Genomic DNA, 70,314 nt, shown 5'->3' with positions numbered 1-70,314 from the left:
GGCTTTCTCTTTGTGTTTCTCAGTGTTGCAGAAATAAACACACAACTTTAATTTGTTCCCCAAAGGAAGGGATAATAAAAAAAAAACAAAACAAAACAACAACCACTCAGAACTAGTCAAAGTTGCTGGGAGAGCCAGGAAATAGCTTTTGTTGTTGCCTGGTTTGTTTTTCTTCGTAGTTTTCCGGGAAACACAATCAAGACGGTAGCTGCCCTTTGGGTTGCACGTTCATTCCAAGGACCAAGGGGACTGACATGTTTGCTGAAACTGCCTCGTGTCCTGAACACTTCTCCCTGTCTGAGCTCATGACACCTCGGGGGCTGGGCTCAGAGCCGTGTCTTGAACAAGTCAATGGTCTCATTCTAAGAAAAGCAGGACAGCTGATATCACACTTGGTTCCAAGTAACATAGTCGAATGAATTCCACCTTGAGCCCAAACCGAGGTGCACACATGTTGCAGAATGTACCTAAACTGCTGAGTGGATGAGAGTAGTCTTTGTAGTTTTGTTGTATGGGGTTGAAAGAGAAGGAAGTTTAGTGATGATGGGTGGGGTGAAAATGAAAGCCTAGGATGGGATGTGTTTCTTCCTTAGTGTTTGAGCTTGGTGTTTGAGCCCTCCAGAAGAGAGCCTGAGTCAGAGCTGTAATATTGGTCTTCAGGAAGGACGCTGTGAGGCCTGAGGCAAGAGTACCACTCTATTTATTTATTTATAATAAAAGTAATAACTTTTATTTTTTGGCCACACCACCTCACATGTGGGATCTTTGTTCCCCAACCAGGGATCAAACCTATGCTCCTTGCAGTAGAAGCAGAGAGTCTTAACCACAAGACAGAGAAGTCTGAAGAGTTGCATTTTTTTTTAATATTTACTTATTTATTTTATTTTGGCCATGTCAGGTCTTAGGTGCAGCATGTGGGATCTTTGGTGATGGATGCAGGCTCTTCACCATGGCTTGCAAACGTTCCTCTAGTTCCTTTGTGAGGGCTCCAGAGCACATGTGCTCTATAGTTTGCCACCCACAAGATCAGTAGTTGTGGCACGCAGGCTTAGTTGCCCCAAGCCATGTAGGATCTTAGTTCCCCAACCAGGGATTGAACCCACATCTCTTGCATTGGAAGGCGGATTCTTAACTGCTGCACTGGGCAAGTCCCAAGAGTATCATTCTTAGATCCCCAAGGGACCAGCATGACACAGGCTGCTGGACAGATGGGCCAGAACACAGCCCTTTCTAACCCTTATGGATTGCCAGTTTTGGACTCTATATTTAGTTGCTTTGGCTTGAATGTTGAAATTCTGACTAAGCCTGCCAGAAGTTGGGATATGGGGAGGCACCCTTCAAGAAGCTTTGTGACCAGAGGACCTTGGATAGGGCCAGGGCCAGGGTAAGGGGATGTACCTGGGAGACTCTGCCTGTTGCCTGGTCACTATTCATAAGGACACGTGAGACATCTCTGTGGAGTCTGGGTAGGACTTTGTTGAAATAGGTCCAATGTCCTCGTTAAATGTGTGGCAAGAAGAGTCAGTAAAATTTGGCTTGATGCTGTTAAGATGACCCCCTTGGTACCCAAGAGAACTAGGGTTGAAATTACACTTTGTCTGTCAGGCTATAGCCTTTGTACTGTGCTACACAGTAGCCTGAATACTTGGAGGTGACCCTTGAGAGAGACCTTGAGATTCTGGGAGTAGTTCCTGGCAGGCTCTGGGCCTTTCATCACCAGTTCAACCATGACTGTCACTATTTCATCTGCTTTCCCTGTAGTAGGAAAGGCTTCGTAAATTAACAAAAAGGTCTCCACAGCTTAGTAGAAAGGTCTTGAAAACAGCTCTGTTTTAGGTGACTTGTATGTAATAGATTTTCAAAGGATTCTATACTTATTTGTATGCACAATCTAGCCAAAAGAGGATTTGAAGTCATAATAACTTTTTATTAATGGATAAGTCCAGAGTGATTTATTTCTAAAATATGCCAAAAAGAACAAAGCAATTAAAATATTAACTGTTGGGAATACTGTTTTATTTCTTTTGTACACACCAGAAATGAACAAACACAAATCTTAATGCAAGACATTTATATTGAATCTTATCACTGAGAACAAGCAAGATAGTGAAAAATCATGAATATGTTTGTTATTAACTATATTTCAAAGTTATTGCTGGTTGTGTGGGTCTGTTGAACAGTTGTTGGCTGATTTTCCGTAGCAAGAAAGAATAATGACCAACTCATAAACTGTGTTTCTGTATGCATTTTGATTAACAGAGATTATTATTGATTTGAAAAAGCCAGTTTGAAAAGATGAAAAGTCCATTAATAAATCAAAAACTGTCTAAGTGTTAACAGTTTTGAATGTCACTAGCCTAACACTTCATAACACACAGATTTAACAAGTGTTTTCCTCCAGGCAGAAGGTCTCAATGAAAATAGCTTTGAAAATAGCAGTACTCTGAGACACAACTAACGACTCAGCTGGTTGTTTTTCTCTCTGGAAGCTGATGGACCATTTGCAAGAACCTACACATTTGTGTAACTATGTCTGACCAGATGGGCCTGCTTCAGGGCAGAACATTCTTTTGAGGGCAGGTCAAAGCTAGCCAGAACACCAGATCAACGAGTTTGAAAAAGGCCTTGTCATAAATCACCTCTGACTTGAGCTAAGGCGCTGAGCAAATAAAACCGTGTTATCTTCTAGAATGTTCTTGGGAACTTTCTGTGGAAGACTTTGAAAAATAGATAAGTTTCCTGCAAGTCTCCTCACTTGAAATTGTTTTGTTAAGCACAGGTGATAGCTCTCAGGAACTATTCTGAAAGGGGGCTAGATACGTAGAGTTCCAGGTCGGAGCCTGTTGCACCACAAGCTGAGGAGACTGGAGGTAACTTGAATCAGAATGTATGGACCAGATGCAGCCTTCCCTGCGCTGTAACAGACTGGTCCAAGAGACGTGGCACAGCCACCGTCTGCTTCTAGGCAGGCAAAGTGATCCAGCAGGGTCTGATCAGAAGGGGCCAAATGGGAATCCAGTTTCATGAGGTCTTGGCAGCTGCGATGCTCACTGTTAGGGGTAGACTGAAACGCTAACAGGAACCAGCCAGCTCCATGTGAGGCGTGAGACTGGGATGAGACCCAAGTGCTGGGAAACCGAACTGGCAGCAAGCAGCCAGGCGGCGGGAACACAGGCTAGGCCTACCTCGATGCCAAAGACCGGGGCAGAAGGGGAGAGGCAGACAGCCTGGCTACTTGTGTGCTTCTTCTTTTTTTTTTTCTATTTTATAGTGAGTTTCAAGGCTGTGTTCACCGTGCTCCAGCTACTGGCAAAAGGCAGCAGCTGAGGGTCCCATCCTTGTCTCGATGGGCTGAGCTTCCATGAGCTGTAGGCAGGACATGGTACTGGGGATCAGGCTGGGAATCGTTGCAAAACACAGTACCCAAGCATCGGGCCTGCAGGGTCCTGGTTTTACTGTGGCCAAACTTGGACAGCATAACCCATAGATGAGGTGGACTTCTTGGTGGGCCACCACCGAAGTCTGTGTCTCCATCTTGAAAACGTGTTTTGACCAGGAAAGCAAGATCAACCTTTCTCTGGCCAATACGTGCAGGTGAATTCTATTGAGTGTGTTCAGCCTAGCTCCGAGACAAAGTCTCTGCAGAATTTTGGAATCCTTTGGACAAGCTTGAGGAGGTAGTGTTAGCTTTCCCATTCCCCTCCATCAGTGGATCACATGTTTACTTTTTATACATTTTCCCAGAGCCTGGGAACCAGGCCCAAAGAATGTTGAAAAGAAGTTTTCGAACTAAAGCAAACTCAGGTTCATGTCTGCGTGCGTGCGTGCTAAGTCACTTCAGTCGTGTCCGCCTCTTTGGGACCCCATGGACTCTATAGCCTACCAGGCTCCTCTGTCCATGGATATTCTCCAAGCAAGGATACTGGAGTGGGGTATCCTTCCCCACTCCCCCAGGGGATCTTCCAGACCCAGGGATTGAACCTGTGTCTCTTATGTCTCCCTTGTTGGCAGGCAGGTTCTTTACCACTAGCGCCACCCAGAAAGCTCCAGGTTCACCTTTAGATAATATAAAATGTATACGTGCAGTACCATGTCACAGTCTCGCTCTTGTTTTCATCAGTCTGAAAAGTAAATGTCCAGAAGCCGTTCTGAGTCTTAAGACTAAAAGCAAGTACCTTCTGCTATCTGGAACCAGTTTCCACCATGCCACACAGCCCCCTGAAAGATTAGCCTAAATTGCTTTCAACTTACTCCTTGCAGCTGTTTGGAATTCCACAATGATGCTCTGCTGCGACGCAGAGCCTATCCGGGCGAGCCGTACAGTAAACACATGAATCTCTGCCAGCGTTGGCATCTAACAGCGCCATGATTTGCAAACATGTTGAATTGCTATTTTATTCAATAAACGGAACTTACAATAGAAAATAGATTTGGAAGTTACATCAAACTTGTTTATCCTGTTACAGTGGGCTGGGTGAAGCTATTGTGCTTTGGTGATGAAGAGATCTCTGTCGGGAAGGAGCAGGCGGGGTTTCTGCCATTCTTTCCTAGCCTGAGATTAAGCCCTCGGCGCATTAAGGCCTTGCTCTCTCCCTTTAAGACCTATTCCCCCAGCACTAACTCCAGCGTTTAGGTCAACTGATACTAATTATGTCCTTGTTTTCAAGTCTCAGCGTTATTCATCAGTGTCTCTTTTCTATATCTGTTCTAAGGGAAAAAATTTTTATTAATAAATATAATGTTTAGTGGAAATATGTAACATATATGGTTGTGCACATACGTATGTGAAGCCCCACATACACGCATGGGGCTTCCCTGGTAGCTCCGTGGCAAAGAATCCACCTGCCAGTGCAGGAGACGCAGGTTCAATCCCTGGGTCGGAAAGATCCCCCGGGGAAGGAAATGGCAACCCACTCCAGTATTCTTACCTGGGAAGTCCCACAGACAGAGGAGCCTGGCGGGCTACAGTCCATGGGATCACAAGAGTTGGACACAAGTTTGTGACTAAACGGGCTTCCCTGGTGGCTCAGAGGGTAAAGCATCTGCCTGCAATGCAGGAGACCCGGGTTCGACCCCTGGGTCGGGAAGATGCCCTGGAGAAGGAAATGGCAACCCACTCCAGTATCCTTCCCTGGAGAATCCCATGGACAGAGGAACCTGGTAGGCTACAGTCCACGGGGTCACAAAGAGTTGGACACAACTGAGCGACTTCACTTTCTTTAGCGACTAAACAATGATGTGGATTTGTATGCATATGTGTGCCTAGGTGTATAGGTGAGTTTCCTGATTGCAGGTTTGTGCCTTCTCCCTCACACTAGGGGCTCTCCAACTGCAGGTGGCTGTGTCTCTCCTCGAGTCTCAGGGTTTCCCCATCAGTCAAGAGGCATCCTCTGCTCTAGGACAGGGAGTCTCTGAGCCTGTTGAGGAGTGCTCGGCAGAAAAGACAGAGTACTTTCTGTACGTGAGTGAACAGAGGGCAGTGAGCACACAGGAGGAGGAAGACACACACAGATTTGCCCACATAATAGCTACACTTACTTCGCCAGCTTTTTCTGTCTGAGTGAATGGGTGTGGTCATTACAAGAAGGTGACTATTCCCCCAAGTAAACAGGGTATGCTATTTGGTGGAAAAGGAAATTGTAAGAGAAAGTGTCTCATTTCTGCAGTTTGAAAGCAGGTAATCTCTGTAGTCTGGGTGTCTATTTACACTGCTTTTCAGCAATAAAGGGTAACATTACCTTAATAACCCGCTCATCTGAGGCAGGGAGGATACTTAAGGCATCAGAGAAAGAGGCATTTACTCTGATGAGCCACTTTCCCCAAACAGCACAAGATCGACACTATTTGCCCAGGAGATTGTTTTTTTCTTTTTAATTTCTAAAAATATTTCCTGGTACGATATCTCAGAGGCACCCTTGGCTCCCTTTCTGGGGATGGCTAATGACATCTTGATTCCCACCCCTGTGGGGCGAGAGAGGCGAGGGAAAATAAATGTAGCACTAGACTTTGAAAGAAGAAAGTTTTAAAAGTTAAAAACCCAACCAAGTAATTGTGAGGCAGAAAATGGCTTAGTAATTTGATCTCTGCGCTTCCAGAAACACCTGTGGGAGAAAGTGCTAAGGCAATGGGAAAATACCAGCTCTGCTCCCTTCCAGACACCAAAGAGCAGAAAAGTTGGTTTGTTTGTTGGTTTTTTTTTTTCCTTCAAAGGCATCTCTGGACATTTCTGACCTAGGCATGGCTCTCTCTGAGGCAGAAAGAGCCTTTATTTCAAATTGGCCTTTTTTTTTGACACCTGTTCAAAAGCTGCCGGAAGACAAGCCGCACCCAATCCCACACCCACACCCATAGGGCATTGTTCTCCTTTGGAGCCAGCTTGGAGACCTCGTCTCAACTTGCACTTTTAAAAGGATCTGAGGACAGATTCGAGGGAAGATTTTTTCCCCCCATAAATATGGCCCGAGGCATACAATGTTGTGTGGGTTTTGTTTTTTTTTTCTTTTTTTCATCAACAGCTAGAACTTACAATGCAAGCAAATGCCTTAAAAAAAAAAAAAAAAGCTTCACTGAGCATTATAGCAGTGATGATACACAGTGAACTCATCAATTCAGACAAGCCAAATCAAAATCTGATCATTTTGACCTTCAAAGAAAGGGTTGGGTCTTTTTGCTTTTTCTTAAAAAACTGTTCATACAGGTAAATTGAAAGGGTAGGCAAGGTCAGAGAAAGCACGCTGACTTTATTTGGTATGCTTCTAAGTACTCTAGGATATTACCGGCATCACAGTAGATGCTGTTCAGTACCAAACAGTCTTACCTTTTCATTAACCAGGCTCCAGAGACCCATAAAGTCACCTCTAGGGAATCCTATGAACAGATGACTCAAATATGATCATGAAGCTAAAATAACTGAAATGGACTCACCGTCTTGAAAATGATTTTCTTAAAGCAAGTTGTGATAAGGTGAGAAAGCATAGGTCTGGCATATCTGGGTTCAAATCGTGGCTTATTCACTCAGGGTCTAAAAACCAGTAGGTAATTCACACAACCTCTCAGAGCCTGAACTGCCTCATCCCTTGTAAGAAGTGTCTCATTCCCAAGAGTAAGTAGAATGCTGTCAGTGCCTTATTAGCTGTGTTAGATGCACATTGTTTGATCGACCCTGTTACTAGATGACAAGACCTTCGAATCTGCATTTCTTCAAGTGGCACCTAGGAATTGGTATTTTTAAATATTATTTCCTAAGCACGTACCATTAGGCTTGAGAATCAGCTTGGTGTGGTCCCTGCACCAGCAGCAACCGTACCACCTGGAGATGTATCTGAACACAAACTCGCAGCTCCTCCAACCAGCTGAGTCAGAATCTCTGAGGTTAAGGGTCTGCATCCCGAGGTTTAAAGAGCCCTCCAGGTGAGCTGAGCCAAGAGAAAAATTGAGAACCACTGGCCTCAGGCTTCACCTCTCAAGCTCTAGTATTCATACAGATCACCTGGAGGTTTTGTTAAAATGTCCCAGGCGTGGGAGTGGAAGGGGCTCCCCAAGTGATGTTAATGCTTCTGATCACACTTTAAATAGCAAGGACCTGGACCCCATCAGCCCCCTTCTGCAGGAGTTCTCAGCAGCACGGCCAACACCCGAGAAGATTGCCAAGAGAGAGAATCTCTCCTCGTGAGCACATCCCCGGGCCTGGGGATTTAAGTAGGAGCGGGGGAATCCCTTCTCAGTTGCCCTAAAGCCACTGGGGCTGGTGGAGGATACGGAGTTGTGGACTGGGAGGACTCTAGGGGGTGGTGGCCCCGTCTGGGCACCCCTGTATATAGTTGGGAAACGGGGCAACAACAGCCCCCTCAGATCCTGATATCACCGAGATGGCTCTGGGGGGGTCACCCCAGCCCTGTAAAACTCTGATTCAGTGTCTTTCTCCTCTGGGATCTTTCCACCAGGATGGGTTTTTGATAGGGAAGAGAGATGAGCTGATTCAGATAGGTTTTTTTTCTTTCTCTTTCTCCCTTTCTTTTTCTCTTGGTTTAGATACTTTTTTTTAAACCTTACAACCCCATTCCCTCTCTGGGTCACTGTCTCCCCTGCCACACACACAGGATTCTGCCTCTGGGGGGAAAATGTGGCTGGAGAAGATTTTGATTTCAGACTCACGAGGATATTTCCAGTGATGGAAAAAATAAGATACTGTATTCAAACAAGGGAAAACATTTGGCAGAGCCCTGCCCCTCCCATCCCTGGTCCCCAGGCCCCACGCCAGCCTCCTTGACACGACCCTCTCGTCAGAGATCAGGGCGTTGAGACGAGGTTCTTCTCAACGGGGAGAAGCATCTTTCTGGGTTTTAATGAGATCATTTATTGTCTCTTTGCTCTGACGAAGATTGTAAATGTGACGGGTGAAATATAAAGAATAATTAGTCCCAGAGGTGAATCCATCCCCTACAATATGTCTTTTCTTCCTCTCAGCCTGTTGAAAAGTTTACTGCTTCCAGATGCGCCTGATTTCAACAGTTAAGAGGAGCCGGCTCCTTTTGCTGCAAACTTGTCAGAGAAAAGCCTGTTTCTGAAGAGGGGGGGGAAAAAAAGGCTGAAAGCTGGAGAGATGACTCCTGAAGAAACAGCTGACGTCGGGGAGGAAATACGGCCGTAGTAAAGCATGGCTGGCCTCCCCTGGGGCCTTGACCCCTAGGAGGAGGTGGAGGAAGGCCTGGGTCAGCCCCCATCACAGTAGGGACTTCTCACTAATTAGCTGTTAAAGGAATCCAGCAACCTCTGAAGGAGACATTGGTGAGGAATGCTTCCCTCAGATCCTGCCAGTGTTCCAGCAAAGCCAGCAAGCCCCAGCCCAGCCGGGAACTTCCTGCCTCCACAGAGCTCAGGACAGGCCTCAGCCACCGTCTAGAGGGGCCTCTGGAGCCCGCACATGAGTCTTTGATAAACACCAGCCACTCCCACTTAAGAAACATAAGCTCTTTAGTCCCTGCCAGTTGCCTGGTAGCTCGAAAAGAATATCCTAAGAGCTTTGAGCCCCCCCAGGGAGGGCAGGATCCAGCCTCAGACAGGGGAAAGGCTAATATCATACAAGAGCAGCTTTTTTCCCTCCTCCTGAGGCTCTCAGAAGCTGAGAAGGGGGCCTGCTCCAAGAAGGGTTGGGGGGTGCAGAGGGCATGGCTAGATACGCCAGGCGTGAGCCTCGGGAGGCAGGCAATGGGGAGCCCCCCATCTCCCCCACAGCAGGGGCCGGATAGAGGCCTGTCCCTGAAAGGAGACCAAGGGGATAGAGCTACAGGAGTGGGTGGGGTCAGTTTGCCTGGTATGAGCAGAAGGAGTGGACGTGCAGAGGGCATACGTCGGCTAAAGGAAGCATGGTCTGACCCATCCTTCACGGCAACCTCCACGGGGTGGAGACTGGATGGGAGGGGGTGATGAGTTTATGAAGCTGTTCCTTTCTTTCCTCCAACCCCAACCCCACACATTCCTTCTCAATAGCCTCTTTGCAGGAGTTCCTCTGACATAATACATCTTAGTCTGGGCTGCCCCTAACAGATTTTGAGTTGAGGGGTATAAACAGGGCCCACTCACCATTGGGATTATCCAAGCAGAAGGTCCACAGTAGTTTTGGAGGCCTATGGAAATGTTTTCTTTGTAGAAACAGAAGAAAAAGTTAAGCTTTAGATTTAAACAATGTTTGAATATGTGAGTATACTCATCTTTATTCTCATGCAATCATAAAATATATGTTTATTTAAAAAAAAAAAACTTCAAGAAGTGGGCCCACAGCCGCAAAGGCAAAAAAGTGGCTAGGACCCATGAAAGTCACAATATGGCCCTGGGTTGCCACAGTCCTATTTCCTAGAGGAAATCAATCCTGAATATCATTGGAAGGACTGTTGTTGAAGCTGAAACTCCAATACTTTGGCCAGCTGATGCGAAGAGCTGACCCACCGGAAAAGACTGATGCTGGGAAAGGTTGAAAGCAAAAGGAGCAGGGGGTGGCAGAAGATGAGCTGTTTGGATGGCATCACCAACTCAGTGGATATGGGTTTGAGCAAACTCCAGGAGACAGTGGAGGACAGAGGAGCATGGCTTGCTGCAGTCCTTGGGGTTGCAACTGAACAACAGCAGTCCTACTGTTACCCTTGTAAACAGTAAAGAAACTGAGGCTCAGAGAAGCTAAGGCAACTTGCTCAAGGCCCCAGCCAGTGGGCTGTGGAGTCAGAATACCAGCTCATGGCTGGCTGACTCCCATGGCTCTCGCTGTTCCCCACGGTCTGCAGAAACTTGGCAGGGCCTGGGTGGGCAGCAGGAGGACTGCCCCCGGGGCGGCTCTCACTTCTCAGGGCCGTTCCTGGGGGAGCAGCTTCCACGTCTGCAGTGCGCCGTCACAGTGCATCGCTGCACACTCGAAGCTGCTCCGTCTGCTGCAGCCAGATGCGTATTTGTGGCTTTCCTCCTTGGCTTCTTTCCCCAGGTTTTCATTCCTTCTATTCTGAGATGGAGCTGAAAGTTTTCCAACAGGGCCCATGGTGGACACCCAGAAGTCAGTAGGGACTCCAAAAGGAAGTTAAGGCCGGGGAAGGGGGCCAAGAAGAGGGGAACCAGTCTAAAGTATACAACACTCAATCCTTTATTACTCACATGTGGCCTGACCGCTGGTGGACCGACTCCAGGAAAATCTGAACCCCGGACTAAGCCTCAGTCCTGGCTGTCCAAGTCAGGCCTGGATGTCTCCCCCTTTCTCCCCGCAGAGCCAAGCTTTCTTTTTTTTTCATCATAGCTGCAGAAAGAACTGAGCCAGGCTCAACAGACTTGGTTCTTCAGGTCTCAGCCCAACCACAAACTTGACCGATGTGACCTTGAGCACAACGCAAACCCTCTCTTGGTTTTCCAGTTCCCTCATTTGGGAAAGGAGAAGGCTGTTGGACTTGATGATCTTTGAGGTCCTAACATTAAGCAAAGGGAAAACCTGTGTTTCTAAGCTAAAGAATCTAGAGTAAGTCTCTTGCCTTTTAAAAGACCCCCCGCCCAAAGGCCACCAAGCCCCCGTTTTGTGAGTGTTCTATTGAGAACAATCTGGGCGCTGCCCCCCAGCCCCCGCGCGGTGACTGGAGACCGCGGGTTTAAGCGGACATCCGTCGCACACGAGCATCTGCGACCTCGACGCCCCGGCAGAAGCAGGGGGCATTTCTGGGGAGGCGGTGGTTGAGCTGGAGGCTCAGAGGGCCCTCCCGCGTCGGGTCAAGGGCGGCTCGCTTCGGGCACCTGTGCCCGACCGACCCATCCTCCCGCTGGGCCCGGGGCCTCCCCGCGTCTCCTCCCGCCCCGGCTGCGTTTCCCGCCCCCCCGGGGGCCCCAGTGGCTCCGGCTCGCGGAAGTCGCGCGTTCTTTCTTTCTTTTCTCCTCGTTAGTCGAGCTGAAATCTGATCGTGGAAAGTCTGGGGCGGGTCTCAGACCCGGCCGGCCGGCTCAGGCTCCCAGCGCCTGGGGCGATTCCTGCAGGAGGAACCCGGACTGGGGCGCGACGAGGGGGCGGGAGGTCGGGCACCTCGGGATCAGACCGCTTTGTCTCGCGCAGAGCAGGAGAGGGAATTAATTGCAGGGGCGGGGCGGGGAGGGGGCCCGGGAAGGCCGAGGGACACCTGACAGCTCTGAGCGAGCCCCCCCAGTCCCATCCCCGCCGCCGGGGGGTGGTCCTGCTAATCCCCTCGCGAGAGGAAGCTAATTGCTGCAGCCCGAGCAGGCAGGATAAAAGCAAGCGTGGACCCACACCCACCAGGCCTGGAGTCACGCTATTTGCTGCTAAATTAATATAATTATATTACCTAATGCAAAAACCACGTTAAGAACTCAGGCTTTTGGCTCAGACTAGGAGCTTCTGATGGGTTAAAGGCAACATCTTGGTTTAATTCCCCCCTTTTTTCCCATCCTCCCCCGCCCTTCCCCACCAACTACAAATGTCAGAAATAAATTATCGAAACCAGATGTAAGGTTTTGGGTGCACATTTTCGGGCAGTTCTGTGCTAACAGATGCCTTGTATTAATAACGTACAGTTGTGACAGGAAATATGGTTTAGAGTCCTGGAAAAACATGAAAGCTAATTCCATTACCCCTTTTCATGGTACCTACTTCTTCTCAAATGCTCAACTGGTTTGGATTACAGCGAAACTTTAGAGGAAAAATGATTTGGTCTGAAATGGTGACTTAGCTCCACTTTCCAGCTTCTCCCCTCAAGCAGCACCCACCTTTCCAGGCACCTGCAAGCGTACGATCTATGAGCAAATAATCAGAGATGAGAACATCTGGGCCTGGTCCCTCCTCAGGGGAGATGCCTCCAAGTGTTCCCTACTTTCCTGTTGAGGAGGATTTAGTAGACAGGAAAGCAAGGCTGATCATCCCAGCTTCACACTCTTGCCTGGGACAGTCCCTTTAAACTTGGCCTACCCCCTCACACTTCGCTTGGAGCAAAAGTAAAAACAATAAAACACTTTTATGCTCGAGGAACCAGATAAATCCTGGTAATTGATCTCCGGAGAGGGATTATTAAGGGGCTAAGTGCAATGCTTTCCAGAAGCGGGGGTGTAATAAGCATGAAGCCAAACAAATGCACAATTTGTTATCTGTATTTCATCACTTGATGCATTGCAAGCAACTGGCTTGAAAATGGCTTTTCTCCTGGAAAGGAGAAGGCACTCAAGTAGCTGTAACACATCCATTGACAGTTAATGCTCTGTTGCTAAAAAAATGTCTGCACTCGCAGTGTCTCACACAGGCAGGCACACTCAGGAAGGTCAGAATGTTCCTACTTTCCTTGTTAAGAGACAGATTCCCCTCCACTTTATGGCACCGAGCAATGCAAAAAGGGGAAAACTCTTTCTTGGTCTTTCTCTCTTACCTTCTGCCTATGAAGAAACCAGAGGGCAACCATCAAAGACATCCTATCCTGGGCCTGCGATGAGAAAGGCTTTTCCTACCTCAGATAAAGAACAGGTAGGAAGGATAGATATCTGCCAGTCAGTTGGGTGGCGCCAAACATCCAAAATAATAGCTCATATTTATCGAGAGCTTATTATGGCCAGGCACTGTCCTATCTGCCCACACATCTTGTGTTATCTAATCCTAACAACGTCTGATAAGGTGGGAGCTGTACAATCATATCCCTGGTTTACAGATGAGGAAACTGGGTTTTAGGGATGCTGACTCATCTGCTGAAAGTTAGTGGCAAAGCCAGCACTCAAAATGAAATCAGTCTGATTCCAAAGTCTGTTTTTTAACAACTTCAACCATGACCTCAACCTGAATGGGTAAGGAAAGTGTGTTCTGAATCCAAACTGTGTCATTCTTTTAGCAAAACTTTTATGCTGGCAGGGTGCCCCACTGAAGTCCAGAATAAATTAACAAAAGCCACCCAGTTGACAGTTTGTGTTAATAGCATCCATAACACTAAAAGTAGAAGGATCTACTGGGAATCAGGAATCAAAAGTCCTGCCTATCAGCCCTGGCTTTTGCCCTCACTGACCATGAAATCAAAGCAAATTGTCTCTTTCTTTGGCTTCAGTTTTTATACCTTTAAGGTTGACATGATAATACTTGCCTTGCTTGTGAGGATTCTGTGAAATAATGGTCATTTGAATTTTTGTGAAATACTAAAGAGCTGTATGATCTTGGGCACGTTCCTTTCCCTTTCTGATCTTCATTGCCTCAGTTGTAAAAAGGCTATGGGATTGAATGATAGAATAGGTAACTTCACCTCTGGCTCTGAAACTAACTGCACATTTCAAGGATGGGTGTTGTAGCATAGTTCAAAGGAGCAAAAAAAGAGAAAACACAGAGAATGCCTTCCAAAAGGGAATAGCTGAATGAATTACTGTACATCCACACCATGAAATATCAACCGTATGTAACCAATGAACATGAAAAATCAGAGCTATGCCAGATTACATAGAGGAATTTCTATGAGATATCACTGAGGGAGAAAAGTAAGGTGTGGGGAGAAAAGGTGTATATATGATCCCACATTTGTGAACCAAGGAACTGCGTCTCCTCAGTATGTGTATATGTATATTTTCTATGTAAAATATCTGAGCCTAGAGAAAACATGGAAAATTTATGAAAGCGAAAGTGAAGTCACTCAGTTGTGTCCGACTCTTTGCAACCCCATGGACTGTAGCCTACCAGGCTCCTTTGTCCATGGGATTTTCCAGGCAAGAGTACTGGAGTGGGTTGCCATTTCCTCCTCCAGGGGATTTTCCTGACCCAGGGATCGAACCCAGGTCTCGTGCATTGCAGGCAGACACTTTACCGTCTGAGCCACCAGGGAAGATGGGCAGAAAATGGGGCTAGGGCTGACCAGACAAAAAGGAAATGAGAAGTAAGACAGCATTAAAAAAATAATAAAAGATCACGTACACATTTGACATATGCATTTATAAAAAGATATGTATTGTGGATATGTGCTATTTTTTAGATGATTAATCAGTCATAAGTTATCTAAAATAAATAATCCTTTCATTTAAACCTGTGTTGAGATGCAGGAAATTGCTCACATCCATGTAAGGACCAACTGGTGCTCCCATTATAAATTAGCTGTGTGTCAACAGGTATTTAAAATAGAAATTTCCCTAAGGTGGTTTGAATATTCCCCCAGCCCTTAAAGCATGTTTCCACTACACATTTGCATATGAAATCCTGTTCTTATATAAAGAAAACCCTCCCAGGTCCTACAGGAGTGCTTCATTTTGTTTATCAAAGACCTGTGGAGGGTCTGTTTATAGCTACTGGGAGATCCAACCAGTCCATCTTAAAGGAAATCAGTCCTGAATATTTATTGGAAGGACTGATGCTGAAGCTGAAACTCCAACACTTTGGCCACCTGATGCAAAGAGCTGACTCATTTGAAAAGACCCTGATGCTGGGAAAGATTGAAGGCAGGAGAAGGGGACGACAGATGAGATGGCTGGATGGCATCACTGACTCAATGGACATGAGTTTGAGTAAACTCCGGGCAGGAGTTGGTGATGGACAGGGAGGCCTGGCGTGCTGCAGTCCATGGGGTCGAAAAGAGTTGGACACGACTGAGCGACTGAACTGAATTGAACTGTGGAGGGTCTGTTTATAGCCACTGTCCTAAAGGCAAAAACCAAGAGCCTGCCCTCATGGAACTTACCTTCTAGTAGGGGAAGACAGATGATAAAAGCAAGGAAATGTAATAAGAACAAGGGGTGAATAAAAATGAAGCAGGAAGGGAATTCCCTGGCAGTTCAGCAGTCGGGACTCCTCACTTACACTGCCAAGGGTCCAGGTTCATTATCTGGTCACAGAACTAAGATCCCACCAGCCACATGGCGTGGGCAAGAGAGACAGAAAAAACAAACAAACCAAGAAGCAGGGAAAGGGAGTGCAAGAGAAGAGGGTATCTGGCACCAAATTCAAGAAGGCGTCAAAACATAGATGGATAAACAATAAGGCCCCGCTGAACTGCACAGGAAACTACATTCAAAGCAACTATATATGTTCAACTATATCCTACCATAATGGAAAAGAATGTGAAAAAGAATATGCATAACTGAATCCCTTTTCTGTACAGTAGAAATTAACACAACATTGTAAAGCAACTATATTTCAATTTAAAAAAAAAGAATTGAGAGACTACCTCCGAGGAGGTAGTATTTGGGCAGAGACCTGCATGAAATGAGAGAGCGAAGCACAGTCTGGACCCAGATGAGACAGTGAGTTTGGTGTGCTTGAGAAGCAAGTTTTCATCACAGGGGAGAGCCAGTCTAGTTTGTCTCATCCCCTGCAAAGCTGCCAGCCTGGTCCAACTCCCACCCTCTCCCACCTGGCTCACTACCATAACCTGGAGCTGGTCTCCCGATTTCTGTTTCTTGTTTTCTATGGTTGATTTTCTATATTTGCAGCCTGAGTGATCCTTTTAAAATGCAAATCAGGTCATGTTACAACAACCTGCAAAACCCTCCAAGACCTTGCCATCACTTAGAACAACACTCAGCGTCTCCCTTGGCCGACAAGCTTCTGGGATCTGGTTCTAGCCATTCTGTGACCTCAGCTCACCACCTTCCCCTTAGCTCACTCACTGGCCTCCTTGTTCTTCCTTGAACAGGCTGCACGCACACCTGCCTAGGCCTGCAGTTCCCACCAGTGAATCCATGATTCATACAGCTGCTCCGGCCGTGGATCTGAGAGTCATCCTTGACTCCTTTCTTTTCCCACACTCCACATCCAGTCCATCAGCGAGTCCTGACAGGTTTACATTCTAAAGAGATCCCCAATCAGACTCCTTATTATCATCTCCATCAGCAGCCCTAACCCAAGTCACCACCATCTGCACCTGGAGCCCATGAAATGGCCACCTTGCTTCCCATCTCTCTCCTCACAGCCTTTCCTTCTTCACTCAGGAGCCAGGAGGATCTTTTTAAAACATTTATTCAACATTTTAAAAGTATTTATTGAGCCCAGCTATGTCTACTGGCTCAGATGGTAAAGAGTCTGCCTGCCATGCGGGAGACCTTGGTTCGATCCCTGGGTCGGGAAGATCCCCTGGAGAAGAAAATAGCAACCCACTCCAGTATGCTGGCCTGGAAAATCCCATGGACGGAGCAGCCTGGTGGGCCCCAATCCATGGGGTCGCAAAGAGTCGGACGTGACTGAGTGACTAATACACACACACGTCTATTTAGTTGCTAGGAATGTAGCACTGAACAGAATAGGTAAGGTCCCTGCCGTGTGGAAGGGAAAAGTTTGGGGAAGAAAATGAAGGGTTTTGTTTTGTACGTGTTACCATAAGCAATTGGCTTCCCCCCGCCCCCATTGGAGTGTTACAATTGCTTTACAATGTGTTTCTGCTGTACTGTGAAGTGAATGAGCTATATGTACACATATACACCCTCCCTTGTGGGCCTCCCTCCCACCTACCCGCATCCCACCCATGGTACAGATGAGCCTATTTCGAGGGCAGGAGTAGAGACGCAGATGTAGAGAACAGACCTGTGGATGCAGCTCAGGGAAAGGGAGGGTGAGATGAATTGGGAGATCAGGATTGACATATATATACTACCATATGTAAAATGGATAGCTAGTGGGAACTTGCTATAAACCAGTTGGTTTAATTGGTCAATATTATAAAAAAATGTTTGGCTGTGTAGATGCAACATTAACCAGTAGCCCTTTATGGCTGTCCCTTTAAAACCTGAGTTTTACGAATATAGCTCTCAGGATGCTCTGCTTTACCCAGAATTGGAATGCTGTGCACCCAGCTGGTGGTACATATTTTGCTATCACGTTCCAAACTACAGTGTGTGTGTTACACCTAAGGTCTAGCTTGGGATGATAAAAATTCTAATACTTAAAAAAAATGAAATTTATAATTCTTTTCTGTGAATTTGAATTATTTACATAAAATTCCCAGGAAGCAAGCTTTTCAATTAAAAAAAACATAGGCAAGGACATCTATCTACTGACTCATATCAGTTCCAAAAAGGATTTCAGGGAAATACCTAAACAGAACCAGTTAATTTTAACAGTCATCAATCACAATTTAAGCTTGGTCTTATTCCCAAACTTTGATTAGAATCCTCTTTCCAAGTTACCTTTTTTTTTTTTTCTTTCTAACTTTGGATGTTTTCCCCAAGTACTTAGAGGGTGAAGATCATGGTTTATTCTTCATTTGACTCCATGGCCTGATCTAGAGTTGGCATAAAATAAGTGTTTGTTGAATGAATGAATTAAACTTCCCTTGGGCAAGCTTGAAATTGAAATCCTTTTTCCAAATTGGAATAAATATTGGCATAAAGAAATACCTTTCTAGTTTTTTTTATGGGCATTTCAGCAAGAAGAGTATTATGACTTCCCCTATTCCACAGGCAAATCTAAAACTTTTTTTCCCCATAGTTCTCAATTCTCTTTTCTTTCAAAGCTTCCTACTTCAAAAGAGTTCAGCTATATCAGAAACAGAAACTATTATAACTATTTAAACAGAAATAGGATTTACTGTTGGGAGTTCAGTTCAGTTGCTCAGTCGTATCCGACTGTGCGACCCCACGGACTGCTGCACTCCAGGCTTCCCTGTCCATCACCAACTCCTGGAGCTTACTCAAACTCTCATGTCTGTTGAGTCGGTGATGCCATCCAAACATCTCATCCTCCGTCCTCCTCTGTTGGGAGTTAGGTGCTCAAAAAATTGTTGAAGGGGCTGAAGCAAGAGGCCCTAGATGATGTCTCTGGAATAGTTTCCAGAACAGCACCCCGGAACTGCCCCAGCAGAGGAGATGACATCCAGGTGGTTGAATCTGAAGCTGATGCATTAAAACACCCACATGGCCATGGCTATAGCTGGATGCAGGGACCAGGAATCTGTCACCACCAGCACGGCTGCTGCCTCTTGACACCTACTAGACTAGTGACAAAACGCTGGGGGGCTGCTGCGGAACCCATGGTGTCTACACAGCCACGCTCACTGCACGTTCCAGGATTACTCTGGGCAAGACCATGAGGTCGGATGAGCTGGAATGCCTGGTTCTTGGGTAGATTTCTCAGGTAGATGCTCAACAGCCAAAGCTGCCGGAAGAGGGCCTTTGCCTACTTGCATCAAGTGCATCAGATTGGCAGAACCAAATCCTCGTCCAGAATCCCAGCTCCAGGGCAGTTTGAGAAACAGAGAGTTTGGTTTTATCAGCCCCTGTAATCCAGGAAGTCATACTTGGAAAGGTGGAATAAATACTGGGTAACTGTCGACCATCATCAGTGCCATCCTTTCAGCCATTTTGGCAGAACAACAATAATAGAGCCCACATGTCTCATTGACTCTGTGGTAGTTTAAAGCAGAAGGAACTATCTGTGGCACCCCTAGCAGGAGAGCATTAAATTCCCCCATGGACAAACAACTCCCCACTTTAGTTAGAGAAGGAACCACACTGTGTTAACTTGGGGACACATACCGTCCTTGCCTCAGCTGCAAGCGGGAGCCAGAAACGGAGATGTTCTAGGTGGTGAGAGGAAGGATGAGAGAGGGAGAAGGATTCTCCGTTCTGAGTAGGCATGTTTTACCGCAGATGGATTTCTCCGTGCCTGTACCAGGCGTCTTTCAGCTGGTCGTTGTGTGGAGTGGGGAAAGGACCCAGCTGTCCCCAGGCTGAGAGGAGAGACCCAGTTCCTCCTCCTCGGGCCCTCTGGGGGTCTGGCTTGGTGAGCTACTCTCTGCTAGAATGTGGTTCTAATTAAACACAAAGCTTGACAAAGAAAAAAATAATTAGATATAATGAGAGGGCCTGAGGGTAGGAGTTGGAGGATTCTGAGGGGCCCTGGGGGAGAACCCCACTTACAACAACCGTGGAACTATGTGTGAGGGGAGCAAGGAGGGGAAGGCAGAGCAGGGGAGCGTGTAAGGGACCCAGAACCCTGAGAGCAGCAGAGCAGCTTCCTGAGAACCGGAGGTGCAGGAGGAGACCCCAAAGTTTCTCAGCTTGTCTCTACATCCCTATTAGGGTTCTTCCCAGAACCATCCCTAGTACTAGTGGTGAATCCCCTGCTAAGGTTAAGACCTGCTCAGGGACTCTGGCCTAGTAGTCCATAGGGAAGAAGACTGATTTGATCAATGACCAAGCAAGGTCAAGGGATAGGAGCTACGGAGACAGTGCTGGAGAATGGGAAGGGGGCACGGTATATGGAATTACACATTTAGGAAGGTTTTCCTGGGAATTCCCTTCAGCTTGTCCTGCAAAACCCGACAACCTGGAGTAACAAGATCCAGCTCCTCCAGGCTCTGCTGGTCACTTGGAGTGACTTGGGCGCGAAGACTATGCCTTCAGCAGGTGGGTTTCAGGGCCATCAAAGAAGCTACAGCTGCCCCGAGGCCTCCCTGGTCATATAGCCTGGCCGTCACTCTCTCCAGTGACCTCAAGGACTTTCTCCTTGAGTATCTCTGTTCTGGATTTCTGGAATCAGGATCCTCGTATGATCCATGGCATCATGTGATGCCTCAGATTCCTCATTTCCAAAATGGAATAAAACATGGTACCTCAAAGGGTTGTTGAAAGGTTAAAATGTAATTAGCTTAGATATTATTTTAATGAGTAATTAAAACAGAAACTGGCATATGGTAAGTGCTGAATAAATATTGTCAGCATTTGTTCTTTTATTTCAATGGATTCTTTTCAGAAGTTGAAGATCACAGATTGTCTAGAGACAGGGCTTGGTGGAAAACTGAGAATGGGATCGGATGGGGAAGTGATACAAACTACAGTAAGTGAGGAAAAGTAAGTGAGGGAGGGGAAACGTAATGGATCATGGTGGCGACATGTCAGATGCTGACCACCCAGAGGAAATGGAGCCTAGAAGAGGATAAAAGTAACTAGGAGCAGGAAGAAATGTGTTTGAGACCAAGATGGGATAGAATAGAGATTTGGCTACTATCCTAAAGGCTAACATAATGGTACCTGTAACAAGGTGTATTTCTCTCACATAAAGATCAGGGTAGATGGTTCAGGGCTGGCAGGGTGGTTTTCTGTTGTTGGTAATACAGGCTTTTTCTACTTCCTGGAGAGCCAGGTTTCTTCTGTCTTGCTGGTTGTGATGCTACCTCCTGGTCTAAGATGGCTGCTTCAGCTCCTGCCGTAATTTCTATCTTCCTGTCAGTGGGAAGGGATAAGAGGTAATGATGGCTCCAGCTTTTTCCTAAAAGAAGGATATGGAAGATGCACATCTCACTTCTGCGTATTTCTCATCGACCAAGGCTCAGTCACACATCCATGCTGCTGTGCTGTGCTGTGTTTAGTTGCCCAGTTGTGTCCAACTCTTTGCGACCCCCTGGACTGTACCCACCAGGCTCCTCTGTCCATGGGATTCTCCAGGCAAGAATACTGGAGTGGGCTGCCATGCCCTCCTCCAGGGGATCTTCCCAACCCAGGGATGGAACCCAGGTCTCCCTCATTGCAGGCAGATTCTTTACCATCTACTGAGCTGCAGAAGAGGCTAGAAATGGGATCTTTAGCTGAGTAATAATGTGTCCAGATAATCTTTTTTTTTCTTTTTTCTTTCTTTCTTCCTTCTTTTTGCCTCGCTGCAGGGGCAGCATGTAGGAATTTAGATCCCTGACCAGAGACTGAAATAGCGCTAGCGGTAAAGAACCCGCTTGCCAATGCAAGAGACCAGAGATATGCAGGTTCAATCCCGGAGTTGGGAAGATCCCCTGGAGAAGGAAATGGAAACCCACTCCAGTATTCTTGCCTAGGAAATCCTATGGACAGAGGAGCCTGTTGGGCTACAATCCATGGGGTAGTAAAGAGTCAGACACGACTGTGTACACACACAAGACCAGAGACTGAATCTGAGCCCTCTGCAGTGGAAGGCAGTGCAGAACCCTAACCATTGGATCACCAGGGAAGTCCCCATCTCAGATAAATCTGGGTGATCCTATACTATAGATAGGAAGGGAAATGGATATTGGGGGCAAACCAATATACTAGAGGACTAATGCATATTTGGGGGACTGAGTAGGATTTTTATTCTCGATGATTTCTGATAGTAACTGGCAAAGTTGTACCATGTTGTTTGTGACTAGTATTCAAAAGGCCAAACTGTACCCAGAGTTGGAAGCTGGAAGCTTCCTACAATGATCCCACTACTACTTAAGTACCAAAGCCACTTCTCACTGTTATGACAGAAAATGTCTTGAAGTGTCCAATTCCTCTCCAGGAAAAATATTTTGAAGACTGATTAAGTCAAATGATTGTTAAGTAAACTTTCTTCCTCTTGACTGATCCCATCCGTTCCTCCTGAGATCTATTAAGCAACTTTACCTTTTCTGAGAAAGGATTATTAAAGGACAGAAAATGCCAAGCTTTTTAAGTTTGACAAAAAATAACTCACATAGATTATTATTAGATTCTGAGATATGCTCGGAAGGTGAGGAAGGAACTTTTTGGAACAGAGCCAAGTGCTAATGCTGATTTCAACAGCTGAGCAAGGTCTGTGCCAGCATATTCCAGGATCATTTCTGCATTCTCTCTCCTGCTGTCCAATGCCCGAGACGTCGGTTTGCTTATGTTGAAATATTTTTATTAGCTGCAAGTCCTTTCTGGAGGGAGCTGGGATACAAATAAGTCATCAAATACAAATAAGCCTGGAATACAAATTCTTCCGCATTAAAAAGTGAGAAGGGGGGTGGTCAGCACCTTTGTTTTTCCCCATTCTCCCCTGATAAGGACAGTTCATTTTTAAACAAACATATCAAATGTACGCTCTGAGAAGGGATCACTATTAGCATCCGAGGGCATTTTTTTTTGTCCTGCGGTGGCGCTGCTAGGAAAACTGACAAAGGAGAGGGGAGAGAAAAGAAAAGAGAGACTAGAGAGAGAGAGAGAGAGAGAGAGAGAGCCCAGGATTCTTAACCTTTTGATCTTTGTTGGTACCATGGTCCACGATGACAGATTAGTGAAGCCTCGGGACCCCTTCTACCAACAGTTTTTAAATATGTAAAATAAATAAATGGGATTATCCAGGAAACCAACTGTACTTGTTACTGAGCTGGGTTCTTGGCCTCCTTAATCTATAGGCATTGATAAGAGGCCAGACAAGAGATAGAGGCAGAACTTTATTGGGGCACCTGCTGCAGTGTGGGGGGTGAGAATATGTAACAGTTTCGCTTGCAGGCTCGCTCCCTGTGGGTGGGATCAAGCTGGCTCCTTACATGTCGGGAGGGTAGGAGCTGTCCAGGGGTCGGGCTGGAGGGGTAGCTTAGGTAGTTTGCCCACCGCTTTGGTGGTGTTGAGTGCAGGGGGTATGCAGTGTACCTTCTTTTGCTCCTGATTTTTCAGAAGTGGCAGTTGGGTTTTTGGTCTTTTTGTATCCTGTTGCTCACAATTTGCCCCAACTGCACATGCACACAGCTATTTTTAGTCCTTCAGAGTGTCTTTGTAACATTTTGTTGACTAGAGGAGATGTTTGTCCAGGTGCAAGCATTGCAGCAAAGGGTCTCGGTCCCAGGTCCCAGCCTGGCTCATACTGAGAAGGAGCTGTACTCCTGGACTCCTTTGGAGGTCTGTAGAGCCCAGATGAAAGACTTCCTTGGTTGCTTCCTATGTTTAGATTATTAACTCCCTTAAAAACCACACCCAGGTTTCAACTATTCAGGCTGTTTAAGCTAAGAGGCTCGCCAAAAGCAGTCACTCATCTGAAGTTGCTACAAAATATCCCCATACTCTTTCTCAGAGGCATAGTCACTTGTGTTCTGGAGACAAGTACCTAGCCTTTGAAGGCTGTTGGTACAAAGCTCAAATGCACCGACATAGGACTTTCTGGTTCTTGCATGCCAGTGGCTGATTTCTTTTTGCACTTCCCTAATGACTAATGGGGCTTCCCTAGTGGCTCAGCGGTAAAGAATCCCCCTGCAACACAGGTTTGATTCCTGGATTGGGAAGATCCCCTGGGGAAGGAAATGGCAACCCACTCCAGTGTTCTTGCCTGGAGAATCCTATGGGCAGAGGAGGCTGGCGGACTATATAGTTCATGGGGTCACAAAGAGTTGGACACAACTGAGCAACTAAACACCACCACACCACAAAAAGACTTGAGTAAGAATGTTCATAAATAAAGTGACTTTTTTCTTAACAGCCTATAAACAACACAGATGTCCATCAGAGAAAAATATGGATAAGAAAACAGTGGGATATGCATTCAGTGGGATAGAAACGAGTACCCTGCTGGGATAGAAAGCAATAAGCATGGATAAATCCCCAAAACATTATGCTGAACCGAAGAAACCAGACAAACCGAATACATACTCTCTGTTCCTTTTGCATGAAGCTCTAGAACAGGCAAAATTAATCCATGGTGAAGGAAATCAAGATAGCGGTTGCCTGGGGATGGGAGTGGAGCTGAAAAGAGAGACTGGCTAGGAAAGGGCATATAAGAGAACTTTCTAGGGTGATGGAAGGGTTCTGTGTCTTGAAAGAGGAGTAGCTTAGGCCAGTGTATGTCAGAATTCACAGAAATTTAATTCTTTAGATTTGTGCGTTTCACTGAATATAAATTACGCCAACTTTAGAAAAATAAAACACAAACACAAGACATAATGCAAGGAATCCTGAGTCGGACATGGAGAATGGCAGAAAAGACAGGCCAGGACAGACGCCAGTGTCAGTGGGATGAATATGTACAAACAGCAGAGGTAAAGAAAGGACATGAACTTAGAAGGAAAAAAAAAAAAAAAAAAGACCATGATAAGAGGAAGTCGATTATTTTTCAAGGAAGGAGCAAAATGGGGTCAGGGTATAGATTCTATAGAGAACCCCCCAAAGAATCTCCTGGAAAACTTTATTAGGCATCAAGGAGTTGTGGGTGATTCTATCTCATCCAAGAAATATGTTCAGCCCACGCAATCCCTTGTTTATTTCCCTTAGTGACAACAATCGCCCTGAATTTGCCCTGTGGCCACTGCAGACCTCCAGCTCGGTGGTCACTTGGGCTTCACGTGGCAGGGTGCATCCCTGTGGGGCTATGGTTAAAGTGGTCCTGGGAGAGCCCTAATCTGTCTCAGGGGTATTTCTCTTGAGACCTGGTGCCTTTCATTGGGCCCTTAGGATGAAATCTCTACCCCTGGGAGGATGTGTCAGGGGAGTGGGGGAGGACAAGGAGGGGGTGAGAGGGAGAGGAAGAGGAAGAAGACGGTGGTATGCCGTGGGCTCCAGGCCAATTCCTAATGGGTTGAGGGGTCAGGGGAGGGGATAGTTTCCTTCTCTTGAAAGTGACCGTATGTCTAGTATCGGAAAGGGCCAAGTTGGTGTTTATTACTCTAAGGGTTCTTCATGGAGAAGCCTTCAATCATAAAGCTCTCTGCAACCATAATCTCTGATTTCCAAAAATGCTGTGATTTTCCTGTGACAACCAAATCACCTTCAAGAGATTAAGAATATGGGTTTTGGAGTAAAGTATTCAAATAACTGTGTGAACTTTAGGCAGATACCCTGTCCCCCAGGTTATTTATTACCTTGTCTATAGACAGGGATTGTTGAGGGCTGAGGCGTAAACCCTAATCCCTGAAATTCACATGTTGGAGTCCTGATCCTAGTACTCGGAATGTGAATATTTGCAGATAGGGTGGTTGCTCAGTTGTGTCCGACTCTTTTCAACCCCATGGATTACACAGTCCATGGAATTCTCCAGGCCAGAATACTGGAATGGGTAGCTGTTCCCTTTTCCAGGGGATCTTCCCAACCCAGGGATTGAACCCAGGTCTCCTACATTGCAGGCGGATTCTTTACCAGCTCAGCCACCAGGGAAGCCCTTAAAGAGGTAGTGGTGTGGTGGATTAGTCACTAAATCATGTCCAACTCTTGCGACCCTATGGACTGTAGCCTGCCAGGCTCCTCTGTCCATGGGATTCTTGAGGCAAGAATACTGGAGTGGGTTGCCATTTGCTTCTCCAGGGGATCTTCCGATCCAGGAATCCAACTCCGGTCTCCTGCATTGCAGGCAGATTCTTTACCAACTGAACTATGAGGGAAGAGTCCTTAAGGAGGTCATTAAGGTAAAATGAGATTATATGGGTGGGTCCGAAGCCATTATGACTGATATCCTTATAAGGAAGAGGAGACTAGGAGAGACAGGCACAAAATGACAACTATGTGAAGCCTCAGGGAGAAAATGACCATCTGTAAGCCAAGGAGAGAGGCCTTAGAAGAAGCCTACACCTTAGTTGTGGACTTCTAGCCTCCAGAACTGTGAGAAAGTAAATAAATTATTGTTGTCTCAGCCAGCCAGTCTGTGGTACTTGGTTGTGGTAGCCCTAGCAAACTAACACGGGATCCTAATTCCTGCTGATGGAATGGTTGGGAGGGTGAACTGAGATAATACATGAAAAGCACTGAGCACAGTGACTGGCACGTAGAGTGAACAGTAAATGGCAGGTTAACACTACAGTTGACCCTTGAAGAACAAGCGAATTACAGGGACCCACCCTCAGAGCAGCAGAAGATTCACCTGTAACTTTGCAGTCAACCCTCCATACCCACAATTCTGCATCCTCAGTTTCAACCAGCCATGGATCACCTGGTACTGTAGTATGTATTTAGTGAAAAATATCTGTGTATAAGTGGACTCAGGCAGTTCAAACCCATGTTGTTCAAAGATCAGCTGAAAATGTAAACTGCCAAACAATGTGTAAAAGGGAGCTTAGCCTGTGTAAATGGACATAAACCTGAGGAACTGTGTGTGTATGTGTATGTATGTCTACACATGTATGTAATTTACATGTTAACAAATGGAATCTGTCACCTGCATGCATCCCTTGACAAAGCCTGGAGCAGAGTGTGAGCTTTCTGCAGGCAGGGGTGTGACCAGACTTCTTAGAGAGCAACCAGGCCAGAGGGCCAAATCCAGCCCTCTTCCTATCCGGTTAAGTTTTACTGAAGTACGGCTGTGCTCATTGGCTCACATTTTGTCTGTGGCTGCTTTCACGCCGTGAAAAGTAGAGCCGAGTATTTGTGACAACAGAGGACAAAGACTGCACTGACTTCAAGGTCTAAAGTACTTATTGTCTGGCTCTTCACAAAAGTATTTGCCTATTCTGTTACAAGAACTCTGTAGCAAGAACTCAGTTCTTCTTTCTCCTTCCTTTTCCTCCTCCTTGTTACTAAAAGAGATCAACAAAGAGAAGAAGAAAAAAAAATTGGTGATGAAAGGTGCCTTAGCTTGATCTCATCTAACCCTTCTTTGGAGTTATGAGGAAACAGCAGTTCAAAACAGGGATTTGTTGACGTCCTGGAGGTCATATAGGTCTATCTGTTTCCTCACGTGAAATAGGGAAATTTTGGGAATTAAATGTGCTAATGTATACAAAACAATTAAACTACTGCCTGGCACACTGTTTTGCTATTATTACTATCGTTGTCAGTTTCTGTTCTACTGTGAACTTCTGAAAACCCATATCTTAGTTTATATATACATAATCCACATCCTTCCCTGTAGAGAGCCTGAGAGATGGGGGCAGGGAGGAGTGGAGGCTGGAGAAACAGACAAGCAACCAAAGGCGCCTACTTGGCACCAAAGGCTGCTGGATGCCCCCCTCCCACTTACACCCCTTGCGCCCCATCCCCACCCCAGCCAGACTGTGCTAATAGAATTCAGAAGGTAATATAATCCCCAGGCTCAGAATTCCTTGAGGATCCTGGCTGGGGGCAACGGGGAGCTGGCAGGAGGCCGGGAAGGCAGAGAGGCTCTGATATAGATCAAGTACCCACAGCCCTCACATTTCAGCCAGGGCTGCCTCCTGAAGCCTGGCCTCCGCACAGGTTTACAGATTTTCTGCAACTGACTGCCTGGAGAGAAAGTGTGCAAGCCCAGAGTCTCAGGAATGGGAGTCTAATGAGATCCAGGTGTGGAGAAAACCTCACGTCCATTCCCCTTGTTCTTGTTGCTTCCACCCGGCCTGGGAGGAGACAAGAATGGCCTGATCAGGGTGAAGGGGGGCCTTCCTCTGGGGGGACCTGGTGGCCAGAGTCCCTCCCCTCCCCCACTCTTCAACATCCTGCTCCAGGGCTGGAGTCCAGAGAGGTCCTCGCCCTGCCCGAAAACCTGGATGGAGACGAGGCTTTTGTTCCTTTTTTTTTCTTCCTCCAGGAAGAACAAAAGTGGAAGCAACAAAATACAAGAGAGTTGGAACAGAGAGGAAAGGAGGGCAGAAAACACGCACCGAAGAGCCTCATGCTCCCAGGCTGCGATGACATAGCCCTTGCCCAGAGGTCCTTGTCTGAGGACAGAAATGTGAGGCATCCGATGCTAGAAGAGGAATAAGACGGAAACCTATTAATAAGAGCATAATGTGTGGCACCAGAGAGAGCTATAAGGGCTGGTTATATCCCATTGTGTAATACTGCCTCTGCCAGGAGAGAAAGGCAGGCACAGGCAAAAACATTTTTTTGACCCTCTTAGAAACCAACTTCTTGGCAAAGCATGAACAACTTTGGCAATAAAGAAGCTGGAGTGCTTCCTGCCCTCTTCTCACTGCGGCTCGGAGTCTACGCTTCCACAGCGCTCGTCTGCACCAGACGCTGTTCCAGCGCTTCTCCATTGTCCACTCTCAGGGTTCCTGGTCATTTCATTCGTAAAGCTTCTGTGAACCTCGAATTAGCAAACACTGAACCATCACTCCTGGGGGAAATAAGGTGGTAGGTTCCTGTGGGTCTCCGGCTACAACATTTTCATCGACCAATCAACACACGACCTTGTTTTATGTATTTAATATGTGTTTTTGATTCATTAACATTGGACGCACAGCCAGCAGCACTATAACTCACGCCTGAGTGAAGTTCGTCTGACCCACGTCTTGTCTTTGTGAGTCACATCACAGCTGTCTGGTGCTGGAGGCGGCACTTCTGCACTCTGCTTGAGGGCCATTTTAAACAGAGAAATTGTCAACAAAAAGCACAAAAATGCCAAAAAACACGGCACTGAATAAACCACAAAGCAGACACTTGTTTATAGTATGAGAGAGGAAAAAGAAGGCAGAGTGGGCCTTATTTGACCTCAGCTGGAAACGTGCATATCAGCTGACTCAAAATTTCTGCATCTTTATGCATGTCCAGGAATGATCTTGAACACACAGCAAATATTGATTTTAGGTTTACAAATACATTTGAGTGAGCAGGTTGAATTTGCAAAGATAGAACCCCACAAATAATGAGAATTGACCATCCATTCTCTCATTCACTTTTTCTAACAATCCCATGTGGTGGGAATTATTATCCCATTTTAAAGATTGGAAAACTGAGGCTCAGAAAGGTTGTGCCATTTGCACAATGCAATACAGCTAGCAAGTGATGCTTTGTATTTCACCCGCATCAAATTTAAGACATGTCACTTGGAAAAAAAATACCCTTCCTCAGCTAAACGTTTCTTCTATATTTATTCACTGTACCTAAATGGACTTGCTCAGCTGTTGCTGTGAGTTCATGTATTTTGCCTACCTGATGTAAGAACGCTTTTGGGGATTGGGGAACCATATACTCCATTCCCTGTTCGCAGATAGAAGCTTCATAGGTATAAAAAGGGTCTCTTCGGCTGCTTATTCCCCAGGAGTTCTGGAAGCAGATTCCTGGAAAATCACCCAGATCCCTTTCCTAGATTCAGTTACTGTTACAAGCTCAAAGGATGTGTACTCTGGGCAAGTGTGGGAGGCCACAGGGGGGGCCCCACACTGATTGATTCAATGGACGCAACAAATATCGGTCCCCTGTTGTTTGCTTAGCTCAATGCTGACCTCTGCTCAGGGTCTCTGTGAAGACATAGGGAACATCTCAATCCTAGTCCTTTTTCAAGGAGGTTGCATGTAGTCTGGGGAGACTAAATAGGACACACATGTCATGGACTGGTCAGAACCACACCAGGTGCAGGGCCAAGCTCCAGGGCAGTGGGTAAGGGGATCCCTGGAGGCTGGAGCAGGTGCCTCTCCATAGAGAAGGAGTATTGAACTGGGCCTCATGGGGAGAGGGATAGAAAGAAGGAAGAAGGGAGGGAGGGAAGAAGGGAGTCCAGACATCACAAAGGAATGACCAGGCATAGTCTGAGAGGAAGCCAGCAGGGCTGGAGTCTGGGCTGCGGGTCCAGAATGGGGCTGGGCAATACCCAAGGACCATCCAGAGGAAAATCCGCGACAGGAAGCAAGAAAACAGAGCTGTTGGCTAAGGTTTGGCGGCAGGGGCTGCAGAAGGCAGTACGTTCTCTTGGTTCCCTCCCAAACAACAGTGTGTGGACCCAGGAAAAATTCATCAAGGTTCCTTTCCTGTTTCAGTGGGGCTTCAACCCCTCCCAACTTCTGAGTCCCTGGGCATGAAGAGCCAACACAGACACCCAGACTGACAACAGGACAGGCTATAGAGAGGATGCTATGCCCAGGCTGGGGTGCTGTGGCAGTCATCTTATCTCCAGAAGCCTGGAGCTATCTTCACCTCCCCAGTCTGGCTTCCAAATAACACCATATTCGAAAGAGTCACCATTGACCTTCAGGTCACTACATCCAGGCACGTTATTTTCAGTCCTCAATTAACTGGATATTTCTCTCCTAGAATGTAATCGTCATGAAGTCAGAGAATTCTGCATTCACTACTATAGTCCCAGCACCCAGAATAGGCTAGCATAGAAGATACTTGATGGAGCCAATGTCTTCCATTGGCTTCTGTGATGCCACGCTTTCCTCCTACCTCCTTGTCTGCTCTTTCTCTGTCTCTCTTGAAGACTCATCGCCTGCACACTGACATGGCGGGGGGATGACTCTAAGCCTCCATGCTAGGCTCTTTTCTCATCTAGATTCTCTTTCCTTGGGACATCTTATTCATTACCTTCAAGTCTCATCTGTGACAGACCGTATAGTCCAAGGATAGATATATTTTTATATTTATCCCATCCCACATACTCTTCTTACAGTGTAACTGACACTCTTCCACCAAAACGTGGGATCTGAGTTCCCTCCCCTTGAATCCAGATGGCAGCTTATGCCTTCCTGGGCCAATGAAGTATGGTGGGAGTGATAGTATACGTGACTTCTAAGGTTTGGTCATGTAAATAATACTGTTTCCACCTGGCTTTCTCTCTCTTGGGATTTTTGCTTTTAGGACCAATCCATCCCCTTGTGAGGAAGCCCAGGCCACATGGAGAAGCCACATGTGGGTGTTACAGCCAACAGCTAAGCTAAGGTCTCAGCCAAGAGCCAACATCAACATCAGATAATTCCAGCTCCCAGCCTTGGAGAATTCCAGCTGAGACCTCAGACATTGTAGAACAGAGTTAAGTCATCCCCTCTGTACCCTGTCCAAAGTCCCAACAGACCCAAACCATAAGAGATAATAAATGACTGTTGTTGTTCTAAGTCACTAAGAGTTGAGGTCATTTGTTACTCATCAATAGACAACCACTACACCATCTGTATGCTGATATCTCCTACGCTTATATTTCCATCCCAGTCTTCTCCTTTGATCTCTGGAGCCATATTCCAAATGCCTACTCATCATCGCCACTTGGAGGTCTCAGGGGAACTGCCATCTCACCATGTCCAGAGCTGAACTCTAATTTTCCCACAAGTCTGCTCCTTTTCCAGTGTTTTCGTTCTCAGTAAATGGCTCCACCTTCCTGCCATTTTCACAACTCAGAAACTTAGAACTCATCTGTAACCCTTTCTTCTCTCCCCCGATCCACAACAAATTCTGTCCGTTTTCTCTCTTTAATATCTCCCTAATCTAACAACTTTTCTTCCCCCTCACTACCAGCCTGGCTCAAGCCACCAACACTCCTCACCTGGCTTCAGCCCTGCTGTTCCCCATCTTCCCAAATCTCACTTCATTCTCTCCAGTTCATTCTTCAGAGTGCCATCAGCGCGGTTCTGTGTAGAGCACTCAGACGACATTTCTGTGTCCTTAAGATCAAGATTAGAATACTTAGCATGTGCGACAGGACCACAGGAGATCGAGCCCTTACCTAACCGCTCAAAATCTGGTCCCTCCTCCCCCGGATCTCCGCTCTGCCCTCCACTGACATTCGTTAGTTCCAGGACTGAGCTGTGTTCCTCCCGACAGAGGGACATGCACAAGTGCTCATCTTCCCAGGAAAATCTCCTCTGTTCCCCATCTTTCACCTAATCAATTTTTATTCACTCTTCAGATGTGACTCTCCCCCATCCTCCCTGTAAGATCTTCTGTCAAATGCTGTCACAGCTCCAGATACTCTTAAACCATAGCATATCTCTGTAATTGCACATCCTCCATGAGATCATTTGATCAATATCTCCCCTACATGAGCAAAGGCTCTGGGCCAGCAACAGCCATGTCTGTTTAACCCCTAGCACAGGGAGAAGGCATTCTGTAACATCCACCGCTTATGGAATGAATGATTTAGGGAGTGGAGGGTACAAAGTAGATAGGTGAGTGGCAAGCTACAGCCTTGAGGGCCAGGAGCACATTTCTCAGTTTTAGAAAGTGAAAGTCGCTCAGTCGTGTCAGACTCTCTGTGACCCCCTTGGACTACACAGTCCATGTAATTCTCCAGGCCACAATACGAGAGTGAGTATTGCCTTTCCCTTCTCCATGGGATCTTCCCAACCCAGGGACTGAACCCAGGTCTCCCGAATGCCTGGCAGATTCTTTGCCAGCTGAGCCACCAGGGAAGCCCAAGAATACTGGACTGGGTAACCTATCCCTTCTCTAGGGAATCTTCCCGACCCAGGAATTGAACTGGAGTCTCCTGCATTGCAGGTGGATTCTTTACCAACTGAGCTATCAGGGACGCCCTTCTCAGTTTTAGGAGCCCAGTAAACCAGGGAGATTTTGTCATGAACTATTTGGCACACTTTCTCCTCTCTGGAAGACACAATATTTTCTAAAACATAAATTGCCTTTGGGTTTCAGACCCCAGCACCAGTGTGTGTGTGAGGGGATAGGGGTGACGAATCACAATTAATTTAAAACCAATCATGGGCATCCCCTTGCCCAGGACTGAGACAGGAGTCAGCATGGGGTACAAGGCTTGTGAGACAAGAAGGGAAGGTGAGCTTTAAAAAGGGACAGGAGGATGCTCTCGGGTGAAGATGTAACGTTGGAGTCATTGTAGGCTTTTGTGGCCCAGAGGCCCTGTAAATGGCAGAGGCAAAGCCTATGAATGGAGAGAACAGAATAACCGACCTAGAACTGCTTGTGATATGGGACAATAAATGGTTTAAGCCAGAGTTTCTCAACAGCAACACTACTGACATCTTGGGCCACATAATCCTTCACAGTGGGTGGCCGTCCTTATACGTTGTAGAATATTGAGCAGCACCCCTTGCTTCCACGTTCTAGATCCTAGTAGCAGCCCCCACCCTGCCCCAATCCCAGCTGTGAAAACCAAAGACATCTCCAAACAGTGCCAAATGTTCCCTAGGGGATCAAATCATTCCCCTGTTGAGAACCACTGATGTAAGCCAGCTGAGCTTAACTGCTACTTGTAGTCAAAAAGCATCTTAAGTGATACAGCATCCCCGGAACTTTGTTTACTCAAAACAGACTAATCTCTTTTCACCTTTGCCCACCCACGTCTTCCTCCAGCCCCAGACCTGCCCTGTAATCACAGATCCCATTCGTGTGATTACACTGCGCCCACCCATTGCCTTCCATCCTAGCCTTCCTTTCCTCTGCTTCCCCTGAACTCTCAGAATTCACTCACGGCCGCAGCTGCATCCCTGACCATCTCTGCCTTCGCCATCTCCTGCCACTTGCTGCAGGAGCTGACGGGGAGACTCTCAGTTACTTGCTCTACGACCCAGATCTACTCGAACGTAGATCTCTGCTACTTCTCCCACACATCCAGTGAGGCCACTGTAAGTTTCCTATGGACCTTCCTACTAAGGTTCCTTCCCCACATCCCCATTGCTGCCTCATTCGTCTTATCAGTCTACCCCTCCATCCACCCATTCATCCATCCACTATTCAATACATATTTGCATACTTAGTGGGAGCTGCAATAGGCCCCGAGTACCAAATGGATAAGATGCGGAACTTGTCCTTAGAGAGCACACAGCCTGGCTAAGAAGACAGTTTCCTAAGCCAATGAGAAGTGCTGCTCATGTTGAAGATATTTGACCTGTTACGAAACAATGTGTTTTCACACCCTGAGCAACCCTCAGATTTAATTAGGTATGCAAGAGGATGCTGATAACAAACTCCATACACAAAGCAGGTCTGGCGGGACCGTATCTGCCAGTGTGGCTAGTCCAGTTCCAGTAACTCAATGAACTTGGGAGAAACAAGAAGGCCTACATTTCAACGTGTTATGTGAGAGTCAGACTTTTTTTTCTTCCCCTCCAGACTGTTCCCCAACTGGTCTGAATTAGTGAGGTCCAACTGTTTCTATTTAAAGAAAAAGGCAACAAAATCTTCAGGGCGTGCCTCCAAAAATCAAGCCAGAAAACACACGCACACACCGCCACCAAGTCCATCATCCACACACTCTGCCCGAAGGCCAGGGACGCACGCTGACACACACTGTCAGGCCGTTGAGGAAAAAAACAGAAATCGGGCAGCCGCGCAAACAGCTTGTAGCTAAAGAGATGGAAGGATGGCAGAGGGGGGGGCAGGGCGAGAGGGGGTTTGGTGAAGAAACGGTTCCAAGCACAACAGAAGAGCTCTCGCCTGAAGATTCTGGATTTCCTCTTTGGTTCTTTCAAAGAATAAGTCTCTGGTTCTATTTGGCTGGGGGACCAGCCCTTGTGGGGTGTGGCCTTGGGCTCCCTCTTCCCCTTCACAGTAACTCTATTGTTCAGAAACTGCGGCCAATTTATGGAAAGAGGTGGAATGTTTATGTAACTGACTCTGCTTTAGACAAGACGTTTGAAAGGGGGGGGGAAAATGACAGATGGAAGGAAGCCAGTCCAAACAGGGTTTTTCTTCCTTTCTGGACACAGATGTTGGAAAACAGAGGAGAGGGGAGGAGGGAGGGGAGAGAAGAAAGTCAGGGGCTGAGAAGGAATGCCAAAGTCCGAGCTTGGCCAGAGACGCCCGAGTCTGTCTCTGTGGCCCTGGGCAGAGCCTCGGAGCAGAGCCTCCATTTTTGGAAGCTGCTGTTTTCATTAAATAGGTCAAACCAGTCAGAGCAGCCCTGGTGTGGGCTCTGGATCTCATTAGCCTAAAATGGGTGGGGTAGTGCTGGCTTGTGAAGGAGTGCATCCCCTGGTGTGTACTTGGGGGGCTGGGGGGCCGGGGATGAGGGGACTTCTTTACTGCTTTCCCCAAAGCCAGGCCCCAGGCAGCTGGGGCTGCCAGGAGGGCCAGACCACAGATGGAGAACGCGCTTCATTAAGCAAGGAGTCCGCTCTGCAGCCCGGGGGCCCAGGCAGGCTGGAAAAATCAGAACTGCTTTGAGCGGGAGTCACAGGGACAAAACTCACCCCTGCACCCAGCCCAAGTGGGTGAGGAGTTAGGAGAAGGAGCTTTGTGCTTATAACTGCCCCGGAATCTTGGGAGCTAACTTTGGACATAGAAGGCTATACCAGGAGGAGATGAAATCTTTATCTTCCAGATTACAGGATTTGGGTCTTTGGGAGCACCCATCTGATAGGAGAAACAGTGTGTTACCCTCAGGGAACCTCAGTTTCACCTGGAAAAATTCCATCCTTGAATGCACGGATCTCCCAGTAGACAGCTCCTGACCGAGTCTCCAGTCTGATTGGGATGCAGGACTGTAGCAAATGAAACACATTTGAAACTCATATCAGATTAGCATGAAAACAGGCTCTAGTGAATTTTGCGCGAAGTGAGGACATGCTGAAGGAATTACATTTAGTAATACTATGTAAAGGAATTACACTTACCGTGGGATGGGGTTAGGGATGGTTCCCACAGAAAGGCAGTTTTGAGCAGCTGAATGACCATGGCTTGGCGAGGACAACAGAACAACAGGCTGAGTGTGAGCTGCAGCCTTAGTTCTTAGGGAGCGGGAGTCAGAAGCCCACATCCTCCGAGGTCTCGAGTTGACTGGTTCGGGGTGGTGAGGCAGGGCCTGGGGGTCCAATACCTGGTAGCAGGAGAATGAAGATGAATCGACTGACCGACAAGTTTTCCCCAAGGGATTCAAAGCCAGCCGCTGGGACCGCCAGGGCAGGCTGCAATGACATCTCATTCAGGACATCCTTGAGGCCAGAGACCTGTCCGGTGTCCCCCAAGAATAGGATGACTTATCATTCCTCATCGAAATGGGGACGCTGTGGAGAGGGGAAGGGAGGTTACTAAAGGTTATGCTGGGCCCACAAGCATGAACCAGGCCTGTTCCAGATAAACCAGGATATTTTGCTACCATCCCTTCCTAAAATCTTTAAGGCTCTAGGTGTGTGGGCAGTTGAGGTTTTAAGAAAACCAGAAGATTAGCTTCAAATATCCTCCTCAGCACCTTAATTCTATCTGATGATTTTTACAGAAACATGATTATTATATATAGATATATACTGTGTGTGTGTGTATGTGTGTTAAGTCACTTGAGTCGTGTCTGACTCTTTCCAGTAGTCATGTATGGATGTGAAATTTGGACTATAAAGAAAGCTGAGAGCAGAAGAATTGATGCTTTTGAACTGTGGTGTTGGAGAAGACTCTTGAGAGTCCCTTGGACTGCAAGGAGATCCAACCAGTCCATCCTGAAGGAGATCAGTCCTGGGTGTTCACTGGAAGGACTGATGTTGAAGCTGAAACTCCAGTATTTTGGCCACCTGATGCGAAGAGCTGATTCATTTGAAAAGACCTGATGTTGAGAAAGATTGAAGGCAGGAGGAGAAGGGGACGACAGAGGAAAAGATGCTGGATGGCATCACTGACTCAATGGACATGAGTTTGGGTCAACTCCAGGAGTTGGCGATGGACAGGGAGGCCTGGTGTGCTGTGGTTCATGGGGTCAGAAAGGAGTCGGACACGACTGAGTGACTGAACTGAACCCCAGGGACTGTAGCCCACCAGACTCCTCTGTCCATGGGATTCTCCAGGCAAGAACACTGGAGTGGGTTGCCATTTCCTTTTCCAGGGGATCTTCCCGACCCAGTAATTGAACCCAGGTCTCCTGCATTGCAGACAGATTCTTTACCAACTGAGCTATGAGGGAAGTGTATGTGTGTATACTTAGGAGTATATATGTGTGCTCTGTCAACATACATATATACTTACGTCTGTATCGGTAGATAGAGATATATACGCATACAATACAGAAGTTTCATGAATTTTCAAAAAATATTTAAATAAAAATGAGAGACCTCAAAAAACTTAACTCTTGTAGCAAACCTCTTGGGACTATGTCCTCCGCTTCCCAAGGGGCACTATCATAGATGTACGATATTCATGGTTGCTCAAATCTTTGCGACAGCCTCTTGATATTCTAACAGTTCTTGAGGGTACACACCCCAACTTCTCAAGGGAAGTAAAACAAAATGAAACTGCTCTTGTTTTCCAGTTTCCCTTGCTGTGAGAAGGCAGGTAAGGGATTTAAGTTCCACCAGTCAGATGCACTTTTTCTTGAGAACAGTGTTACCTAAAGACGGGGTGTAGCAGGGGTCATCCTTTTTGCTGGTACCAGATTGCGGCAGGCCCACTGCGGGTTGCAGGCAGCGGCTCCTGTGACCGCCAGATCTGCAGCATGGCTCTGGGAGTTATCCTAGAAACTCAGCTGGAGTCTATTTCTTCAGTCCTCCCAATGTCCATAACAAATCTCTTTATACTTAAACCAGATGGAGAAAATTTCAGTGTTTTTTTCTTTTAATTTTACAAAGAAGGAGTCTGATATTTCAGATGATACAGGGGCAAAGTTTGAGGAGACTGTGGCTACACAGTATGAGGAAAGGGGCTCATCCCTGGGGAAACTTAGCTCCAGGGAATGAAGGTATTAGTTGCTCAGTCGTGTCCAACTCTTTGTGACTCCCATGGACTGCAGCCCTGCCAGGCTCCTCTGTCCATGGGATTCTCTAGGCAAGAATCCTGGAGTGGGTTGCCATTTTCTCTTCTCCAGGGGATCTTCCCAACCCAGGGATCAAACCTAGGTCTCCTGCATTGGCAGGTAGATTCTTTACCGTCTAAGCCACCAGGGAAGCCAGGGATTGAAGTGGGACTCTAAAGCAAGCCCGTCTCATTTATCCAGGGCCCGGGCTGGGCTCTTCAACTGGGGTCCACATCCACTTCCCTCTGTCCTTCCCTCCGCTGTGCCACATCTCAGGAGCTCCATCACATTTCCTGCTTTTGTATCCTCTCACAGATCCTCAGAAGTAAAGAGTAAAGGGATGGTTCTGCTTCCTGAACCTTCTCTCTATGGTTCAGAAGGGGAAAATGAGGTCCAGAGAGGTAGTTTTGGTCCCGGGTGTGCAGCGGCCAAGGGTAGAGCTGGGATGACACATCCATTCTTAGTCTTTGTCTTGCTTCCCAAGCTGGGATTTCCTGGATCCACAAGCAGCTCAGGTCCCCATATACCTCATTAGCTTGGTGAACAGTGAAAAAAGCAGCCTGACTCAGATGTCCCACCTCTGCCCCGAGGTGGAGTCATCCCCGTTACCTCACTGGCCCTCTTTGAGCTTCAGTTTCCTTATCTGCTAAATAAAGGCATTGGAATAGCTCTTTAATTCTTAAACTTTTGGACATCATAGACTCTGTTAAAACCCTGATCCTATTTCTCCTTGCCTCTCCTCCCTCCTACCCCATAACAGACGTAAAATATGTTCTGTAAAATTTCAAGGGGGTTGTGGACCATTTAAAATCCACTTTTTTCAGTGAGGAGATTCAAACTTTTAACCAGATTCCCCCCAAAAGCTAAACCCCTCAAATGTCAAGAACCCAGCTCTAAGATCTCCATGGGTGATGATTTTGGAGAATTCAATGCTGGAAAGGCCTGTCTGCCTGTTTACTTTGGCATTGCCCCTGGAAGGAATCTTTTGCTCTACTGAGCCACAGTTTTCTTATCTGTAAAGTAAAGATAATAATACCTGCCCTAGCAACTTATAGGATTGTTAGGAGAATTATACCATAATTGAAGTAAAAGGTTTTACAAACCATAACATGTTTTATAAATGTGAGAGCTCAATTAACGGGCTTACTTTTTTCTTTCCTAACATCTAGGGGCTGGTGGTGACCTCCAGCCAGAACTCACCGAATTCTTGGTATGAGAGGTGAACCCTCCCTGTGTTCCCTTACTGACAGCTGGTCCTCTCCCCACTCCTGGGGCTTCAATGAGGTGCGTCACGTTTGACAGTCCGGGCCTGTGAACATCATTCCCATCCAAGCTGTCTTCTCCTTGTAACCCTCATGTCCTTCCACTCAAGACATTGACCACGGGCACAGTCACAGTTCTGTTCCTCCCAGTTCTGTTCTACGAGGTGGCAGGAGCAGTCGGGAGGGAGGGCGGACTTGGCGAGGACAGTGCCATCTGTCCCAGCCCTGTGGTCCTCTCCATCACATTCCTGTTTCTCAGACTTCATGTTGAAATTTGGGGCTCAGAACATCTGAACCCGGGACTCATTCCCCTGGGATATTCACAGGCCGGGGTGGTGGGGGCGGGGATGCAGAGACAGGCACATGTGCCCTGATTAGAAGTTAGGATACACTCATTCTTACCCAGTTAAGACTCAGCCAGGGAGGGCTGTCTGTCACAGGCTTGACCTGGCCTGCATGGTACCAAGGCACGACTTCAAAGGAGGGGTGTGGTAGAGTTGGCAGTCACTCGGGCATGTGGCTTACCTTCCTGCCAGTATTTTCCCTGACAAGACTTTACTTGCCACCCACATCCTGCCTCTCTGGTAGCACAGAGGATTAAAGACCACTCGGCTCCTGACAGGGGCCCTTGCCACCCTGTGAACATGGCTGCCTGCAGCCCCTTCCCATCCCCTGCCTGCCCGGTCCTGGCTCTACTCACGCTAGGATGGCCCACATGTCCCTGCCTGGGGAGTGGGGATGATAGGGGGAGGGAATGGACCAGAGCCAGGCCACCCCAAGATGTCAACCCTCCAGTGCTGGGAGTTTTCATTGGAAATTGCTGAGAGTGGCAGAGCTTTCAACGCTTTTCTGTGGTCCCATGGCCTTGAACTAAAGAGCGGGGCTGGAGGTCCCCAGGAAGCATGAATACGGTGCCAGGACAGCAGGGAGGAAAAGGGATGTAATGGTGAGCCAGGTGGGAGCTTCACAATTCCTTGTATGATCAAGGATCACCAGGATCCAGGCTTAGACCCACAGCTAGGCCTTGGCCCAAGGGTACAGCATTACAGTCCAATATGGTGGTCACTTGGGCTCCAAAATCACTGCAGATGGTGACCGCAGCCATGAAATTAAAAGATGCTTCCTCCTTGGAAGAAAAGCTATGACAAACTTAGACAGCATATTTAAAAAACAAAGACATTACTTTGCCAACAAAGGTCAGTCTAATTAAAGCTATGGTTTTTCCAGTTGTCATGTATGGCTGTGAGAGTTGGACTATAAAGAAAGCTGAGCCCAGAAGAACTGATGCTTTTAACCTATGATATTGGAGAAGACCCTTGAGAATTCTTTGGACTGCAAGGAGATCCAACCAGTCCATCCTAAAGGAGATCAGTTCTGAATATTCATTGGAAGGACTGATGCTGAAGCTGAAGCTCCAATACTTTGGCCACCTGATGCAAAGAACTGACTCACTGGAAAAGACCCTGATGCTGGGAAACATTGAAGGCAGGAGGAGAAGGGGACAACAGAGGATGAGATGGTTGGATGGCATCACCGACTCGATGGACATGAGTTTGACTAAGCTCCGGGAGTTGGTGAAGGACAGGGAGGCCTGGCATGCTGCAGTCCATGGGGTTGCAAAGAGTCAGACCCAACTGAGTGACCTGGACTGCTGGTAGCCACTAGACACATGTGACAATTGAGCCCCTGAAATGTGTCTTGTCCCAAGTGGTATGTGTTGCGTAAAATACGGACCAGACTTCAAAGACTTGATACACAACAGAAAAGATTATGCAATATCTCATTAATTATTTTTATATGGATTACATCTTTAGGGCTTCCCAGGTGGCGCTAGTGGTAAAGAGTCCACCTACAATGCAGGGGACCTGGGTTGGATTCGTGGGTCAGGAAGAAGGAAATGGCAACCCACTCCAGTATTCACGCCTGAAAAACTCCATGGAAAGAGGCGCCTGGTGGACTACAGTCCACAGGGTTGCAGAGTCAGAGCACATGTTGAAGTGATAATGTTTGGTACATGTTGGGTTAAATAAACTATATCATTAAAATTAGTGCCATCCATTTCTTTGAAAAAGTTTTTTTCTAATGTAGCCACTAGAAAATTTAACATCACGCACCTGGTTCGCATTATATTTCTATGGAAGAGTGTTGCTCCAGCAAAAGTGAAGTGAAGACCCCGTCCAGGACAGTCAGCTTTGGAGAGGGGACCAGCAAGGAAAAGCCTGCCGTGGCCCCTTCACAGGCCTCTTTATGAAGTTCAGCTGGGGTTAGGAGCCTCCTCAGAACAGAGAATGGGCCCGACCTGAACTAGAGCCAGAGCTCGGGACAGCCGTTCCTTTGCTGGATCCTCTCAAAACGAGCGCCCTTATTCCCTCACTCTTGGGGCTGGATTGATGAACTTGCAGCTTGTAGTATAGGAGAGGAAGGAGATGCCCCCTCCCCACCCTGGGGATGCTGGGGCCTCTGTCTAAGGGAACCCTCCCTGCTGGACCCATTGGGGTTTCAAGGACTGGGGGAGGGGGTGGTGGTAGGGGTGGTACCCGTTTCTTCCTGCTGGGAGGGCTTGTCACAGCCTTTGAGCTCAGAGAAGAGAGATACCCCTTCCAATGCAGGGCATGTTCTATTATTTATTAACCCTGAGGAGGGCTGCCCATGCCGGCCTTCCAGCTGGTTAATTGGATTTCATGACAACTTTTTTAAAGGGAATTTTCTGAGAAGCAGTGTTGTGTCCTGCCCCAGGGGTCCTGTGAGGTTTCCTCCATCTCCTTGCAAACACAGCCACTGCGGTGTAACACAGAGCTTTAATCATCCATGTCAGGCTAGTCCTAGCCCCATCGGAAGCTGTGGTGGGGCTCACACAGCCACTGATGCTCGGGGATGGGAAATGAGTCCCTTTCTTGGCTGAGATGAAGAAAATATATAGTGTGTCTGATATGCAGCGGACTGCTGGCTAATTTGTGTGCTGCTTCAGCTCTGAGTACAGACCCGGGTAGGTGAAAGTGTGCTGCTGATCAGAATCAGAGTGTCATAGGTTCGCGCTTCCTTCTGGTTAAGGAGACACTAATAAACACAAGGTCTGGGGATAATAGTTATTATCAAGGCAGAGTTCCTACTTAGACAATTATTTGGAGAACAGGCGGCTAAACGCTAGCACGCCGTGATCTGCTCATTGTCCGTCCTCTGTGGTCAGTTCTGCCACGGTTAAGACTTCACGGAAAGGATGCTCAGGGGTGAACAGCCGGGCAGGCTCTGGCTGATCCACAGCCACTCCCTGTCCTGCAGCCTAAGCAACAGATAAGGATAAGTGCAAGGTCTGCTGCGCAAAATCTGCAGATATCCCAAGCTACGTTTTCAAGCACAGGCAAGAATTGTCTGTGTTACGGTAGCATTTACTGGAGAGCTCTTTTTAACTGTCAGAATGAGTTCATTTATAGAAAGGATTGCTGAAGATGGTGGCTGAGCAACTTAAAGCAAGAAAGCAAGGAGATGACCTTGCAGCATCTCTCTTGTGCTGAGTTCTGACACTAGACGCTGGTAGTAAGTGTGTGCCCACAAACCGCCGCCCTGTGGTCCCCAGAGAAGAATCCTATTCCAAAGTTTGGAAGGAACCCTGGAGAGAAGGGATGAAAGGGAGGCTCTGAGGCCTTGAAACCCCTAGAGACGAGGCTGGCAGGAGTTCAGGCAGCCAGGGAATCCCTTGTTCGTACCCCCTGAATTTTGTCCCACATCAAGAAGGACAATGATCACAGAGCTATTAGCATCATTTGCCTACAATGTATAAAATGACTTACATCCTTATCTATTTACATATCTCACAGACTGGTACAGACTTCCCTAGTAGCTCAGATGGTAAAGTGTCTGCCTACAATGCGGGAGACCCAGGTTCAATCCCTGGCCAGGAAGATCCCCTGAAGAAAACGGCAACCCACTCCAGTATCCTTGCCTGGAAAATTCCATGGACAGAGGAGCCTGGCAGGCTATAGTCCATGGGGTCGCAAAGAGTCGTACACAACTGAATGACTAACACACATAACCTGATGGTGTAGGTATTACTATTAGCCTCATTTACTCACACTGGAGGAGTGCATGGCAACCCACTCCAGTATTCTTGCCTGGAGAATCCCATGGACAGAGCAGCCCGGTGGGCTACAGTCCATAGGGTCGCAAGGAGTCGGACACGAATGAAGTGAATTAGCACACACACACACATTTCCTCATGAGAAAACCAGAGCTCAGGAAAGTCAAGCCATCTTCTAGACACAAGATATTTATAGCGAGGATGTGCCCATAAACCACTTCCCAACTTTATGGAAAGCCAGGATTGTAACTGAGGTCACTAATGCGAAAACCCATGTTTAATTCCTACTTTATAATTTAAAAAGATTCTAGTTGAAAAGTCATTATAGGTAGGGGAGGGGATGTTACATTTCATATATCGTGGACCAGCCTGTAATAGCTTGGAAAGGTTTCATACAAAATGCAGACCTTGAATTGGCCTTGAAGGGAAGTTACTCTTTGCATATGTGAGGATACAGAGCAAGGTGACCCCAGGCTGAGGGAGAAGCTGGGGTGACTGGCTTCGAGTTGAGAAGGCGCAGGTCAGCAGGGGAGAATACTGAGGAGACAAAGCGGCTGGAGCAGAAGGTGGGGTTGGGCAAACGGCCTGGGCTGAGATCTGGAGGGCACTGAGAGGCCTGAGAAGGGGAGAAAACCTGTAGCCTGGTGATTCTGGGCAGTCAGCCACAGAGTGGATGGGAAGGAATGCCTAGGGACAAATGGGGAGCTTTTGAGAAAGAGTGAGATCTGGGGTAAGTTAGGGCTGTGATGGCAGGTCATTCCCATTTAGAGATATCTAGAGAGAGAAAACTGGCCAATTATGGGACAGAGGGACAGGGTCAGGGGACTCTGAGACTCCAGCTGGAGAATGGGGACCCAGGCTGGCTCCCAGAAGCTGTCCCCCAGCACATCAGGAGGCTCCGCAAGACTGACGGTCCCTGCCCATCCGCCAGGGCACTCCTGTCCTGCAGGCCTGGCTTGGGGCTAGGGTCGCCCTGGCCAGCTCCTCCCTGCCCCCTCTTCAGAAAGACTGAGACATTCCCCTTTTCTCCAGCCTCTTGTTTCTCTAATTTTATGATTGTATGAAAATAAGGTTCCCAAATTGCCTTTAATTAGCTTTAATAAGACAGCCTTTTTGCTAATTAAAATGATTATTAAGAAACCATTTATTGAGAATGAATGCAGTTGTTAGAACCTAGGAGAATTCTGAACTCTTAATAATAATAACATCAGACACCACCAGCCCCTTCAGACCAGTTCACCTGCCGCACTCCAGAGCTCAGAAGGGACGGCGCTGAGGCTGGGGGCCCAGGGTTTCCACACTGTTCCCTCTCCAGAGCGCCTCCAAGAGCAGCTGCACCTGCATTCCTAGGGCCGCTCCTTTCCTGGGCGCGGGGGCTCTGACTTTAGAATAGGGCCCTGGTAAGTAAGCACCCGGGTTGGCCTATCAAAAAGCCTTGGTGTGCAGCTGAGCGAAGCTGAGGGGGCAATCAGAGGGCTGTGAAACCTGATTTCCTTCACCTCCCTGGACCTTGGTCCCCCGGACTGAGAAGAGGGCGAGTGAAAGAGACGGAGGCCTCTTCCGCTCTAGAGCATGGTGGTGCTGAGTGCCTGCCTGATGGAGGCTGCACTCCTGGAAACGCACACCTCCGGTGGCGGGGGATCTGGGACTGATACAGCCCCCCGCAGCTCATTCCAGTCCTCCTCCTCTCCCTCTCCTGGGGGGCTGTGCAGGCAGCTGAGGCCAGGGACTGCGATCACGGAACTCGTGAGAAACCTCAAAGACTCCCAGCGCCCGCAAGCAAGGAGCCGGCGCGGAGCAGCGAGGCGCGACCCAGGCGCTGGCCCCGAGGCGCGGAGATGGAGCTCGGGGTCCCTGGGTGGGAGCTGCGGCGCTCCCCACCCCACCCCACCCCACACCGGCTCCGGCGGCGCAGCTGCCGACAGCTCCTGGGTGGCGGCGAGGCTCTGTAGGAAGGGGGCTGGGAGCAGGGACTGCAGGGGGCTGGATTGCGGGCGGGCCGAGTGGAGGAGGCGGCGGTCAGGTCGAAGGTGGCGCAGTCACCCCGCCTGGAGGAGAGGCCGCGAGCATCTTCTAGGGATGTCTTTCGGTCTGTGTCAGCCATCTCGGGCCGCGGGTCCACTCTTCCCCACGGTCCTCCTAGGGTCCTTCCAGGGACCGGGGTGGTCAGTCTGAGCTCTGCTGCGTGTGAAACAGCGGTCTTTGTTTTTAATGTCACAGTGGCAAGAACGTGGGCCTCGAGGCCCCCGGTCCAGGGCTCCAGTTCCGGTAGGCCGAATTTGCTGCTTTGTTGACCTTTCGTGACTCTTAACGGAGGCCTAGTTTCCGATACTTTTCTTCCCACGGGCAGCTCTAAGGATGCTATGCAAACACGGCGATGAAGTTACCCAGTCGGAAGCTTGAGACCCGAGCGGTAGTGTGGGAGGACTGTGCACTTGACCTCAGCCGGCGAGGGCGAAGCTCCGAGGCCCAAACGCAGGGCTTGGCGGCCTTCGCCTCCTCGGGCGCTGGCTGGGGGCCAGGTCAGCGCGTCTGCCCGGTTCCCACCCTAGGACGGGTGGGAGACCGCGCTGGAGAGCCCCGGAGGGCCTGTTATTAGCGAGTCTGGGGTGCAGTGACCGAGGGGTGGTGGTGATGGGTGGGATTGTAAAAGGTCCCCAGAGGGTTCCACAGGGTCGCCAATATTGGGAACCAGCGACTCCTTTCCGCCCCAGGGAAGCAAAAACCAGAGAGGCCTAGGTGGGGAGGGAGCGAGTGGGTCCCCTCCGGGGTGCAGGTGGCCTCGGACGGTGTCACAGATACGCCCACGCGCACACTCAGAGGGGCCCGCAGCATCCATGCCCGCGCGCGCACACACACACACACACACACACACACACACACACGGCCGCTCACGCGTTCGCCGACACTCACACCCACCTCCGCTGCCTCCTCTGGCGGCCGGGGCTCTGGCCGACCTGGAGAGGGGGCGCGGATGCCGGCAGTGGGGTCCCGCCCCGCAACCCCGAGGGACTCCGGCCCCCGGCGGCCCGGGGCGCGCGGCTGCTGGGTGACAGCGCGGCTCCTCCGAGCCCGGGGCTCTGCGCAGAGACCCCGCCGGGCTGCGCGGCGCTCGCTCCGGCTCTTTGTTATGCTAATTCCCCTTCCCAGCTGGTGCCAGCTGCCTGCACAATGAGCGCCCCGAGCCCTCGCCAGTCCTCGCCAGCCAGGGAGTGGGGGCGGGGTGTGTGGTGTGTGTGTGTGTGTGGCGGGGGCGGGGGGGTGTGCTCGGCGACCTGCGCTCTGGATCCCAGCTTGGCCCAGCCTGGCGGTGTAGTGAGCCGCCCCTCGCCCACCCCACCCCGACTCCTAAGCGGCTCCCTGCTTCCCCGCGTCCTCCCCTCCCCCACGCTTGCAGGGCCGCGCCCTTCGGGGCCTGCCGGGCATCCACTGATTCATTCCAGTCGCCCCGGCTGCCGCCTCCAGGTGCCAGGGCTGGATGAAAAGTAAAAGGCTCCTCGGCGGCTCGAGAGCCGTGTGGATGAAAGGGAAGCAGCCGCCTCCCAGACCACACAGCTAATCCTCCCATAAACCTCGAGCAAATAAGGGGAGAGGAAGAACAGGCCGGCTACAGATGTGGAGCCTCCGGGGATCCCCAAATTAAAACTCGAGCAGGGGAAGCACTTGGACCACCACCAAATGACACTAATTGGGTTATGGGCCCATAATCTTGGCTCATATAAAAAAAAACAACAACCCAACAACAGTTACAGTCACAGCTGCAAGGACTGTCTTCATAAAAAGAAGGGGGAAAGTCCGCTATTTTATTACTCGTAAACACGAGAGAGAAGAGGGTTCTCGGATCTCCTGCCTGCGTAGTGCAGGCAGGCTGGTTGCTTGAAGGGAAGGACAATCTTTGCACCAGGCTGAGCGGCGCTGTGCTTGGCTGGCTGCGAATGTGTGGAGCTAATGGGGCAGGGGTGGGGGGTGGGGGGAGCGGGGGGAGACCTCTCCGGGAAGGGGGAGGGTACGCGCTCTGAGACGCCGCGGGGGAGCGTGGCGTATCTGCAGGAATGTATTTCAGGCAATTGGTTAGCAGCCATATGCAAAAAACAATCATCTGGACCGGAAAACTCAAGAGATTTATTCTTCAAGAAACATCCCAAAGCAATGTCTTGGGTTCACGGGGCGGGGAGGCGAATAATAAGGGCATCCTGGGGAAGGAAAGGAAGAAGTGAGCCGGTACAAAATTCTAGTGAAAATCTTTGGAAAGCTCTCTGGTTGTTTTGAGTCCCTGATGTTAAGGCCAGAAGAGACCCATCTTAGAGGTCCTTTGAGGGCAGCCTCATCATTTGACAGATGGGAAATTAAGACCCAGAAAAGTTAGGGTATTATAGATGGTTAGACTGCTAGTGGGTAGCAGAGGGAGTAGTTAATGCCAGGCAAGAACCTGTCCCCTAACTCCTAATCTAGAGCGCTCAACATTAAGTTGGTTATCATTTTATGGTTAAGAAACGACAGCAGTCATTTGATCAGAAACCAATGCAAGAGACTGTAAGAAAACAAGTTACACCATTTTAGAATGATTGAGTTAAACCTTGTCTGCTCTGTAGTGACACTAAGAACTGGAAATCAATCAATTCTTGCAAATTCCATCCCAGGGTTCTTCCGAGCCTTTATCATCTATTCATTCATCTATTACAATACCCAAATGGTCCTATGGCCCCAAGATTTCCTTATGGGTCCTTCCTGTGCAGGACTAGTACCATTTCCAGATAGAAAGATACATGCCCCCAACCCCATGCTTCACGGCCCTTGAACATTGTCATCTGGGCTAAAAGCAACTAGGTGAAGGCTGGACTAGTTAAGAATTCTAATTGATCCTACCTTATTGGTAGGAATCCTACTAACTGAAAAACTAAAAATCTACTCCAGCTGCTGAGTTGCCGAGCATGGGGAGAACAGGAGTCTGGAGCTGGGCGGCCTGGATCTCCCTGGGGAGGTTATGGTGTCCTGCCTCTCCCACTGCCCCCCTCCACCCATGCCCCTCTCAGCTGTTTGCTGGCTCAAATGACAGCTACTGGTGTCGCCCATGAGATCCTAGGGCCCGGTTGGGTAGGAGAAGAATCTGTCCCAGAGAAGTTCTGGAGCCATCATAACACAACACTGCATTTGCTCTCATTCTGGCACCAGTTTCTGTTTGTCAAACCATACGGTTCAGTTTTTGCGGTCATTTCAGTCCTAACCATCAACAAGCATCACTACAGGTATACCTGACCTTTTGGGAAAATATATACTCTTGGAACATTGAGAGAGATAGAAATGTAATTTTTTATATGAAAAAGTCATCAGTTAAGACTCTGAATTTATAGACAACATAGGGAAAATATGAGATTTCGAAGTAGGGACAAGCACTCCTTAGCTGAACTCTTTAAACTTAGGTCTCGTAAGTGGAAACTTTCATAGTTTTTTTATAACTACTTTGAGGCCACATCCTCAACGCTATAATTATACAGAAAATTCTGCTTTGGCCTCCATAATCAGATATAGGACCATGAGGAATAATGCTTGGTCTATTAATAAATCTATTTACTCAATACTGTATTTTTTTTCTGAGTAAAAATCAGGTCTACGAGAATCATTCAATATAGTGATTGGATAAACTTGATCTTCGGCAAATCCTAAGGTTGAGTCAGAGGTTAGTGGTTTTTAATCTTTTCATTTGTAAAGGATACCTCTTACTCCTTTCACATAGCCAGTGTTCCAAAAGATTCTATCCTCAAAATAAATAGTATTTATTAAAGATAATGCCTTCATGTTTTGAGTCTCTTCCCAGTCTGATCTGTGTTAACTCAGAGCTGATTTAATTCTAACCAAAGGTAAAGAAATCTGACAAGGTACAGAAATGTGACTATTTCCTGCACAATTGCTTATTAGAAACTTTATGATTTCTAATAAGCTTTTGAAATATTGAAAGTATCTCAGGAACACCAATGACTACTTTCATACCTGTCTAAGGGCCTGGGTTCGCAGGTTTGACACCATCCCCCTATTTAATTTCAAATTTGCTGTACAGAATCCAGGAGGCAGAATACTTTCCCCAAAGAGGATCTGATGCTGTCACCTCTAGCCTTCAAGGGATCCAGGCACATTACTGGAAAAGTTATGGAGGCTCACTACTATTTTACATCCATAATGTATGCCCAGGCAAAGTCAAGTCACTTCCCTAATATTAAAGTCTTGAATCCTGACAACCTGACAAGGTGAGTACAGCATGCTACCCCATTTTACAGACAAGAAAAGTGAGGCACTAGGAAGTAAAGTGGCTTGCTGGTCAAGGCCAAGTTTCCACATTGTATTATATTGGCAGAGCTGGAATTTGTGTTCGGGGAGTTTGACTCCAAATCCCACTCTCTTAACCCTGTGCTACATTCCAGCTTCACGAGAAACCCACAACCCCTGTGCCTGAAAGGAACAGGAGAGATGAGCCAATGCCTATACCTACTCACAAAGACAGTTTGGTGGGTTGTTTGAAAAACACAGCATCTACAGACTTGAAGAACAACAGTGAGAACCCCTCCCAGCTCCCTGAAAGGACAGACAAGCCATTTCTCTCTTCTTGGAAAAAAAACATTAAAGAAATCCTTTAGTCCCTGAAATGGTTTTTCCTGTCTTTATAAAGAGGTTTGCGCCCCCCCCCCCCAAATTGCCTTCTTTCCTTTTTAATCTTTAGACTGCGCCTTAAAGAAAGTGAATACGCTCAGCGCATGCAGAGGGCTGCACTCCTCAGACTTCGTCCCCTCCACCCCATCGGAGATCAACTCCCCAACCTGTGGCTGAAATCTCTTGCCTTGCTGCCTGTCATTCTCCATCTTTTCCTTATTGTGCAGACAGGGGTGGTATGAGTTTTGAGGATGGTATAGATGCCAGGGCACCGGTGCCAGGTGTATTTCAGAGATCTGCACACTTCTAGATGGCCAGAATACAAGGGCTATGTCACATCTGAACTGAACTGAGCTTAGCACATTGCAGTTGCCTCAGAAGACATCTGCAGAGAAGCACCTGTCTAGAAATATCTAGATCTTTCTAGCACGTGTCTAGAAATATCCAGGCTGGGTTCGGGTGTGAGCAGACCAATCAGACAGTGTCGTGGAGGACCACACCTGATGCCTGGACTCAGCTGCTCCCATGAAGTGACCTGGATGGTGGCGATGTCTGTTGAAAGCCATCCCCCCTCCCCAAGGTTCTGCTATTTACCCACTGTCTTGGGATCTCAGCAGGAAGCAAGGTCGCAACCTGCATCTCTGCAAGTTCTTTTCTGTGTGTGTTCTCCCCCCAAGATATGGCATTTTATAAGGTTTCATAACTTCAAATCAAGGCAATAGTTGCCTCGAAAGGCGTTGAGAAATATGGGAAATTTCATGAGAAATGACTAATTTCATCTCCGTACGTTCCATCAGTTTCACTGCGGTCAAAAGCAGGTGTTTCCAGGCTGTGAATAAGTGGTTTGCATTTTAAAAATTAACAAATTGGACCAACACCAAGGGAAAAAAAAATAGCCATAGACAGCCCACCAGAGAATTGTTTACCAAAGCAGAAGAATCTCACGGTGATGGTTTGCAAACACCACCAGACTAGCTTGTGTAAATTCCCTTCGTTTAGTCATTGCTCTTCAGCCTGTCACAGATAGTGAAGGGAAATGCAGAAACAGGAAATTACAGACTATTTTAAACAGCATGTTTTATTAAACTCACTTGCTGATGCACTTTATGGCAGGATGCGAGATTCAAGTGTTCATAACTTACATCTTTGCAAGTGCTTTTCCTAAGTGAATTCTCCCAGCTAAAATATGGCAAGTACGCAGGGCTGGAAACAATCTCTAAACTAGTAACTGTTTCACCTCGGGTTATGTAGCTACATCACATAAAATGGAGACGTTTTAGCCAAGGGAAGATACTATACCTTGCTTATTCGCTATACTATAACTCTAAGAAAGCACCAGAGGCATCGTGTAGTTCATTTAAAAGATCCTTAATGCATTTATTTTAAACCACAGAATCAAAACACAACAATCTTAAAATGAATTCCTAGAAAACATATATTGTCTCTTTTATTATTTAAATATTGATTTCATTCTTATCTTCACGGGACATTTCTGCATCTAGTTTAAACCATCGTTATTAATGCCATGCCAAATCCTCGTTTTTGAAAAGGCCTAGTAAAACTGGCAGCAATGTGATTTCACTACAAATACAATGACTACAAATTTCAGGGGCTGTCATAAAAATGGATTTGAACAACTAATTATTTTCAGAAATGTTTTCTGCTCATAGTTTGTTTGAGGGATATAAAAGCTTAGCTGCACTGCAAACGTCCTCATATCCCTGTCTGATATTTACTGTGAGTTTGACACCTCTTAACACCCATGTTTTCTGCAAGTTGTTCTTGGCTCCCCATAAACAGAGTAAGTACTCAAGGAAAGCTGTAATACACGTTCACGATTGGCGGGGCGGGTAGCCATGCTTGGATGAAGTTGTCTATGAGCTCTAAAAGCAAAGACCTTCCATTCACTTGCTTCAGCATCTATGTAACAAAGTAGAAGTTAAGAAGTTCAACATCTCCATTGTCTTCAAAGATCAGGCCAAAGATGCTTGACCCTAATTATTGATTGCTGTCAGCTAGTCATTTATTTTCACCTGGTTTAAGTTTTTCCTATTTTCCCCCCAGGTTCCTGTCCTTACAATCTTATCCCTAGGACCCCTTCAAGGTGAACTATAGAATAATAGGATTTTAAGAATCGAAGCATAGGATGATGATACCTTTGCCCTTTTAAAGGGCCTTTGCCAGGCTCTCATCTACAAATCACCCAGTTGAAGAGAGGAAGGACCAGAGGAGGAGGTTAATGATTTGGTTAAAGACATGCACCTAGGTGCCTAGGGGAGTAGCAATTAAAGGCATACTTGGGGAGCTGGGCCGTTTTCTTGAGTGAAGATTTCCCCTCGTTTAAATTTTAAAAGTCTGGATTCTGGCCCTATGAGATTTTCCTTAAAGCAAAGAAAGCAGAGTAATAAGAAAAGGTGTTATTTCCAGGTAGAGAGACAGCAGTGTGGTGTGGAGGGCGGTCTTAGCTTTTCCCATCTCTGAGGATATAACTAGAGAACCCAATTCATAGGCTTAACTTACAATGAAGGGGAGCCTTGTCCACTCAGGAAAATCTAACTTAATATCTCTTGAGTAGATATTACACAGGAGGCCATAATGCTTTTGTAACAACAGTAGGAACATTTTTGATATTTGGATGGATGTTTAGGGATTATTTTTTCTTTAAAGAAAATGTATTCCTTTAAGTATGCTGGAACTGTCCTACAGTCAAAAACTTGATTACGAACTATGATGTATTTTAATGCTGCTGGATTCCAAGGCAGGCCTCATCCTTCAGAGAAGTACTAGTGGGTTCTCTGGAAAATCACCAACTCCATCATGTCACAGCTTTGGACACCATTATCTGGTAACCCTGCAGGGGCAGGGGGGAGGGTGTGGGGAGGTTAAAAACAAAAGTCCTTTCTTTCATATTCAAATTTCTGTGATGTAGCATGCTCATAATAAGAATGCTACTTTTGGCAAATTACTTTCCAACTAGCTTGCCCACTCCCTTTAAAAAGATATTTTTGGCAGCACCAGGTGGCACGCAGGGTCTTAGTTCCCCCACCGGGGACTGAACCCTCAGCCCTGCAATGGAAGCACAGAGTCTTAACCACTGGACCACCAGGGAAGCTCCAAGCTCACCTCTTTTATCAAATGAAATATTAGCCTCTAAGAATAATAAAAGTACAGAATTAAATGGAATGCCTCCACAGCTGCTTTAACTTTATATATGACAACTGTCGATTGACAATCTGACAATTCAAAAGGAATCAGTTAGGATTCAGTATTTATGACTTCATATTATGCTATTTTTTTCAGAAACTTCACAAAAGCCAAAAAACCTTCAGACCCTTTAAGATAAAACCTTATCCATCACCAACCACATTATTTATTAACACTATGCTCTTAAATCAACAGAAATCTAAACCTACAAACTAGGACCATTCTACAACACCTGTTGGATGGGCCTCTCAAAAAAGCACTCTCTAACTCTGAAAACGCCTGTGGGGCCACTGTCCGTGACAATTTCTAGCCACTTTGAATTTGTTTTTTAAAGAATGAGCAACGGAAAAGAGAAACAGCCAACAGTCATTAAAATACGAAAATCTGAATGAATTTTGATCATTTTAATAAATATATATCCAGAAAACCTCACTTTATTACAACACATTCATATACAAGCATCTATCATCTAAGTTTTCAACATCAAATGTTTATCAAATATTGAAAATAAAGGACAAAACATCACTAGACTATTCAGCCATAACACAAGAACGGGTTTTAAAAATTGGTCCTTGTGGACATTGTCCAAATGACGATCCTACTCATACACTGTATGAATGAGACCTATATTTAATATTAATAGCAATAATAAAAAAAGCTTTATCTTGGAGAAACTGGGAGGACTTACTTATTTCCTCCATTTGGAATTTGGTTCCTGTGAAGTATTGTGTAAGGAGGCCCAAGTCAGTCAGTAACCTTGGAAATGGGAATAGAGTTTAGCAGGAGGAATTGGCTGGCGTGGAAGGAAGGATGGTCAGAGGGGCCCCTCTGAACACTCTTGCCAATGTACACATGAAAAAAAACGACTGAGAAAAATGTTGGCCAAATACATAGGAGCTTTTGCCGACTGAGTCCCATTTCTCCAAAATAACTTTCCCCAAATGAAAATCTTTACATTCTTTAAGATAAAACCTTATTGATCACCACATCATGTATTAACATTGTGCTTCGTAATCAACAGCAAAAGTCATATATAAAAAACCACATGCTTTTATAATCTAAACGAGTGAAATGATGCAAAACAGATTAAAGTATGATGCATGCTACTGGTTCATGAACTTCATTGGACAAGAAAACAAAACAAAACAACCCAAAACCCAGAAAACCCAAACCCCAGCAACAGACCGTTGCCATAGAAAAGCTTGAGCAGCTAGTGCTGGTCCCTAACAGCTCTCTCTATTGTTTCCTCCATCCCTTTCTAAAAATGCCAAATCCAAAAGCAATTGGGCATCAAAAAATAAAGGAAGAATAGAGATGTTGAATCAAAAGTTGAACGCAATAGTTCGACGTTAAAGATTTCCAAACAATATTGATCCACCCTGTTTGTAATTTTTTTTTTCCTGTTTGTTAAATCCCTGCTGTACTCTGATTTATCCTTAATTTTCACATTGGCAAAAATTAAGATAAAGTAAGGCACCAAAAATCGCCCTGTATAACACCTTTCTAAAAGCCTCGTCACCCATCACAGGCAAGCCAGGGACTGGCAGGAACCACCCTCTACTTGTATCGTTGATTGTTGCCCCTAGTCAGCTGTTTCATTACCTCCTATCCTATTTCATCTGTCACACAAGACGGTTGAATCCAAATATTTAACAGTACCAGGAAGCCATTTCTCCTAGCCCCCTGTCCTCAGTCTTTTATTCAGAAAAAAAATACTGTATCATAGAGACGCAGCAGACCTCCTTTGCTGGTTATATCGATTTGCTTACCAAATAACTACCTAATTAACTGGCAAACAGGTGGAAGGTTCATCGCTAGTGACAGGCTCCTTGCAGGTCGTGGAAATAGCACAAGGGCATGCTGTCCCCCAGTCTAATCTGCTGATCTTCTCGGTAAGAAAACTAAGATATACGTTGAAGTGTTAAGTCAACTGTCGTCTTGGTAACGTCACCACATTTATGAGTAGCTCGCCGATGCCTACAATACAGATGTTTTATGCAATCTGCTCTCCAGGCATTTAAACGACATGGCATGTTCATGGCATAATTGTATCAGTTGTACAAAACTATAAAATCCATTCAAAATAAAATTTATGAGAGCTAACTGATCATGCTGTGCATGCTTCAAAGTTTGCGTGAGAAGATGGCTCATATTTTACTTCCTTTGCTGCAGCACAGCTTGTTACTTGGTGAAGGCTCCTTTTTCCTCAAGGACTTTTTCCAAGACTCACTTACACTGCTTTTTTCATTATATCCAGTCTCAAAATAATCATAAAATTGGCCTTTGCCCTCAAAAGCAAGGTCATTGCCCACAGGTCCATGGCTCAGGGGGCCACCATCCCTGTTGGTGTCATCATTTACTTTCTCATCATTTAATTTGGCCTTTTCCTGAACACCAAGTGACCGGACGTTAGTAACAAAGATTTCACTGGCGGGTATCTGGCTATCACCCTTGTAAACAGGTGCGCTGCCTATATCAAAATCCACCTGGTGGGAACAGCTCGGTAAAGGCAGAGGGGGAGAGGAAGAGGAAGACGCGGAGGGGGAGGAAGAGGAGGCAGAGGTGGAGGCACTTCCGACATTAGCGTTGACCGAGAGGGGTAAATTTAGGTAGTGACCACCACATTCCTGGTACAAGCAGCAGGCATGAAACTTTTCACACTCCTCTTTGGCCATCCGAGGTCGTTTCCGGTAAGGACAGTCTTGAGCCATAAACCACTCCTGGGCAGAGGTGCCATTGAAAGAGCAGGCAGGAAAGCACCAGTTATTCTGCATGATAATTTCTCCATGGATCCTTTTCATCAGATTGTTTATAAGGACAGATCTTCGGAGGTACACTTCAGGATCATCGATAAACTTTAGCTTTTCTAAGGACATATAAAGGATGTGGGCTCGCTCCTCAAAGATTGAGATGGTCTAAAAATCAAAAAGGGAAGAGAAAGCTTAGGAAGTGGCCTTTATTAAAATATCATCCCAGCACATTTCTCTCCTGGCAGTTTCTGGGCCTGGGGATGCTGTGGTCTGGTTTCCCTCGGGTTCATTTAGAGATGCTCTCCTGGGGGCTGCTAACATCTCCCCTTCCCAGCAGACTGGCTGGTGGTGTTGAGCACTGGGGAATCCAGCCACAATGCAGACCTCAGCAGGGACAGGTCAGGATGTCCGCTCTTTTATGGTGCAGTGAGGGGGATGGCGAAATGCATAAAACTAACCTATGCGGTTAGAAGTGAGGAGGGGGGTTCTTTGGAGAGCTGAGAAAGGGTGACTAGAGAAGGACAGGGGCACGCTCTAAGTTGCTGGTTACGTTGTTTCTTTATCTGGATGCCAGTTACATGGCTATTTCACACTTTGTGAAATTCATCAAGCTGGACCCTTATGACACTTGGGCCTTAATGTGCATGCTAAGTCGCTTCAGTCCTGTCTGACTCTGTGCGTCCCTATGGATTCTTTGCAACCCTCTGGACCACAGCCCTCCAGACTCCTCTGTCCATGGGATTCTCCGGGCAAGAATACTGGAGTGAGTTGCCATGCCTTCCTCCAGGGGATCTTCCTGACCCAGGGATTGAACCTGTGTCTCTTATGTCTCCTGCATGGGCAAGCGGGTTCTTTACCAGTAGCGCCACCTGGGAAACTCTGGGCCTTTATGTGTGTGTATACAAATATACATGCACACACACATACTCATCTATTCTATGTCAATAAATGCTTTTTAGAAGATGCCAAGTTGCAGGTGGTCATAAGTGTATTTCAAGCCCTGGGTGAGACATCAAGGAGCATGAGCTCATGCTGCCTGGGCTGTTTTTCTGGGTTTCATTCTTGCAATTATCTTTGCCTGATAGAGGGACAAAAATAAAGAGGCTCAAACCCTAAAGGGAGCTGCTGGTTGCAGGGCCAAAGTAGGCTTTTTCTGGAATTGGGCAGGAGAAGAGGTGCAGAGAGGAAATCAGAGGACTCACTCCCAGGCTGTGCGATGCCATGACTGTGTGATGGTTGGCACAGACGGGCAGCAGTCTGGAAAACTGCTACAGCCACAACTCAGAAACCAAAATGGACATCAAGTGCTTCTGTCCTGGGGCCCAGCTCTTCCAGGTCATTAAAAAAAAAAAAAAGCTAACCTCAGGAGCTGTGAATTAAACCAGCCCAAGCTGACCAAAGGCAGGAATTAGACATACACGGAAAAGCCCAGCACCTGCCAATGCATGCTGATGTCCCTTATGAGCAGGGTCAGAGAAACATCTAAAGGCTGGGGGCGGGGGCGGAGGGCGGAGGAGATGGAGTGAGAAGAGAGGAAGATGAATTAGAAAAAAAATTAAACATCCTCTCTGCACTGCAAACACCTAAAGGCCTGGGTTATCCTCTCCTTGATTAAGTTAGCAGATAGTTTTTTGAAAGAAGGTAACCATAGGGAAAGGAACTGGTATTTCAAAAGCTTAGACAGCCAGTTTTACACTTCTGGGTGCTTTCCCGATCCTGTCATTTCCTTCTTACTCACACACAAAAAAGTTAGCTTTGGTTTTTCTCTTGGGAATGAATTATATATTTTCACAAACAAAACATATGTCATGAATGCACCATGAAGGACACTTCTACTTTCATGCACACATTCAAAGGCTAGGGAGTCCACCTCTGAGAGGTCAGGAAAAACCCTGGGTGACTACCCCCGTGTGGGCACACAGGTGGCATTGGCCCCAGGAGCCTGAGCTCAGAGACGGGGAGCAGGTCTGGAAAGAACAAGTGCATGTGAAAGCACTGGTCACCACAAACCCTTAACGCAATTTGAGAAAAATGAAATCATTAGTAAAAAAAAAAAATGGCATTCCTTGGATTATATAATTCTGTTATTTCTGGACAGAGGAGTTCTTGCTGGCTCTCTCTTCAAATACTTGTGAAAAATAACACAGGACCCCAAAAAGTGACAACGATTAATATGGCCCTGCTGAGAAGCGGCTCATTTTCATTGCTTGGGTGGAACAGTTTAATTTCTGGAAATGGATCAAGCAACTGTTACGAAGTATCTTAAACTCTTAATAAAAATAATGACTATTAAAAAAACATACTTTATGGCTACAGCTGCTGAGTGGTGGGTGAAAATCCTCTTCTTCCACATACTTCCTCTTAAAGTATGTGATCTTGGATGTTGTTATAGGATTTGAAATTCCCCTGTAATGTGATCCTGTGGTAATAAATCAGATATGACAAATGACATGCGGCTTGCCAGAGGTTCTCCAAACAAAATGCTTTTCTTTCCTTGCCTTCTAGAAGATAACTTGGCTACGTATTTGTCTGTACATGTGGTGATTAAAAATAAACATTAGTCTTAATAGTTGCTATCATGAGGAATCCTGTGACCCAGGCCAGGCAAGGATTTCTAGACAATTATAGAGGAAAATGACATATTTTAGCATTTACAAAATATTCAGAATCGTAATTCTATGCACAGGCAAACAGCAAAATTCAAAAAGGGAAGTAATGTAATAACTGAAGTAATATTAGTATTTATTCAAATTATTTACTTAAATTCATGATAACACCATTTTTCAAACGAATGTATCTTTAACTGTAAGCACTAATAACTGAGCAACTTTTAAAAATTACTGGCTCTCAGTAAGTAAACAAATGACTATCTACACACTGGAGTTATAATATTCCTTCTTTCAAAATATGAAATTCAAATTTTTTTCATTTAAAATTAAACTTCAGGGTAACAAAAGTTCTCTTTGCTCTCAAAAATCCAACATATCAACCATGAATAAAAATAAGGTCTAATTTTCAAAGACCAAGCTTTTACTCCTTTTTAGCAAATCAGACATCACCAAGCACTTGTTTTCATTTCAGGTTTTTGGCTTTTTTTCCAATCTAGTAGCACACAAAAATCCAAAGGAACTCACCTTAGAGCATAGGAATAATGAATCAGGGAGAACATATTTTTTTCTGGGCTTACAAATTTTTTTACCTATAATACCAAAGCCAATTGTGTGCTTAATAAAAAGAAGAGCCACATAGCTGCTGGCCCAAAGGGCACATTCCTTTATGTCTCATGGGATAAAGATTTCATTGTCAAGCCCACTCAGGGCTTGTGTAGCACTGAGACCCGTACAGTTCTAGAGGGTAGAAAATCGAAACTCAGACTGAAGAGTTTCAAGATCTGCTTTGGGTCTCTTAAAAATACAAATGCCTGACTTTTACCTGAAGCAGCAGCACAGGGAAACTCAGGTCTGCATGCGATTAACATCACTTCTGGTCCTTTCCTTGGGGCCTTCGAGTCCCCGGAGCACTCTCAGCTCAGAAGGGCACCCCAGACACCACCCTCATCTACCAGTCTGGCCACAGAGGGCAGCAGAGAAAGGTCAAAGGCCGTACCTGCCAGTGGGGGACCGGCTCCCCGGTCTCCCTGCAGGGGAGCCTGGGCTGGCCCCGGGGGGCTCAGGCCTCCGTAGCTGTCAGCCTCCCATAGTGTCTGGTACCCAGCAATTTCAGCAGCTCCTTCCGAGACAATGGGCTCGCAGAATCTATTCATGGACAGAACCAGAGTCATCTCTGACAACCTCAGATCTGAAAAAAGAAAAAAAAAAAAAGAAAAGAGCCCTAATCAAGAGCAAGCCAGGGCATGGCCTTGGCATCTCCCTTCCTTTGCTTTGGGAAACTTTTACTTCTTGCTCCTCCTCTTTGCCCTGAAACATTTTATTATTTTTTTCAAAGAAAAATCTCAGTAAACTCTCTTGCAGCTATTAGCTCAGCCTCTGTGTTCAGCAATCTGCATTTCATGGGCGGATCTTTAAAACCCCATTTCTTATTGTTCTCAGATTCCCCTCAGCCCTCTTCCAGACAGCTGCTTTGCCTTCTAAACACATTTTCCTCCTGACCTTCCCGCAGAAAATGTACCGCTAAGAGGCAAGGCCAAAACCCTTGCCGCTTCCTTTCTATTAATAAGGCAAAATCAATTTTCTAGTCAAGTCCCCCGAGAGTCTCCTTTGATGAAATCCACTAATCAATCAAAAGAAAAGGCTGGGGGAGGCAGGAATCTTCACCGGAATTCCATCTGACGCTCTCAGATTTGGTCTGTTCCACGTGCCCGTGGCCCCCTCTTCCTCGGTTTCCGCAGGGCCAGTTCCCCTACAACATGTTGGGGCTCCCTCCACTTTCTTCTCCCAAAGCGAAGCAGATAGAGACACACTTGGTAGTTGTTTCCACCAGCCCTGATCGGCCTGAACTGGATCTGCCTCCAGTCAAAACACTGAGAGATGAAGACAGAAAATTGGCTCCAGTTTCCAGCCGTGAGTTGCAGTCCCACAGGAGCCAAGCACAACATCCACGGAGCAGGCGGAATATTAAACAGGAGCCAGGGCTCCGGGGCCAGAGGCAGCCGACAACTCTCCACGCAAGGCAGAAACTTTCCAGGAGGCAGGACACCACTGCCCTCCGGTGCACTTCACGCCCCTCCCCGGGGCCTGCGGGGAGTCTGGGAGGCCTCTCTGCTCTTAAGGTGGGCCCTGGGCTGCTCTGCACCTGGGGTGCTAGGGCTGTTCCCCTGGGGGTTCAGTGTCTGTACCTGGTCCGAAGTAGGGCTTGAGGTGGGGTCCAGAGTGCGTGCAAGGGGGAAGAAGCCCAAACACTCGGGGCCAGAGATTGGGGTGACAGCCAAGCAGCCTCAGTGCCTTATTAACCTCCCGATTCCTTTGAGACCCAAACATCCACTATCTCACTTTGCCGTTTAAAGAACTGTCACAAAGAGTGATGTCAAGGTCTGCTCTCTTGAAGACTGATTTGTTTGAAAGACACTAAGGGTCTACTTCTTGCTTTCTTCTCCAAATTATAGTTTGTAATGTTTGGGGGGTAAGGGTAATCTACTATTGTCTTGTAGGAGACTATTATTACCTACATGTTAAAACAAGGGTCCACTTCCAGGTAAAGGAGGAAGGGCATCAGGGGAAGGGGAAATAGCTTAAGTGGAAATATCCTGGCTATCCGAGAAGCTCTTGGCAGCAGTGACTCCATCCATCACCCAGGTTTCTCTCTGAGACCCGAAATTCTTTCCCAACCTCACTGAAGGAAGCCCGGCCTTCTGACATACAGGGGAGATGTCCAGGTCAGGGTCGACGATGAGGACCCAGCTGATCTGGGCTGCTAAACCACCTTTGTTGTTGTTCAGTCGCCCAGTCAGTTCCGACTTTTTGCGACCCATGGACTGCAGCGAGCCAGGCCTCCCTGTCTGATCCACCTAACCCTTTTCTTTTAAAAGTGGCAGCAAGGACTTGTTGGAAAACCTTATTTCAAGAAAAAAAAAAAAGTTCTGTAAAAAGAAATGGTCAGACATGCCATTTATTCTGTTCTTTGAGTCATCAATCAAGAAATTTAGACCACACTGATTTCACAAACTAAGCCATTCTATCACGCAATAGAACGGATGCTCAAACTCAGCATCCAAACAAGGTATCAAGCCTCATGATGATCTGTTCCCTGGAAGACTCTCATGAAATGGTCCAATTTGTTACCCTATTCTAAGAGACAATTGTTATCAGGAAGTGCTTCTGCCAGGAGCAGAAGAATGATAGAGCTTTTTCTGAGTCCATAACCATGTCTCATTGACTGCAACTGCTATTTTCTCACTCGAAATTTACACTCACTTTTGTGTTGGATTCTGGAAATAAGATCCACGTTTTTTGCCTATGTGGAAATTTTATTACATATAAACTAAAGCAGGTTGACAAATCCATACCCGGTAAGACAAGAGAAACATTTGCAGGCCCCTAGCAGCAATTACCTGTTTAATAGGACATTATATGGGCCCTGCGCCGTTTTATGTTAGTAGGGGTTTGTTTATATTTTAATGACTTATCCTCGTATAGTTTTTTGGTTAAGGATTTCAGTGTTTCTTTTTGTTAGTATTGTTTCCGGCACATGAAATTCTATTCTTATGCATTTGAGCTTGAATCATGGCATAATAGTTTTTATCTTGGCTGTTTCTTCCTTTTATACTATCTAGTTTCAGTAAGTTTTTTTTTTTGAATGGGAAACTTTTACACACAAAATCCTCAATTGGAGAGGCTGAATTCCACAAGTACTTTATATGTCTGAATAAAATATAAATAAGTTGGAATTATTTGGGAGCAGGGAGGAGATTTTGCAGTTGAGTCTTCCTAGTCTATTTAGAACTCACTGGGATGTTAGCAGATTAAGGAGGCAAGTTCAATGTTCATGAAGAATTGGAGAATGGGGCACTAAGCCATGATATTGCATGATCGTTTTATTTGTATTTTGTGTACACATCCGAACTGTCATTTTTTCCCTCAGTACAATGAGATTTACACTGTAATTCTGCTACTGAGTTCAGAAGTTTAAATTCACAAATTTATGAGCTGTGAATACTAGATACAGTCAGAGAGATGCACATTTATGATAATTTTGTTTTTCTAACATCAGAGGTGAGTGGATGCAAAAGAAAGGTATTAAAGTATGTTTTGTCTATAAGAGGGTTTAAAAAACAAAAACTAGAAAGCCCTTAACCTTTTCTCCTCAGGCTCCTGCATGTCTGTTTTGTCAGCCAAGGGAAGGTAGCAGAATGACACCTCAAGCATTCCCCAAAGGCTGAGGGCTAAAGTGTCAAGTTTTGCCAGCAAATGTTCACAGTAAAGTTACCAGGCGGTTTTACACACTATGGTTCTTCCAGATGAGTTGGGCTGCTTCTCTCCTTGGAGCCATTATGATGCTAATAGGAGTGGCTGGCACACAGAACAGGGTAGCTGCAGATTCAGTGATGCCTGCCATCCAACAGGGGATCTCAGTCATTCTTTGCCCACCCCATCCCTCTCATCCATCATTGGAAAACATTTTATTAAGAGCATCAGAGCAGTTCAGAGGTCTAACTCCAATACTGAAAAGCACGGAAATAAAGAGCTGGTATTTTCAATATATCTTTGAAGTTGTCAGTCTTAGATATCCTGCCCAGGTGGAATCAAGCCCTTGATCTGACATTGTCCCTAACAAGCTATCAACAGCTTGGCTTGGTGGTGGCAGGGTCTGGGTGAGTGGAATAAAATCTTTCAACCCTTCCATATAGGCAGATGTCGCTTTTCTACCAGTCCCTGCAGTACACCTGTCTGCCCTGGGAGATACATTTCTCAGCTGCAGCTCTGAAAGGCCAAGAGATTTAGGTCGGATCCTGGGGTTGGGAAACGGGGGTGCCAAACCAGAGGGGGATGAGGGTGGGGGTCCAAGCCCTGCCCGGAGCGTCAGGTCTCCCCATCCCACGCCCAAGACTGGGGGTCTGAGGTTTGGAGACCCACCCCCTGCAGGCGGGCAGCAGCCGACGTCCGAGTTCCCACAGTGACACACCCCGGGGGTCGGGGGCCCTAGCCCAAGCCCCTCAGGTGGAAAAGCCGGCAGAGCTCCGCCGGCCGTCGGCCGCGGGAGAAAGTAAACACCACCCCAAGTGTCTGGGAACAAAGGCAAGTTGTCTTTCCACGGTGTTGGAGCCGTGCGCCTCTCCTGAAGAATAAGAGCTATGATTACTCTTTCTTTTCTTTCTTTTTTTTTTTTAAACCAAGTTTCCTTCTAAGGGAAATAAACACCAAAGGTAGGATTCCAAGGAAATGACTCACGGCGGTTGGCAGGGCTCTGGCGAGGCTGGCCCCGGCCCGCGCTCCAGCCCGCAGCAGATGCCTGCCCGGCCCTCCCTTCCCTCGCCGGCCAAACCCGCCCGGAGCCCCGGGGCTGCGGGAGCGCCCTCCGCCTCCGCGGGGCCCGAGCGGCCAGGAGTCGGCCGGCGCCTCCCGCCCGGCCCGCACCACCTTCTGCCCGCGCGGCCGCCTCTCCTCCCCCCTCCACCCGCCCCCCGCCGCCTCTGCGGTCCCGGCCGGGCACACTCCGGAAAGTTGCTAGGGCCGCGGAGGCGGGAGGGGAGGAAGGGAGGAGAGAGGCGGAGGCGTGGACCAGGCGGGCAGCAACCGGGCCCGCCAGGGAGGTGAGCTGAGGACAGAGGAGCCGCCGCCGCCGCCGCCCGCAGCGCGGCCCGGCTGCCGGGGAGGGTGCGGGGGCGGAGGTGGCGGGGCGAGGGGGGGGGGGGGACAGAAGGTGTCAGCTCTTGCAGCTCTTCCTTTTTCTTGCAAACGCGCGCTCTTGACATCCACCGTCCTTCCCTCCCCACCTGCCAACCGCCGCGGCGTTATCCAGACCTTGGGGGTGGGGGGGTGGGGCGGCATGCCTCCTACTGACTCTGCACTCGGGGACAGACGACTAAGCGGCTGCTGAGGACCCCGGGGTGTCACCGGAGCCGCGGTCCCCACCGGCCCCTAGAGTCGGCTCGGTGAGCGCGCGGGCGGCGGCCGCTCCCGCCCGGGTACAGGCTCCGCAGCACATGCCAGCCCAGCGGAGAAAAGCCCGCGCCGCCTCCGCGCGCAGCGGCTCCCCGGCTTCTCCTCTCCTTCCACCCCTCTACCCCCGCCACTGGCCGCCCGGGTCCCGCTCCGGCCGGTGCGCGCCCACTCGGCGAGGGGCGCGGGGGAGCCGGTCCGCGACTGCAGACGCCCGAGGGCACCGGCCGTCGCCCTCCAACCCGGCCCGGCCTCTCCGCCCCCGGCCGCCGCCCGCGCCCAGCCCGGCTCTTACCGCGGGGTCAGCCGGGAGGCGGCGGCGGCCGCGGCGCTCGAGCTGCTGCTGGCCCGCTCCGGGCTCGGCGCCAGCCCGGCCGCCGGTGCACACTCCGCGCGCTCGGGCCTCGGCCCGGCCCGGCCCGGTCCGGGGAGGCGCGGGTGCTGGTGCTGGTGGCGGCCACGGGTGCGCGGCGGGCGAGGGTCCCGGCAGGTCCCGCCGCCGCGACTGGGGCGCCGCGCCGCCGTCGCCGCAGACGGTTATGGTAATGAGCGGCTCTGTCTAGCGAGGAGCGTGTGAAACCCGTCAATCCTGTTTGCCATTTCCCCGTGGATTTCCGAGGAGAGGTTCTGCACGATGCCCCCAGGGTGAGCGAGGCAACATGACAAGCGCGCCCGCTCGCCTCCCTCCTTCCCTCCTGCCCTCCCTCCCGCCGCCGCCGCCGCCGCCGCCGCTCCTTCGGCAGCACACGGGGCGCCCTCCCCTCGCCCCCACCCCAGCCCGCCCCCTGCCTCCTTCCCTCCTTCCCGCCCTCCCATCCCTCCTCTCCCCTCCCCTCCCGGTGCCCGGGGACACGCGGGCCCAGCTCCAGCCCGCAGCCCCGACCCCACGCGCTCCCGGGCTCCGGCCCCTTCGCCCTGGGGGGGCTCGGCTGCAGCCGAAGAATATATTCACCCTGCAACCTTCTGAGATGTCTTCTCTCTTTTTAAAAAATTTGGTTTACTTTTGTTGTTGTTGTGTATGCGTGTGATTAAAAAAAAAGATGCTGCGCCTTTCCCACCCTTTGCAGAAGACTTTCTTCTCCTTTGCCACAGCAAACGGAGATGAGAAACAGCTGTGTTTGCAGGGCCGGAGCAGTTCTTCTCCCCTCGCCGCCCGCCCCCGCCCGTTCCCCGCCGGAGCTGTGTGTGTGTAGTGGATCAAAAAAGCAACCTTGGTCCGACTGCAACTGGAATTGGCAACTCTTTCTGGGTGGGGGAGCCTTCAGGGAAAACCTCCAGGAAAAAAAAGAAAAAAGTAATAAAGGAGGCTGTCCTTGGTCAAGAGAATGTAATATAAGCCCCGGAATCACATTATTTTGCAAATAGTAATTTTCCTCTATATTGGGCTCCACTGGAGTTTGTTTTTTTTTTAAAACATTAATTCATAACTTCTGTCTAGGGACCCCTCCATAGTCGAGATGGGTCATTTCAGGTGCAATGAACGCAGAGGCTTGGAAGGCAGAGACCTAATAAAATGGGGGGAAGGCACCTGCGCAAAAGTGTTACAAAGACTATAATGTTTGTTTACTGCTACTATGCCAGATGTGCTAAATATAACACTTCTTTAAAACAGTGATCCTCCGACTGTGAAAAACCAAACCTCTTGCTGCCTGGCTCCCTAGGAATCAAGAAGAGGCACAGACTGAAAATCAGGGAGGAAAGGAACAAGATCAAGGATGAGGATTAGCATCTGCAAATTGAACCCTATCTAATTTGCATGTTTATTTCTTAGAATTGTAATTAAATTTGTGTAATAAATGTTTTCCATTTCATTCCTATGCTTAAAATTTGGGTGACTGACATGCAGTTAAATGAATTTTTTTTTTCTTAAAGCAAATGTAGTTTATTCAATAAAGCAGCAAACAAATATTAAACATAATTAGAACTAATCTGCTTTGAAGGTATTTTTGTTGAACTTTGTACATTAAAGACTCTCAGAGGTTTTAAGGGTATTAGGAAGCTGAGAGAAGGCAATTATGCTGAAAACAGACTAACTCAACAGACTTCCAGGAGCACTATTTCATTTTTTTCCAAAAGATGTTTCAGAGTTGCAAGCCTAAAACTGGGAATTGGGCACCCATCTTGGCTTTATCCTGAACCAGATTAAATTGCATTGGGTGATGCATGTATAGGCCATTATGATGATGATTTAAGAATTGTAAACATTCTATGGGTTAGAATGTAATTTTCATTTCAGTGAGGATAGAGGGTAAGGAAAGACACAAGGGCATTTAAAGCAGTCCAAGTACTTGAAAATCTAAATCAGTGTCTAACTCAAAGAACTAAATGTGAGGGCTTGGAGGCATGGCTTATTATTGTTTTTATCTCCCTATATTAAAGTTTTATAGCATTTAAAGGACTATGGGGAAATCCCCACATACCCTTGGTTGTGTCAAAATGCATACAACCAAAAGGAGCAAATTAAGCATAAAATTGAGAAATAACATGAGACCTAAGAATCAGCATGGGTTGCTCTGGCATCTTTGGAGCCTTGGCTCTGAGAAATGAGTCTTCTGGGAAACTGGCATTGCCCTTGAGTGGGGAGGACTCTTGGCTTTAATGTTATAAAAAATGACATCATAACAGAAGTATGAAATCATTTCACTTCACAGTACCCTTGTGGTTCTGAGTATGAACTTGAACCTGTCTTGTTCAGATATGTTAGGTTAGCATGTTTTACTGAAAGCTTTTCCTGGTCTCCTTTTAATCTCAAGCTTAATGTTAGTCGAGATTTGGTGCTCAACTGTTGACAACATGAACTAATGTCTACAAGTAGAGGAGGCAGTCAAATGTCTGTGGAACGAGAAACATCATTTAAAAATTTAAAGTGACCACTGGGAAAAAAAAAAAAAATTTAAAGTGAGTAAGTGGTGGCTATAGCACAAGGAGAAGACTCGCTATAAATCAATAATGAAATATTTGGAATGAGTGAATGTAACTTATGAGTTGAAATATTCAACCTGAGAGCTATGATGTCATCATCCTTGGATGGGTGTGTGTGTGTATGAAGTTCCAAGACAGAAGTTTGATTATGAAACTTAAAATATCTTGAGCTGCAAATTCACTGAAGACAGTGATTGTTTTTTCTCAGTGAACAAAGAGAGTGCCAGACTTAAAACTGCTGAAATTCATTTCTCAAAAGCTTGTCATTTGAAAGGGGAATTTCTCAAGTAAAATTTGACATATTCAGATTACCATGGACACAGTGCCCACTTGGCTTATAAGAAGTATGAACTACTGGCATTTTTTAAGTGCAATCTTTTTTTTTTATTTTAACAACAAAAAGAGGTATCTAATATTAAGTCTCTCCAGTTCCTCTTCTCTTAGTCTCAAACCCTTTCTAATTAGGCTTTCTTATCCCATTGCTCCATTGAAACTATCGCTGTCAATGACATCAGTGACGTCCACATTGATAATTAGGCTTTCTTATCCCATTGCTCCATTGAAACTATCGCTGTCAATGACATCAGTGACGTCCACATTGCTAAATCCAAAGGGCTTTTCTTGGTTCTCATCTTTCTTGACCTGTAAACAGCATTTGAACAAGTTGATCACTCTGTCTTCCTTGAAGACTTTATTCTGTTTCCAGGACAGCGTACCCACCTGGTTTCCCTCCCACTTTACTGGTTCTTCCTTCTCAGTCTGTTTTGCTAATTCTCTGTGACCTCTGAAAGCCCAGTCATTGAACCTTGTCTCTTCTTGAAACTGCTCTTGTGTGGAAAACCCTCAGTCTCAAGGTTTCAAATACTGTCTATATTCTAATGACTCAGAAGTTTAGATCTCTAGTGGAGATCTTTCTCTTGATCTCCAGACTCCACTTAGATGTTTAAAGACATCAGAAGATTTACAGATCCAAAACAAAATCCCTAATTGTCTCCGTTCCCCCAATTATACCTTCCTTAATAATCTCCACTCCAGTTAATAAACCATACTATACTGTGGAGTCATCCTTGACATTGTTTTCCTTTACACCGTATATCTGATATACCCCCAAATCCTTAAGGCTCTAGCTTTAATGTTTTTCTAAAGGTTTCCCAGGTAGCGCAGTGGTAAAGACTCTGCCTGCCAATGCAGGAGACACAAGAGATGTTGAGTTGGGATCTTCCTGTGTTGGGAAGATCCTTTGGAGTAGGAAATGGCAACCCACTCCAGTATTTTTGCCTGGAAATTTTCATGCACAGAGAAGCCTGGCGGGCCACAGTCTATGGGTGGTAAAAGAGTCAGACCTGACTGAGCGACTGAACACACACATACAGACTCTGATGACTTCTCATTATCTCTGCTGCCACCATACTGGGCCAAGCCACCATCATCAGTCTTGCCTGGGATATTCTAATAGCTTCCTTCCTGGTCTCCCTGCTTCAGTCTTTTGTCATTTCTATATTCAATCCCACCCCAATAGCCGATGATGTCAGTGTTTGCTCAGACTCTTCCTAAATGCTTTCCATTTCACTCAGTGTAAAAACCACATCTTCACAGTGGCCTACACAGGCTGAAAGTCTCCCTTCACTTCCCTGACCCCACTCTCTCCAGCCACTTTGGCTTTAGGATGTCAGGCCTGTGCTTACCTCAGGACATTTGCACTGGCTATCCCCTCTGTCTGGAATACTCCTTCCCCAGATAGATGCATGGATCTGTGCTCTTCCTTTCCCAGGTCTTTGCTCAAATATCACCTTAACAAAGCCTGACCACTCTGCTCAAAATTCTAACACTTCGTCTCCATATCTTGTTTTATTTTCATCCAGAGAATTTATCGCCTTCTAATAAGCTCTGTATTTTATGTATGTATTCTATTTGTCACTATCTCTTCTCACTAAAAAGGTCCTTGAGGGCAGGGCATTTTGTCTGTTTCATTCACCTGTCTCCAGCACCTGGCACAATGCTTGGCGTACTGAAAGCACTCCAGAAGTATTGACTGATTAATTGAGCAGTTGACTGACAGTTTCACATGTGTCCAGAGACCCAAACGAGGCTAAAACAGAGCTACTTTAGAGTATGTAGCATGTGAAACAGGCGGTTCATTTTATCACCAACTCATTTGCCTATTCTAGAATTCTCTGATCCAGGGCTCTTGTCTGCATTCGAGGACTTGAAGACACTCCCAAGATCCCCCAAGCACCCACAGTGTTTCCTGCTGCCATCTTCATTGAAAATTCCCAGAACCATGTTTTCATCCAAGTGGGTCCAGTGCTCTGGACCGGCCCGCCTTTCCCCCCAGTGCAGATTTCCCCCCATTGCTGAGATGTTTGTCCTAAGCTTTAGTCTTCAGGTTACAAACTGTGTGTAAAGGTGTTCTCCAGGACCCTGTACAGTCACTTGTTGGCATTGCCGCCCTTTCAGAAGCCAGGAACTCTACTGTCTTTCTTATCTTTCATCCAAACTTGCTCAGAAACTTTTAATAATTATGTGCATTTTATGTGTGAGCATTGGTCTAGGCACTGCAGGTGAGGTAGAGATGAAAAAGACACTTCCCAGACCTAGGGAGTTGTCAACATAGTGAATAGCATAAGGCAGGCATAAAATAATGATATTGTTTAGTAATTCACGGCATAGAAGATCAGTGGTGGGGACCTTCCGATGGACTTATTGAAGCAAGTAAAATTTGAAGTTGATCTTGAAGGATAGGCCCTTAATGAGTGGAAATGGAAAATGGATGAAGGTATTTCAAGTGGAGGAAGCCATTTGAGGCACATAGGTTGGAAAGCAAAAGCCATGTTCAGACAACAGAAAATTCCAATTTTATTGGAGGGGTAAAAAAAAAATCATGTGAAAGTAGAAGGTAGATGAGGTCATAGGATAATAAACATTGAAAACCAAGATGAGTTTGATTTTAATTTAATAAGCAATGGGGAACAATAAAAGGTTTTGAATTGGAGAATGACATAGTAAAAGGCCAGCTTTAGAAAGAGTAGCGTGCAGTGTAGAGTGGTGTTTCAGCAGCCCAGGTGAGGGGAAGTGGGGGTCTGTGTTACAGTGGTGGTCCCTGATAGAGGAAGAGGGAGACAGATAGGAGATGTTGCAGTGTTGGAATCTTTAGGATATTATCATTCACTGGTTGTAGGGAAGGGAAGAGTGAAAGATAATGGAGGTTTCCACTAGAGTTACCATGTGGTTCAGTGAACCCACAGCAAGTGAGAAGAGGAAAGTTTGAAAGGAATAGAGTGTTGTGTTTGCTTCTATTGAGTATAAAATGTTTGTGAAACAGACAGAGATATCTGACAGACAGACATCTGAATATTCTGGGGTGGCTGAGGATAGAATTGGAGAGGAAATTATAAAAATTTAGGACGATTTCAATAACTGTGGAGGTTGAAGTCTTAGGACTTGATGAAGTAATTGAAGACATTAC

The 70,314-nt window shown here is 47.1% G+C and overlaps 3 protein-coding genes across 8 annotated transcripts; 2 read left to right on the top strand and 1 right to left on the bottom strand.

Annotated features, from left to right (window-relative positions):
* Positions 1–53,010: 53,010 nt before the first annotated feature.
* SERTAD4 (SERTA domain containing 4) lies at positions 53,011–65,006 on the bottom strand. Of its 4 annotated transcripts, none has more exons than XM_043485257.1 (4): positions 64,985–65,006; positions 58,978–59,169; positions 57,675–57,790; positions 53,011–55,536 (listed from the first exon to the last, which is right to left on the bottom strand). In XM_043485257.1, the coding sequence occupies exons 2-4, from the start codon at positions 59,150–59,152 to the stop codon at positions 54,769–54,771; spliced, it is 1,059 nt and encodes a 352-aa protein (XP_043341192.1). In that variant the 5' UTR covers positions 59,153–59,169; positions 64,985–65,006; the 3' UTR covers positions 53,011–54,768. The 4 variants fall into 4 exon arrangements, with proteins under 4 accessions (XP_043341192.1, XP_043341191.1, XP_043341189.1 ...); XM_043485256.1 differs by having other exon boundaries at positions 64,879–64,988; XM_043485254.1 differs by lacking the exon at positions 64,985–65,006 and adding an exon at positions 64,222–64,359.
* Positions 59,738–65,737, top strand: LOC122452320 (basic proline-rich protein-like). The gene is made up of 5 exons (XM_043485831.1): positions 59,738–60,176; positions 60,479–60,522; positions 62,910–63,030; positions 63,228–63,577; positions 64,490–65,737. Exons 1-5 carry the CDS (start codon positions 59,738–59,740, stop codon positions 64,952–64,954), a joined length of 1,419 nt encoding a protein of 472 aa, XP_043341766.1. The 3' UTR covers positions 64,955–65,737.
* Positions 63,657–65,737, top strand: LOC122451999 (translation initiation factor IF-2-like). Of its 3 annotated transcripts, XM_043485261.1 has the most exons (3): positions 63,657–64,571; positions 65,051–65,175; positions 65,539–65,737. In XM_043485261.1, the coding sequence occupies exon 1, from the start codon at positions 63,971–63,973 to the stop codon at positions 64,487–64,489; it is 519 nt and encodes a 172-aa protein (XP_043341196.1). In that variant the 5' UTR covers positions 63,657–63,970; the 3' UTR covers positions 64,490–64,571; positions 65,051–65,175; positions 65,539–65,737. The 3 variants fall into 3 exon arrangements, with proteins under 3 accessions (XP_043341196.1, XP_043341194.1, XP_043341193.1); XM_043485259.1 differs by lacking the exon at positions 65,051–65,175; XM_043485258.1 differs by having other exon boundaries at positions 64,967–65,737.
* Positions 65,738–70,314: the final 4,577 nt, after the last annotated feature.

This window comes from Cervus canadensis, chromosome 13, assembly GCF_019320065.1.
Source record: "Cervus canadensis isolate Bull #8, Minnesota chromosome 13, ASM1932006v1, whole genome shotgun sequence".
In the NCBI taxonomy this organism is placed as follows: domain Eukaryota; kingdom Metazoa; phylum Chordata; class Mammalia; order Artiodactyla; family Cervidae; genus Cervus; species Cervus canadensis.
The sequence above is the reverse complement of the archived record's forward strand: the minus strand, read 5'-3'. Positions and strand labels throughout refer to the sequence as shown.

Coding starts and splice junctions, on each gene's coding strand:
- SERTAD4 (XM_043485257.1), bottom strand. CDS start 59,152: ATGACTCTGGTTCTGTCCATGAATAGATTCTGCGAGCCCATTGTCTCG. Junction 57,791..58,977: donor AGCCGGTCCCCCACTGGCAG/GTACGGCCTTTG, acceptor TTATTACCACAG/GATCACATTACAGGGGAATT. Junction 55,537..57,674: donor TCAGCAGCTGTAGCCATAAA/GTATGTTTTTTT, acceptor TTTGATTTTTAG/ACCATCTCAATCTTTGAGGA.
- LOC122452320 (XM_043485831.1), top strand. CDS start 59,738: ATGTTGGGGCTCCCTCCACTTTCTTCTCCCAAAGCGAAGCAGATAGAG. Junction 63,031..63,227: donor GCCGTCGGCCGCGGGAGAAA/GTAAACACCACC, acceptor GGCGGTTGGCAG/GGCTCTGGCGAGGCTGGCCC. Junction 63,578..64,489: donor CAACCGGGCCCGCCAGGGAG/GTGAGCTGAGGA, acceptor GGCTCTGTCTAG/CGAGGAGCGTGTGAAACCCG.
- LOC122451999 (XM_043485259.1), top strand. CDS start 63,971: ATGCCAGCCCAGCGGAGAAAAGCCCGCGCCGCCTCCGCGCGCAGCGGC.